This window comes from Papaver somniferum, unplaced genomic scaffold, assembly GCF_003573695.1.
Source record: "Papaver somniferum cultivar HN1 unplaced genomic scaffold, ASM357369v1 unplaced-scaffold_99, whole genome shotgun sequence".
NCBI lineage: Eukaryota > Viridiplantae > Streptophyta > Magnoliopsida > Ranunculales > Papaveraceae > Papaver > Papaver somniferum.
Genome location: NW_020653081.1, coordinates 8,966,557 through 9,038,645, shown reverse-complemented (window position 1 = coordinate 9,038,645; position 72,089 = coordinate 8,966,557). Strand labels below are relative to the sequence as shown.

The following is a 72,089-nucleotide window of genomic DNA, read 5'->3' as shown; positions in this document are numbered from 1 at the left end:
TAGAATTTTCCCGGATGATCGAATACGCTTGTGCTTTCTACAAAAGCATTAAAATAATGTTATTAGCCCAAATATGGAGTCCTAGCTAATATAAATATGTGTATAAAATGTAACACATACGTGCTTATCAGGCGAGGAGGGCCCCAACAACAGCATCGCTAGAGGCAGTGTAGAGGCATAGCGGTCTTCCTTTTATGGGAGATTTCATAACAGCGGGTGATGGCAATATTTTCTGGATCTTCCGAAACGCATCTTGTTGCTGCGTGCTCCAAATGAAACTTGTTCCCTTCTTTAGCAAGAGGGTGAATGAAGCGATAAGCTGAGCCAAACCAGGTATAAAACGTCGGATATAGTTTACCTTGCCCATGAATCTCTAGAGTTCTTTCACAGTTTGCGGAGGAGGCATCGTGAGAATAGCTTGGGTTTTGGTTGGACCGACCTTGATTCCTTCAGAGGTGACTTGGAATCCCAAAAATTTGCCGGAAGAGACTCCGAAAGCACATTTCAGAGGGTTCATCTTTAATTTGTACTCGCGACACCTTTCAAATACTTGTCGTAGGACGTCTGTCTGGGCTGCTCGAGTCTTTGACTTGACCACTATGTGATCTACGTAATCTTCGACTTGTTTGTGCATCATATCATGAAAAATTGCAGTCATGGCGCGTTGATAGGTAACACCAGCATTCTTCAAACTGAAAGGAATCACAGTATAATAAAAGTTTCCGAGAGGAGTTTGAAAAGATGTCTTACTTGCGTCGTGTTCATACATCTTTATCTGGTTGTAGCCGCTATATCCATCCATGAAAGAGAACATGCCATGTTCGCTTGTAGCGTCTACTAGCATGTCAATGTTGGTAAGGGGAAAATCATCCTTGGGGCAGCACTTGTTTAGATCTCTGAAATCGACACAACACCTAATTTGGCCGCTTTTCTTCTTTACAGGAACCATGTTAGCTAACCAGGTAGGATGATGAATGGGCTTGATGAAGACAGCGGTCAACAACTTCTGAATCTCAGTCTTGATCTGCTCCTCTACGTCGTGCCTGAATTGCCTTGGAGATTGTTTGATCGGTTTGGATACAGGTTTTATGTGTAGATGATGAGTGACCAGTTTTTCATCTAAGCCGGGCATTTCCTCATATGTCCAAGCAAATATGTCTTGATACTCCTTGAGAAGATTCACGAGCTTTGTGCGTTTGTCCGCACATAAAGTCAAACTGATGGATATAGGTCTTGGAGATTCTTCATCCCTGATGTTGATGACTTTGAGTTCATAGGTTGTGGAGTCAGTACCATCCTGTAATTGTCGCGGAGCATTTGGTACTTCTTCTTGCAGCATGTCGTCGTTGTTGCATTCTATTGGGCAGAGAGACTGAGTGATAGTCTCCCCTGCTAATTGCTAACAGCGGAGACGGTATACAGTCTTCCCTTTATGATCACGGCTTTCCATAAACGTATGTTCCCTCTTAGTATGGAGATGAGCTGAACCTTTGTTTGACGAAGAAGAGTTAGTGTGTCATGTTAGCGAAGATGCATCGCAAGACTTAGTCTCTTTGTTCAGTGATGTGATCCGGTCTTCCTCCTCAATCGATGTCCACGTGAGGAGCGGAGTGCAGTAACCTTGCTTGATGAAACTTCTGGATTCTCCTTTGGCTCAAACAGTTCCACGACGCAAATCGGTGCATAAGGAGACAATGACGCAGGGATGCGAACGACTTCTTCATTCAACATGGTTTTCATGCATTGGTGATACGTTGAGGGGATAATCTTATTATCATGAATCCACGGTCTCCCTAGTATCATATGGTAGTCTGGTTCCTTTTCCATCACTTCGAATTTTACTTTCGACTGGACAAGTCCTACTGATATATTCAAATTAACATAACCGTATGTGCAGGTATGGTTTCATTCGAAAACCATCATCATGGGAGGCTGTCGTATGATTTTTTCTGGTCGAACCCTGGTTTCCCTGAGAGTTTTAAGAGTAATGACATTCGAGGACGCTCCCGTGTAAATAAGAGCCCTTTAGAATTCTGAACCCTTGATGCGTGCAATTACATGCAGGGCTATGTTGTGACCTTCCTCTCCCATCATGTCATATTTAGTGAACATGACATTATTTATGGACATCTCTGATGCTTTTAAGGCTTGATTGCGCGAAGGAGCTAAACGTGCGTCTAGAGCTATCTGATTGATTGCAGCAAACGTCTCTGCTCGTTGATCCTTTGAGAGGTGTAGAAGTTCACACAAACTTCCTACTAAAGAAGCCGCCTCCTGGTCTACTGGCCGTCGGTTGGTGATGAAGCTATTGATTTGAGGACGATCATCGGTTGAAAAGTTAGTCCTCATTGTTGGAATCTCCGGAGCGGAGTAGCCGCTCATATCCGATGTCAGCTTGATAAGGAAATTGAGTATATTCTCTATTGTCCCTTTCATCATGTCCATGTTCCTCGTATGTATTTCATGAACTCGAGCCAATTCCCCCAGGGTCGGAATTTCTTCATTGGTTGTGCGATCAGATAGAACGTTGGAGGGAGGAGTATCATCATTTAAAAGATTCCGCTCGGAGTTTGGAGTTGAATTGATCCTAAAATTAACCATCTTGAATTTAACAGAATTGAAATGAAATTGAAAATTGATCTTGCAACCGAGAGATTAATCTTCCACTATGGTCGCCAGTTGTTTGAGGGTAAAAAACTGATTCTACTGTTTTTGGTAAATTTGGGTGTGTTGATGAGAAACGAATTCAAACCCTAAAAAAATGCACTGCGCGGGAGTACTTTTAGATTCGAGAGATCAATCTGTAAGACTTTGGACTAAACTAAGAAATGTCCGTTCCAGATTCAATTCGGTCACAAGATGAAGGAGAAGGGTTGATCTTAGGGAGGGAAGCGAAGAAGGTGTTTGAGATCAGAATATTGAATTATGAAGGTATGGTTCATAAAATGGTTTCTGGCTACCTGTGTTCTGTATTTCGAAATAGATTGAAAACCTATTTATACAAGTCATTGAGCGCACCCTGATCTCTTAGGAAGTGGAGAAAGTAAAGTAGTAGAGAAGTGGGTTTGTGCCGAAGGTAGTGATCATCGTGTTTCCATTATGAGGGAAGACCGATCATACGTTTTCCCACTACTCTCGTTACCGTTAACTGTCTGTATTTCCTGACACTTTCTTGTAATGGGCGCGTTGCACGCCTCACGCTGTAAATCGCCAGACCAATACCCCAGTATGTATCCCCCAGTTTGTGACATGTTTGATGTCTCGAGTGAATGGGTCAAGTCATGTGACTTTCCGCTAAAATCAGCACGTAGTGCTTTTAGGCCAAATAATGAATTATTTGTAAAACCGATATTTATAAATCATTGCTTATAATCGATGTACGTAAAGCATCACTTTCGAATAAGCAACTGAAAGTAATCGATGTGTTATAAGCATCGCTGTTTTTGAGCTCGATCGAATCAGTCACGGATTGAGCGTCTTAAAAGCAGCACGACCGGTCACCTTTGGGTAATCGTTTGAGGACCTTACGGTCGAGCTGTCACTAGGTCGATCGCTCCACGTGGAGGAGAGATGGCCGATATTCACAATGCTGCTTTGCTAGTTTTCTAAAAATAAATGTACATCATCCAACTAGTCGTGATCGATTTGTGGCAGTTTCAAATTGCTGCTGACGCAATTTAGGGTTTAGGGGCCGTACGACCAGCCCCTTTAGGGTGAGCGATTCGAAACATTGAATGTTCGTTCGACCAGGTCGATCGACCATGTACAAAGGTGGGTTGCCGGTGAGCATGATGTCATCTCTTGGGCCACCTAAAATTAGATCTAAGCCACTCAATTTGGCTGGCGAAGATGGATGGTCGTGATCGATTTGCAGCGGTAATATATTGCCGCAAACACCAGTTAGGGTTTTAAAACGGCCACGTCCACCCTAGCTCGATTGAACGACTTGATGCATTAAGGACTTGTCACGGGTTGGTCGATCGACCAAGGGAGGAGTTGGTCCGCTAATGAAACTTTGGTACTTCTCCGCTCGTTCGAGACGCGATCTATGCCGTCCAACTAAGATGGCTAAGTTGGACGGATGCGATGCATTTTGAGACTGTTACGGTCAGTCTTAGTTCGTTGAACTTCTCCTTATAGAGAACGATCACCCTTATTTGAGTGAGCGATTCCATGCGCTCTTGGCGTGTCGTGGACATGTCGATCGACCAGGGATTGAGTTGGCTGGCTGGTGATCACGTCGGCGCCTTTTGATTGCCCAAAACTCGATCTAAGCCGTCCAGCTTGGCTGGCTAAGTTGGACAGATGTGATGATTTTAAGACCGTCATGGTCAGTCTAGCTCGTTTGAGCTCTCTCTTTAAACAACGCGAACACCCATGTTTGGGTCCGCGTTTGAAGCGCTTATGAATGAGCAGAAGACTACTCGAACTACTAGGGCACTACTGGGCCCGTCGGTGGTCACTATAGTGGTTTCCTAGTTCTGCTAGGAGTAGTCTAAGCTTGTTAAATCACGTGGCCAAATCGTGTGGCCGTGATTATGTTTTGAGACTGATATGAACAATCCAGATTTTCCTCTAAGGAATAAATATGTGTTCGATCATGCTAACTTTAATTAAAAAAGTGTGTGAACGCATTGATCTCTTTGTCAGAGAGCGATGTAGCCTGAGTATTTTGTGCAGATCCCAACACTGGCACTTCGGGAGATTCATGCTACTCTGCTAAGAGTGAGAATTGATCGTCATGTCATGTCAATATTGGGAGTTCGGGTGGGAACATATCATATGCAAATACTAGGCAAGTCATGCATTAGTTAATAATGCCGGTAGAAAATAGAATTCACGGAATATTTGGGATTGCTACTACGCGTACCATTCTGAATGAATTTTATATTTATACCGAGTTGCTCAATATATATATATATATATATATATATATATATATAAGCAAAAAAGTTTGAACACTCATTACTTTCTAATAGCCTTTGTTCCTTTGCAGGATGACATCGTATTAAAATATAGGGTTTCACGATTTTGGCCCTGAACTAAAAACCACCATCAACACATTTCTTGTTAAGGCATTCGATGAGACTTGAATAACCGAAACCTCCACTTTGATAAGTCTAAGTAAGATCAGAATTAACTTAGTTTCTCTTATCCGGAATCGAATTGGACTAAACAATTGATCCCGAAAACCTTTTTGTTAAGCCATAAACAATTCATACAAACCAAAGAAATCAACTTGCACAATTATTTACCTCAACCGGAAGCAATTGAAACAAACATAGACATTAAAGTACTACAATTGCACCGAAATTTCGTAAGCCTAAACAATTGATATCAAACCATAAAGAAAGATAACAATAGTTTTTATTAACCTGAAACAATTGAATCACACACACATCCACACACAAATAATGTAATAACATCAATTGTACCGAATTTTTTTTAAGCAAAAGCAATAAATATATGTAATAAAATCAGGCTTTTCTTAAACAGGAAAACGATTAACTAACAAATTCGTTACCTCAAATTCCGCATCCTCTTCTCCCCAGAAAGATATATCATTAAGCGCAAGTTCACATAGAACTCTCCTCTGTTATGTTGCCATCCTCTCGCAAGACAAAAGAACAACAACAAAAAGGCAACCTTTACCAGAGAAAGGTTGAAAACCGGTTTTAACTAATGCGATGCAAAAGTTGAAACCTCGAAACACATATGCTTTTATGCTAAACCAAAAACGATTCAACATATTGTGACTTTTTCACATATTAGTTTCAATCAGAACCCCTTATGATCCTTTGATAAATCCTACCAACGTGGGCTAGAACTTAATCCTGCTAAACCAAAAAGTCACCCAAACCATAAGGGTTCACACAAAATGAGATCGAATATTAAGGTTATGAAAACCAAAACCAAACATCCCATAATATATATAACAATAATATAAAGCATTCAAGCACAAGCTGTGCAATCGAAAAACTATCACAAGAAAAATTACAAAATAATAATTTTATTCATAAATAATGGATAGTTTTATTCAAAATATACCTTATACAATTATTGAAATAAATCAAAAACTGATGTCTATTTTCCTGGATTAAGTATTACAGCAAATAACTTAATCTCTAGTGGTGTTCTTATTGTTTACCGAAGATTCTTCAGAAATCAGGTTCTTTTGTCTTCTCTTTTCTTTTAGAAGATTGAATCTTATCTTCAAGAGGTTCACCTCAACGATCAACTTGAAAAGAGTTGATTCAAGCCATTTTTCATTCTTTACAGAAGCTTCCAATTGTTCTTGAGCAATTTCAAAGTCCCTCATTAAATATAACATCAGAGCACGAGATATGTGATTCTTCTTGTGTTCCTTTTCAAGCTTTTGTAATTGTGAACCAATATCAATAATATTTTTATCCATCTTGAACCTCAGCAAAAACTTGAGAAAGGAATCGGTTCTTAAGATGGTTTTTATAAATATCAAATAGAACTTGGTTTCCAAGTTTTACTCATATTTAATCAAGGTATTTTTATTTGATAAACATATACTTACAAAAATAACACTGAGAGATTTTCCAAATCAATGCAATTAAGAGGGTTTGGCATTATCCTGCCCAATTTTGTCATGAATTCTCCAACATTGAAAGTATGTTTCTAAAAATAGAAAAAGTATTCCAAATATAGAAAAATTCTTTAGATATTCATGATACTGGTAGATTGTATAGTATTTTACCTCCTTCATGTTTTTGTGCTCTTTTTAAGAACTTCCCATTTATTTAAATCGAGCACATCTAGGAAATTCTGATCACCAACATCAGTTGTTGGAGTGAGCTTGTGATATCTCAAATTTTGTGGAACATGATCCATCATGATATTTTCTAATATCTTCCCTTTTGGGATTATTCCAATAATAAGCTTCCTTTAATATGTCACAGATGAAGTGATCTGATTTAGCATAATGATCAGTTTGATGAACAACATCATAAGCGTGACTTGAATTCTTTAGAGTCATGAAATAATCAGAACTCTTATATTGACCTAGGAATTTCTTGGAATGTGACAACATCATTTGATGAGATTGTTTCCTGGATTCTGTTTTAGACAGTTGATTAATAACAAAACAACATGATCTGAAATCATTAGTTTTTGTGCACTTGTGCTGATCTTTTCCCCTGTCTAAGAGATAGTCATTGTCATAATGTATGACAGATGGTTTTGACCATATATTAGTCATAGGATTACCTCTTGAGACACATATATTTTGATTCTTGTAAGTGATTAGACTATTAAAATCACGATGTTGTATATTAGTTAAGAGATTCTGGAGATTAGAATCACATATCCTTGTTTTAACTAATATATCATTTTTGTTTTGAATAAAGTCATGTTCCTTAGATTCAGCTTCTTTATGAATCCTAGTTTTCAGAGATTCTCTGATAAGCTTCTCGACAGAAAGATAATATAAATTATCTTTTAGATTGTATTTTTCAGCAAGTTTTGTGAAAAAATTAATCTCATAACTTTCATGTGAATCTAACTTGTTTGTCACAAGTATTCGGTTTCTTATTAATGCATCATGGTTAATATTTCCTGAGTTGTGTTCAACTAGTGAACTAACAGTACATAGTCGTTTATCAGTTTTTGAAACCAAGCTGCCTTTCTGAAGTATATCATCTTCTTGTTCTACGTTAACTGAATCAGACATGGATTCAATTTCTTATAGGTTGGATCACACCAAACACATATTGTTAGATCTTTTCTTGTTTGCCTGCTCTGATACCAATTGAAAAGACGAGGGTACCCAAATATACCTCAATCTAAAACTTCTCCACTTATAAGTCCTTTCTACGAAAGTGATTGTCTATAGACTGAGTCGATACAATACAAATAATCGGTTCACACTTCGTGTGATCGTCTGTGGATACGAGATCGAGACAATACGATAACAAGATAACTTTTGTGATTTACTATAGATACAAGATCGAAACAATACAACAACGAAGTATGATTACTTGATAATAGGTTCGGACTTAACCAAACACAAAATGATTTCTGTCAAGTAAATAGGAATTAACGTTTTTGTATTTTACTTCTCATTATAATAAAACAATTATAATTACGGAAATAGAAAAGTAAAAGACACAACAAGATTTTGTTAACGAGGAAACCGTAAATGCAGAAAAATCCTGGGACCTTGTCCAGAATTGAATACTCTCAGAATTAAGCCGCTATACAAAATCTAAACCAACTTCGTATAGTTGATACCAAGCAACTAAACCTATAGTTCACCTAGTTCCCTCAGTATCCATGCGCCTCCAACTTGTAATAAGTCACGCAGTTGGAACAATTCCTTTGGTTCGTATTCCAAACAGTAAAGGAACAACAAATCTGTTCGGTAACAACTCTTTTCAAACAACGTGATATGAGTTTGACAAAAGTCTCTTCCGTTTATCCCAATAAACTCCTTTGTCAGCTTCTTAGATCTATCTATTTAACAACTACTAAAGTAATCGTCTAGACTATGCAATCAATACTTTGAATCACAAAGAATTGTATTGATGCCGATTTACTCAACTAATCAATCAAGGTTATCACAAAGATAAACCGATTATAGTAGGATACCCAGCCGATCAAGCTTTGTGCACACCAAAGATTATGAACTCAAATAAGAAATCTTTTTTGTCTTCAAATCTTCTTAGATCTTCAATAAACACCTACATACAAACAAATTGAATCTCTTGTGATCAATCACACAAATAACGGAGTCTGTTAACAATGATTATCACAATACGTCTTTAGATCTACAAACAGTCTAAATATCCCCGTCGATATTTCGATCTAGTTTGAGTGAATCTAATATCAGATGAGAAGATTCTCAAGCATAAAAAAACTAGGTGCAATCAAAGTTCAACAACCGTTAGTCAATCAAATCAGTCGAGAACTAATAATAAACTACAATTATCTAGTTTTCCACCAACAGTACTCGTAGAGATTCCCAATCCCAAAGAAGTCTTTAAAATGAGCGGTCGTAAGATATTTCTCCTAATTAGGGTACTTTCCTCTCCGAATAGACGGATCCACCAATAACAACACAACTAGGTAGTTTTGCTGGCTCTGGGGATTAGTTTGCTCGAAATTCAAACTTCAATATTTATAGACCAAGGAAGTTTGGACACCAAGGAATTTCCAAAACCGAATATTCTCCAAGATATGCAATAAAGGCAAATCGGTTTTCATAATTCCTAGAAATGCACTGTCCAAATATTGACCGAAATCTCAATAGAAAATTTCCAATTAGTCAATGCACATTACTAATTTTTATTTTCTAAAGATATGCATTTAATTGCTGGAAATTAAAAGCATATAAAAACTAAAAATCTTAATTAAAAGATTCTCAATTTATTTCGATCTGGGATTCTCCTTTAGTTAGTAAGGAATATCTTTGAACAATAAAAGAGAAGGGTTACTGCACATCTTCAAAGTATGTCGACATCTTTACTTTGTAAATCCTTTTTCATATTTACAATCTTGGAACCCATTTGCCACACTTCCAAACAAGTTTAGAATTGGTTCATCTGACTTCCAAGAACTATGTGATTGATTATCCTATCAAATCACCATTAATGGGTTTCACGGTTCTACCAAAACACAAAGCTTCGGTTATACCTCCATGTGGGTACTAGGATCGGTCACACTAGCTTTCCAAAAATTGGTTGACTAGGTACTAGGATCGGTTACCCCATAATTATGGTATTTTACTTGTAATCTGTTGCACAAGTCATAGGATCAGTTACTAATTACTAAGAGTTGTTGCACCTCTAACAAGGATAGATTCCACATACATGTGATTGGTTGTACCTCTTACTAGGATCGGTTCCCCAATGTATAGAGGTGGTCATACCAATTACAATATATCGATCATACCATCTCAGGTATTTACTTAAGATCGGTTTCACTAATAAAATTCATACCAATACAAAAGTCAGACATTGTGAATAGTTTTACCAAGATACATAAACAACTTATGAGTGGTTATACTAAACACACATATTGGTAATCCAAATATTTGCAATGAATAATAATACCAATAAGCCTAGTGATTTCCCTTTCGATTCACAAAAAAGTTTATGAATTGTACTTCCTTTAAACAAATGTAAAACATTGTTTCCTATGACGAAATCTTCATCCATACCCATACATAATCACAATAGTACTCATACGATTATGTCGATGTCTTATATACGAAGTTCAAAAGATAGAAGTTATACTTCGTATTGTAATTCCTTAATACTATGTCTAACTAGAGTATAATCATTCACAGCTTCGCAGTTATGTTTTCAATATGCACGACTTGAAAGATACGTTAGGAATGAAACAGTTCAAGTCAAATATGACTAACCTCAAGTGGAAGGATGATGTTGTCGATGTAGCTCTTTACTTCTTCACATTCTTCAAGTCTTCACGTAATACTTGTAAGTATCATATTCTAGTAACTTTCTAGCTAACCTATACGAAGTTGACTCTAGTAAATAATCAAGCGGCTCTTTAAATAAGTTTTGGTTCACTAAAATATGACAACCAAACTTGACATACCAATGCTTGGTGGGTTCAACCGAGCTATGCTCTAATATGTCCGACAAACTCTTTCTTTTTCATAAAGTAAGGTCACTCATGTTGTTCTCTTGGGAATGACATCAAATCGGGGATAGTTCTTAAATGAACTTGTGCTTAATTGTTATATCTTTGTGGGGTGTGTGGCTGTCGAATTTAAAGTGGAGATGCTTGTATCTTAAATCTCCTAGACGAGCGCTAAGTATTTACTTACTATGTAATATCATCTAAATTAAGTTGATATGAGAGATGACGTATTAACTATGTTATTATGTATTTTCTCTAACCATCTTTGAATCCTGAAGTATTTTTTAGTTGTATTCATTACGATCCCATGATTTTCGTACCTTTGCCAATTTAGTAGTTTCGCACTACATACATATGGTTTACGGATCATTATGTAAGGGGGAGTGAATCCTTAATCTATAGGTTTTACCTATTATGCAAAAGATGTAAGTATTGATTAAGGGGGAGAAACATATCACCGTAGTATTACTTTAAAGTTTGGATACATTGAACTTTGGAGAAGATAATAATACTATGTTTCTGTATAATGACAATTGAGAATATTTGTTTTCAAAGTTGTTATTGCTATGGATACGGATCTTCAACAACAACGATGCTGAGTTAAACACATTCAAAACCGTTGCAACTTGAAGTAACGAAGAATTCAAGGAGTTGAAGAAAGCAAGGAAATAAAGACATGATGGATTCGAGGAGTTTTTAAAGCTTTATTTTCTATCCATATGTATTGATAGTTTTTTCAATAAAATTGAGAAAGGGGGAGATTGTTAGAGCATTGCTCGGTCGAACTCACAAGTGTTGTTATCTCAAGATTGTTGTCATATTTAGTTTTAAAAACCATATCTTGATTTCTAGTCTACAATTAGTTAAGTCTCAGGTTAGGATAGAAGTGTAGTTGAGAAATGGACATCACGACAGTCATCATTGTTTTCTACCATTTGAAGACGAAGATCAACCGAAGATTTTGGAGAACTTCTTCAAAAAAAGGCAAGTGAAGACTAAACCACCTATTTCTCAAGTTATATTCATCTTTCTATCGATGAGACGATGTCGCATAACTAATTAGACTATCATAAGCATATCAAGAATTTCGAGTCAAGATTCATCTTGTAATTAGCTCTTGAAATATGACTAAGTTTAATGAATATTTATTCATACTTGATGAATTTCGGTTAAGGAAAATTTATTGTTCACAATCAAAATTATGATTCTAGAATTATCATTCGAAAATAGCCTGGAACAGTGATAAGTTTCATTGATGTTATTTAGGAATATTTCGAATCGATTTAGAGAGAAATGTATAACTACTAGAGATTCGTAGGCTAGTTTTGACTAACCATTCATGAACGTAGTCTTATACACGGTTCGGTTGCGGTTCATCCTAACCAGAGTGTATATCTTGATTATGTTAATCATATTTAAAGATTCATCTAATGGTGGATATTGTTTGATTGGTTCCAAAGCTATCTTAGCTTAAAGATAAAACAACCTATGCTTTGAATGTCTATAAAAGAGGAACTTCAAACAACTGGGATCTTTGAATCCCGGCACTACTTTTCTTGGTGTGTCCTATTTGTAACTAGATTCGTCATGTTCCTAAAACCCTTTTAGGGTTAACGACTACAAAGACTTCATAGGGATTTATGAAGCCAGGTCCAATTATCTTTTATCTTGATAACTCGAGTATCCTGATCTTGTTCGCTTATTGAGTTTCTCATTTAAACAAGATAGATAGAAATCATGAAAGTTCTCTTCGTCTCAGACTTTGTTGATTCCAAAAGTTTTATACTTATGAGGTGAATAATAATCTAGGATGCACTTTGGGTTGCATAAGTCCAGATTTCGAGGTTAGATAGACTTTGTATATTGCTATCGATTTCCATTACCTTGATCTACGATAAAAAATGAGATCACACATATAGGCTTATTTGTAGGAGGCAAATAGGTCTAATTTATTCAATTGAGTTGAAGAAACTCTTAGTTGGGGTGACGTCAACTAAGGGAATCAATTGTGCAGAGTCTTGTTGGGTTTCAAGAGGCGTAAGGCGACTGTAACTGAATTTTTGGGAGGGTTTAGTTCGGTCTCAACTACATTCCATGACAAAGTTAATTTATAGTAGCCTAGTAGCCTAGTGTCTTTAACGGCTTAATACAGTTTGGTGTTCAATCTGGACTAGGTCCCAGGGTTTTTCTGCATTTGCGGTTTCCTCATTAACAAAACTTCTGGTGTCTGTCTTATTTCTTTTTCCGCATTATATTATTTATCTTTATAATTAAAATATCATAGGTTGTGCGTTAATCAATCAAAGTAGATATATCCATCCTTGTTTATTGGATACGACTTGATTGATTCTTAAACAATGGTCTTTGGTACCTGAAAAAGCGGGGGTCTAACAACACCACCCAAATATTTCTCTTAGAAATCCGTATGGACTAACTCCAATATACTTTGCTAGAGAATCAACTAGATAGTCAAACTCAATCTAGATTAAAGTATATCTAGGAGTTAATATCTCTCTCTTGTTTTGATTTACTCGAGCTAACAGAAATCAGCGAGTCCTTAATCAAACACAAGGAATAAATTAGATGGTACCAAAGACCAATATCCAAGGATCAATCAATGACAATCAACAACCAAAGGTTGGATTACTCTAATTGATGATCTAACGCACAACCTGTATTATTTCAATTATAAAGATAAAACAATATAATGTGGAAATTGAAATAACACAGACACCAGAAATTTTGTTAACGAGGAAACCGCAAATGCAGAAAAACCCCGGGACCTAGTACAGATTGAACACACATTGTATTAAGCCACTACAGACACTAGCCTACTCCAAGCTAACTTCGGACTGGACTGTAGTTGAACCCCAATCAGTCTCCCACTGATCCAAGGTACAGTTGTACTCCCTACGCCTCTGATCCCAGCAGGATACTTTGTACTTGATTCCCTTAGCTGATCTCACCCACAACTAAGAGTTGCTACGACCCAAAGTCGAAGACTTGACAATAAACAAATCTGTCTCACACAGACAAGTCTGTCAAAGGATCAATCTGTCTCCCACAGATAAATCTTAAAAAGTTTTGTTCCGCCTTTTGATAATAATCAAGGTGAAAAGGAACCAATTGATAGTCCGGCCTTATATTCCCGAAGAACATCCTAGAGTTATCAATCACCTCACAACAATCTTAATCTTATGGTAGAGAAACAAGATGTTGCGGAATCACAAACAATGAGACGAAGATGTTTGTGATTACTTTTTATATCTTGCATATCGGAGATATCAATCTCAAGCCAATCAATCTGATTGTACTCGTACGATAGAAGATGCAAGATCAGATCACACAACTACGATAAAAGTAGTATCGACCTGTCTTCACAATTCCAATGAAGTCTTTAAGTCGTTAACCTGGTTTTAGAAGAAGAAAACCAAAGGTTAAAGGGGAACCGACTCTAGTATGCAAACTAGTATCACACGTGAGGTGTGAGGATTAGTTTTGCACAAATACTAGAGTTCCCTTTATATAGTCTTTCAAATCAGGGTTTGCAATTAAATTACCTTGGTAACAAAGCAATCAATATCCACCGTTAGATGAAAACCTGATTTAGATTCAAGCTAATATTTCTCAACCGTTAGATCGAAAACTTAGCTTGTTACACACACTTGACAATGCACGCTTCTAGGTTTATTAACCGTACCCAAACATATGCACTTGTTGGTTCAACAATAGTTAACAAAAAGGTCAGCCATATGAGCATTCCATATCAACCACGTTTTTCTTCACTACAACTAGTTCAAATGATTTCAAATAAACTAGTTAGAGAGTTGTTCAATTGGAAGGAAATCTCATGTAGTACACAAGACACAATTGAAGCAAAGATGATTTGATTCACTTGAATCGGTTCATGAACTTTTATAGCCACGGTTTGCAAACTGCATTCCTTAGTCTTTTTAAGTTTAAGTTCAGAAATCATCTTCAGATATATAACCTTCTCAAGTTCGCAGACTAGGTTCGCGGACTTAAGTTACCGGGCAAAGTTTATAAACTCCAACAGAAATTCTCGGGTATGAGAACTTCACTGGTTCGTGGAATGGGTTCGCGGACTTAGTTTCACGCAAGTAGTTTGCCAACTCCAGCAGAAATTCTCGGGTTTGAGAACTTCGGCAGTTCGCGGACTTGGCTCACGCCATTCTTCCGGTTCTCTTGATCAACAAAGTTCACAAACTTTGTTTCAAGGACTAGGACTTATACATAAATGTGTTTCCACAAAAATTCTTATGTCCACCATTGGTTATGTAATATAAACTCTCATTTCAATCATTGAAACATTCTTAGAGGACGTTATACAGTTGTTACACCATTTCTCGTCAAAGCAATTTTCAAGATGATTGAAACATATCATGACTTTCGTCACATGGTAAAGATAAACTTGGTTAAAGAGAAAAGCTTACCAACCCATATTTCGATATATAGATAAGCGAGGTATACTCGGCTCGAAATATCAAATGTGTATAATCAAAGTCTATATATATAGCATACGACTTCTTGTCTCAAAGAGTAGGAGATAGAGTAGATGACTTTTGAGTGATTGATAAGTTCAAGTCTTCATAAACCTTTTTGTCGAGAAGTTCCACTGGTTCCTTGAGTAGTTCTTCTACTTGTATGATGAATCGCCATGAAGTCCTTAAGCTCAACTACACTTTCTATCCTAGTCCGAGACTTACCTATAATAGACTAGAAATCAAGACTTATAGTTTTGATCACTAACATTGACAAACATTCTTGAGATAGCAACGCATGCGAGTTCGGTCGAGCAATGCTCTAACAATCTCCCCCTTTGTCAATTTTAGTGACAAAACTATCAATACATATGGAATGAAAAAAAGATAAAGAAACTTTAGTAGCTCCTATTACACATGTCTAATCTTCAACATTCCTCGAAATATTCGTCACTTCCAAGTACTCCAATGATCCCAAAGGTTGTAAGTTTAGCATCACCGTTGTTGAATATCCGTAGCTATAACAATGAGAAAACATAGTTCTCGATCATTGTTATACAGTGTCATTGTATTATTACACAGCGTCAAAGTTCAATTGTATCATAACTTCTACAATAATACTATGGTGATATGTATCACTCCCCCTTAGTCAATACTCCATCTCACATGGAAACCACTCCCACTTACACAATGATCCAAAAAGCATATGTATTTGTAGTGTGAACTACATATTAATTCTCCCCCTTTTTGTCAATAAAATTGGCAAAGGTACAAGAACGGGATCATAATGAAATTTTCGAGAGAGACATTTCATGAAAAAAAGAAAAAAAATACATACCAACTAATTTAAATGCATTCATCAAGGAGTTTAAAGATAGAAGATAACCCCTCTAAAATTCCACAGCCGCACACCCTTCAAGATATGACCATTAAGCACAAGTTCAAAAGAACTTTCCCCCATTTGATGTCATTCCCGAAGGAACAACAAGAGCGACCTTAATTTCGAAAAATAATAAGGATTTTTATTGGACGCAAAAAACCATGAGAATGATTACCTATATCCAAAAACTCAATCAAATTAATCACAAGTAAACCCATGATTAATTTAATCGGAATATGCAATCAAATTAAACACAAAAAGTGATCAATTCAATTGATTATGCTCAACATAAGAGAACTTATGGAGACACAGAAATACTCAACTAGACTAATTACAAGAGAACCCATAATTAATATAATTGGAATACACAACCAAACTAATCACAAAAGTAATCAATTTAATTGTCATTTGTTTTGCTCGACATAAGAAAACTTACGAAGCAATAACTAAATAACCAAACAAGATGATTAATTTAGTTCAATATGCTCGACATAACATATCTCACGGAACAACAACTAAGCTAAAAAATCAACTTGGTGGTATAGTGCTCAACATAATATATATTACGGAGCCTCACAGTAATACATAAAATATGGATCAGGGATGATCAATACTGCGGAATATACAAGGATTCATTCTATTTTTCATCACTATTTGCATAACGATATTTAATAGACATAATCCTTGAAAACAAAAGATTTTAACCTATCTTCCATCAAATATTTGACAATATAGGCTTAACTTTTTTATTTATCAAAAGTCCATTCATTCTTTTATCAATACGTGAATACCGATCACGAACGACTTAGCTTTTGACAAAGTATGGGACGAACATAGTTCACGGACGTAAACACAAATATCCCATAAAAAATTGCAATATAACAAATCATAAAGATTAATACTGCAAAACATCATCCTCCAAAAAGTTTTTAGAATTTAAACCAATAAACCTAAAAAAAGAACAAGAAGATGAAAAATAATAGCTATGTGTAGTCACAATCATTACTATTCAAAGCACTAGTTATTCTTCCAACTAAATCAAAAAGAAGACATACTAGGAAACATAAATAAAACTCAGTTTAAAAACCAAAGAAACTAAGTCTTGTCAGCAACTAGAGATCGAACATGGACGAGTTCATCAGTTGCCTTCTTTAGTTCATCTTTCAGAAAAACAAGATTTCTTGTTGCAATCCCGACATGTTCTCGTACTACTTCAAAGTCTTGAAGAAGATTTCCTATCAGTTGTGAAGACATCTGAACCGGTAGGTTATTTTCATGATCAACTGCATGAAAGCATGTTATGGAGACATCAATCAACTCATTGGTCTTGCCCTGCTCGACTTCAACAATCTTATTACTTCCATCCATTGTGCCTAGAAATTTCAATAGAATCTTTTGACTTTACGGAACCCAATATTTATAAGGTATTCCAAAAACCCTAGGAACCATGGAGTTCGTGTGGGTACGGTACATGTGCTTGCGGTCAAAACTCATGTGAGACCCACGAAAAATGAGAAGCAAAGAAGTACAAGAGAGTGTTTTCAAGCGGCAGACACTTAGTGGAGGGATGAAAAAATCTAGAGACAACAAAACAATAAAAAAAAAACTTTAAACAATAACTTAATACACTCCTGCTAGCTTTCTCAAGATGAGCATCTTGAGAACAAAGAGCATTCTTCTTTGTTAAAAGAAGGATTCAACCTTATGCAGTCATGGTGTACTAAGATGAGCATCTTGCTCATCAATATTCACTTCTTCTTTTCCCTTTTCAGGCGTATAAGGATAGACATTACTTGTCACAGCAGAAGAAGTTTTATCAAGAGAAGTGTTAGGAGTACCTGAATCAACTGTTTTCCATGTTTTCTTGATGCCCCGTTTGAGTCTGTTTACGCTGAATGAAGTTTGGAACGGAAGTCTTGGATCTGCAGCCTTCTTCAGGGAGAGATGAGTAATTCAACTTTTCTCTCTTTCTCCTATCCCTTTTTCTCTTTGCAGGGTTAAACACTTTTTCACTATTCTTCCTTCTTCCAATGTAGGCATTTTTTGAATTGAGCATACAATTAAGAAAGGATTTATCACAGTACATCCCGTGAGTGTTGAAAGTGCCTTTTCCAACAATGTGTGTCACTGGTTTAATAACTTCCTTAAACATCCATGTAAGAATGTTATGAAGCTTTTCATTCCTCAACCGAAAGCGACATCTTTGCTCAGAATTTCCTTTATTCCCGCAGTAATAGCAGTTAAAGAAATTGTTTTTGACCGATCTCTTGTGAGCAATATTAGAAGAAGTTGAATCCTTGTTTTTAGAGGCATTGCAAACTGTCAAGGGTTTCTCACATGGAGAATTATCGACGTCTTTAACAAAATTAATCTTACTAGTTTTTGGAGCGTCTATTCCTTTATAGACCAGACCACGTGTATCACGATGTTCTTTACATGCTCCAATCATAGAAGACAATTTTGTAGAGCTAGAATTGAACCTTCTCAGATTCTCTTCCAGTGATTTTACTTTATCAAGAGCAGCTGCAAGGTCAGATTTCAAAGATTTTTCTTTGGCAAGAAGGCTGAGTTCTCTGTCACTAAAGCATTTTTGTTGAGAGTCATATCTTGCATTAGCAACTGCAAGTCTTTCTTTCAACACACAGAGATTTCAGAGAAGATTATCACATTCGGACCTTTTTGTGCGTATATCTTCATCACGATCTTTAATGATAGATTTTAAGAGTTTGTAACCACCATCATATCCTTTAAAGAGTTTTCTCAGTTTTCTGTTTTCTTGACAAAGAGGAGTCATGTATTTACTCAAGCAAGATGTTGACTTCTTTTCTTTCAAAGCACGGTCAAACAACTTGATATATTGAGCAACTTCCTCATCAATGCTTTTCCCCTCTTCTGAATCACTGTCATCTGAAAGATCATCCAACTGTTTGTCAAGAGATTTTTCCCAGTCGAATGTAGATTTAGTTGAGGGACAAGAGACAGAGTTTTTCTCAGAGTTAAAAAGACTTTGAAACTCACAAGAGTGACCCTGAACTGATGTTGCGTTATCAGAGATAATATCGTCCATCCTCATATCGCCACAAACACAGAATTTTGAGGTCTTTGAACGTGTTTGCCTGCTCTGATACCAATTGAAAAAGCGGGGGTCTAACAACACCACCGAATATTTCTCTTAGAAATCTGTATGGACTAAATCCAATATACTTTGCTAGAGAATCAACTAGATAGTCAGACTCAATCTAGATTAAAGTATATCGAGGAGTTAATATCTCTCTCTTGTTTTGATTTACTCGAGCTAACAGAAATCAGCGAGTCCTTAAGCAAACACAAGGAATAACTTGGATGGTACCAAAGACCAACATCCAAGGATCAATCAATGAAAATCAACAACCAAAGGTTGGATTACTCTAACTGATGATCTAAGCACAACCTGTATTATTTCAATTATAAAAATAAAACAATATAATGTGGAAATTGAAATAACACAGACACCAGAAATTTTGTTAACAAGGAAACCGCAAATGCAGAAAAACCCCGGGACCTAGTCCAAATTGAACACACACAGTATTAAGCCGCTACAGACATTAGCCTACTCCAAGATAACTTCATACTGGACTGTAGTTGACCCCAATCAGTCTCCCACTGATCCAAGGTACAGTTGTACTCCCTACGCCTCTGATCCCAACAGGATACTGTGCACTTGATTCCCTTAGCTGATCTCACCCACAACTAAGAGTTGCTACGACCCAAAGTCGAAGACTTGACAATAAACAAATCTGTCTCACACAGACAAGTCTATCAAAGGATCAATCTGTCTCCCACAGATAAACCCTAAAAGGTTTTGTTCCATCTTTTGATAATAATCAAGGTGAACATGAACCAATTGATGATCCAGTCTTATATTCCCGAAGAACAACCTAGAGTTATCAATCACCTCACAACAATCTTAATCGTATGGTAGAGAAACAAGATGTTGCAGAATCACAAACAATGAGACGAAGATGTTTGTGATTACTTTTTATATCTTTCCTATCGGAGATATCAATCTCAAGCCAATCAATCCGATTGTACTCGTACGATAAAAGATGCAAGATCAGATCACACAACTACGATAAAAGTAGTATCGGTCTGGCTTCACAATCCCAATGAAGTCTTTAAGTCGTTAACCTGGTTTTAGAAGAAGAAAACCAAAGGTTAAAGGAGAACCGACTCTAGTATGCAAACTAGTATCAAACGTGACGTGTGGGTATTAGTTTTGCACAGATACTAGGGTTCCCCTTATATAGTCTTTCAAATCAGGGTTTGTAATTAAGTTACCTTGGTAACAAAACAATCAATATCCACCGTTAGATGAAAACCTGATTTGGATTCAAGCTAATATTTCTCAACCGTTAGATCGAAAACTTAGCTTGTTGCACACACTTGACAATGCACGCTTTTAGGTTTGTTAACTGTACCCAAACGTATGCACTTGTTGGTTCAACAATAGTTAACCAAAAGCTTAGCCATATGAGCATTCCATATCAACCACGTTCTTCTTCATCATAACTAGTTCAAATGAACTAGTTAGAGAGTTGTTCAATTGCAATGAAATCTCATGTACTACACAAGACACAATTGAAGCAAAGATGCTTTGATTCACTTGAATCGGTTCATGAAATTTTATAGCCACGGTTTGCAAACTGCATTCCTTAGTCTTTTTAAGTTTAAGTTCAGAAATCATCTTCAGATATATAACCTTCTCAAGTTCGCAGACTAGGTTCGCGGACTTAAATTACCGGGCAGAGTTTATAAACTCCAGCAAAAATTCTCGGGTATGAGAACTTCGCCGGTTCGCGGACTTAGTTTCACGCAAGTAGTTTTCCAACTCCCGGAGAAATTCTCGGGTTTGAGAAATTCGGAAGTTCGCGGACTTGGCTCACGCCATTCTTCCGGTTCTCTTGATCAACAAAGTTATCAAACTTTGGTTCAAGGAATAGGACTTATACATAAATGTGTTTCCACAACAGTGCTTATGTCCACCATTGGTTATGTAATCTAAACTCTCATTTCAATCATTGAAACATTCTCAGAGGACGTTATATAGTTGTTACACCATTTCTCGTCAAAACAATTTTCAATATGATTGAAACATATCATGACTTTCATCACATGGTAAAGATAAACTTGGTTAAAGCGAAAAGCTTACCAACCCATATTTCGAGATATAGATAGGCGAGGTATACTCGTCTGAAATACCAAATGTGTATAATCAAAGTCTATATACATAGCATACGACTTCTTGTCTCAAAGAGTAGGAGATAGAGTAGATAGACTTTTGAGTGATAGATAAGTTCAAGTCTTCACATACCTTTTTGTCGATAAGTTCCACCGGTTCCTTGAGTAGTTCTTCTACTTGTATGATGAATCGCCATGAAGTCTTTGAGCTCAACTACACTTTATATCCTAGTCCGAGACTTAGCTATAATAGACTAGAAATCAAAACTTATAGTTTTAATCACTAACATTGACAAACATGCTTGAGATATCAACGCATGCAAGTTCTACCGAGCAATTCTCTAACAGTACCGTCCAAATAATCTCTTTGTAATTAGGTCCACGGACTTGGTTCTATAAACGTTCTAATTACAAGAGTAAATAGATATAAGTTCTCTATATAATTCCTTGATTGAGATTCATTAAGTTTAACTCTAGGAATTGTATTGGGTTTAGTCCATACAGTTTTCCTAAGAAAAAGTTGGTGGTGTATTTTGGTACCCCCAGTATTTTCATATAGGATCAATGTCAAGTGATTAGGAATAACGTACTAGTGTATTTACTTTTAATTATAATAAAAAATTTATAATTTCCCAAAGCAAAAGTAAATCACACAACAAGATTTTGTTAACGAGGAAACCGCAATGCAGAAAAACCCCAGAACCTAGTCCAGTTTTGAATACTCTCAGAATTAGGCCGCTATAAAAAGAACAAAAGCCAACTTCTTATAGTTGAGAATAAGTAATCTACCCCTAGTTACTTAGTTCCCTCACGGGATACAAAAACTCGTAAGAAAAAATCTTCTTGTCTTCAAATCTTCAATTGCCTTCTATTGCTCCTGCACAACACAAACTTGAATCAACTTATTATCGATCATACACATAACGAAGCATGTTAACAATGAGTGGTCACAAGTTTTCTTCAAAACAAAAGACAATTCTGAATATCCCATAAATATATACTTTGATCTAGTTTGAGTAATCTTATGTCAGAAGAGAAGACTCTCAAGAATAATCAAACTAGGTGCAATCAAAGTTTCAACAATCATTAGTCGATTAAGTCAATAATGAAGAACTAATATAACAATGCAATTATCTAGTTTCCCATCAATGGTACTCGTAGAGCTTTTTGATCCCACAGAAGTCTTTAAATGAGCAGTCGTAAGAGATTTCGCCTAATTAGGGTACTTTCCTCTCCGGATAGACGGCTCCACCAGAAACAACACGAATGAATTTTGTTGGCTCTTAGGATAGGTTGCAAGAAATGCAAACTCAACTATTTATAGACCAAGGTTGTTTGTACAACAAGGAAATTCTAAAACGAAAGATTCTCAATATGCACCTAATTTCAGTTTTCACTTCCAACTAATATCCAACCTGTAATTTCGAAATCTCTCATTAGAAAATATCTAATATTAGTTTATGACTTAACTAATATAGATTTTCAAGAGATATGTTTTTGATTGCTGGAAAATCAAAAACATATTGTTCAAAATCTTAATTAAAAAATTCTTAATATTTCGGTTTGGGATCACCTTGATTATCAAGGAATATCTTTGAACAATAAAATATAAGAATTCTACACATGTCCAAAATATGTCGATGTCTGTTACTTTCCTATTTAGAAAACCCTAATTCCAAACTCACACAAAACTGTAAGTAATATGTGAATGTTGGAACTCCGTTTTGCTCTTGGGACCGGTTCTACCATGACTCCTAACATAGGTTAAGATCGGTTCCACCAGGTCTCCAAATATAGGTAGCGATCGGTTTTACCATGACTTACAACATAAGTTAAAATCGGTTCTACCAAGTATCCCAATATAGGTAAGGATCAGTTCTACCAAGAAAACCGACAAAAGATCGGTTCTACCATGTATCCCAATATAAGTAAGGATCGGTTCTACCAAGAATCCCAACAAAAGTTGGGATCGTTTCTAACGTATATCCCAAACTAGGTAAAGATCGGTTCTAACATAACTCTCAACATAAGTTAAGATTGGTTCTACCGAAATTCTGACCTAAGGTTTGAATTGGTCATCCAATAGATCTTTCATAAAAATCGTACCAAAACGCATATTGATTTCTTTTCGATTCCGAAATAAGTTTTGTATATGTACTTCCTTTAAATATATGTAATTAAATATAGTTTCATAGGATGAAATCACGCTTATATCCAATGTACAATCAAGTAACGAGTTACAAAGATCATGTCGATGTCGCATTTAGGAAGTTCAAAAGATAAATGTTATACTTCGTAATCAAATATTATTCCATGACACTTTGATCATAATAAAATGACCAAGTTTAATACTAGAGTATTAAATATAACCTCGCATGTTATGTTTTCAATCTTAAACGGCTTGAACGCAACGATAGGGATGAAACAAGTCAAGTCAGTATCACTAACCTCAAGTGAAAGGATGGTATCTTCATTGTAGTCGATACATCTTCACGATATTCAGGTATTCAAGGTAATACTTGTATGTCTCAACATTTATATATTTTCTAGTCTAACCTAAACGAAGTTGACTCTAGTACATTTAATCAAGTGACTATAATTGAGTTTTGATACTAAAATATGACAACCAAACTTGAAATACCAACGCTTGATGGGTTCAACCGAGCAATGCTCTAACACTCTCATGTACACCTTTAAAAAAAATTTATTCACGAGTTCGCCTTGGGCATGTGAATTATTATTTAGTCTTGATTTTCTTGAACACCGTTAATTGTTAGAAAGTTCACGGCCTTACTTGGACTGTGTGGACTATCATTATGTATAGTTCAATACTGTTCAGATCATAGTGCAACTCTTCTCTGTAATATCAAGGAAACCTTTTCAAACGCTTACATGAATTTCTAACTTGAAATTTCATCTAAACTGGAAAAGTGTTATCTTGGATTCCAAGCATTCTTAGAATGAATTCAAAGCTACCCGCAACCTTGAAAATCTACAAATAGAAAGACTCTTGCAGCTGGATTTCTAAATTCCTGACACTCTTGTGTGCTAGTTGAAAAGCTAGAGTCGTCCTCTATAACCTAGGACGAGGTTACGACTTGAAGACTTCACTTAGGGATTCGTGAAGCCCGACCATATTATGTTTGTATATGATATCTCCATTTGGTTTGTGATTATGGCAACCTGAAGTTGAGAAGTATTGGCCATCAAAAATATATTAGGTATAAGAAAACAGAAAGATGATGAAGTTGATGTGGATTGATAATATGATTGTTAGAGCACTGCTCGGTCGAACTCGCAAGCGTTGCTATCTCAAGCTTGATTGTCAAGTTTAGTTGCAAAAACTATAAGTCTTGATTTCTAGTCTACTTATAGCTAAGTCTTGGATTAGGATAGAAAGTGTAGTTGAGCTTTAGACTTCACGACGTTCATCGATTGAAGACGAAGAACTACTAAGGGGATCTTGTGGAACTTCATCAACAAAAGGTATGTAGAGACCTGAACTCATCTATCACTCAAAAGTATATTTACTCTATATCCTATTTGAGACAAAAGTCGTATAGCTATATAGATTTCAATTATACACATTTAATATTTCGAGCTGGGTTTAACTTGCTTACATATTTCTCGAAATATGTGTTGGTAAGCTTTTGTTTTAACCAAGTTTATCTTATATTCTTGACGAAAGTCAAAAGATTATTATGTGAAATCGCCTTGTAACATCTTACATGATTTGTGTGAGACGGTCATTTGACGTAGACTCGGAATGTTTCGTATTGATCATTCGATCACTTGAAAATGCTTTGAAGCTAATAGTTTGTGTGAGACAGCTATTGTCGTCTTCCAAGAATGTTTCAATGATTGAAATGGGAGTTTAGAAAAAATAACCATGAATGGATATAGCACAGTATGTGTACTTGTATGCTAACTGTTGCAAGTTATTCCATGTCCGGGAACCATAGTATGCATAAACTTATGCGCACTGGTTGGTTATTGAAAGTCCGGGAACTTAATATGCATACCGGTATGCATACTGGCGTGAGTTTCAAGTTCCAGAAATTCAATTGAGTTTGGAAGGTACGGTACCCGTTCGCGTACTGGCAAACCCAAACTTAGTTCGGCCACTTAGGTATGCGTACCCATTTGCATACTTGAGTAGGTTATGTTCTAAAATCGGTTTGTTCACGAATTAATACATTTATATATTAAACAATGCAATTTTTTGCAAACCGTGGCTATAATGTTCATGAATTAATTCGAGTGAATCAAAATTTATTTTGCTTCCATTGTGTCTTATATACTTCTATGAGAAATTCAACAACTCTAGAACTAGTTTCATTTGAGTAATTTGAACTAGTTATGGTTAAGATGAATATGGTTGATATGAAAGTGTTCATATTGCTAACTTCAGTTAACTATTATTGAGCCAACAAGGTGCACACGTTTAGGTACGGTTATTCATATGTGTAACAAGCTAAGTTCGATCTAACGGTTGAAAGATATTAGATTGAGTCTAATAAGGTTTTCAACTAACGGTGAATATTGAATGCTTTGTTACCAAGGTAACATTGATTGCAAAACCTGATTTGAAGACTATATAAAAGAGAACTATAGCAACTGGGAAACCGAATCCCCACACCTCTTGTGTGATACTAGTTGCGACTACAGTTGATTCTCCTTTAACCTAAGGTTTTTCCAAAACCCAGTAGGTTAACGATCTTGCTGTTTTTTTTACCGTGTTGAGTATTATCTTCTCTAATATTTGCTCGAGATTTAATCTCCGATAGGCAAGATAAAAAGTAGTCACAAACATCTTTGTCTCATCGTTTGTGATTCCACAATATCTTGTTTCACTACCATACGATTAAGATTACTGTGAGGTGATTGATATTACTAGGCGTTCTTAGAAAATATAAGTACGGTTTATCAATTGGTTCCTGGTCACCTTGATTTATCAAAAGACGGAACAAAACTCATAGGTATATCTGTGGGAGACATATTTATCTATTCAATAGACTTTTCTGTGTGAAACAAATTGGTTTATCAAGTCTTCGACTTTGGGTCGTAACAACTCTTAGTTGTGGGTGAGATCAGCTAAGGGAATCAAGTGCACAGAATCCGGTGTAGTTCTAAAGGCGTAAGGAACGCGACTGTGCCTTGATCAGTGTGAGATTGGTTAGGGATCAACTACATTCCAGTCCGAAGTGAACTTGGAGTAGGATAACGTCTGTAGCGGATTAATACATTGTGGTTTTCAAATATGGACTAGGTCCCGGGGTTTTTCTGCATTTGCGGTTTCCTCGTTGACAATTTTTTTTGGTGTCTGTGTTATTTATTTTCCGCATTATATTTTTTATATAATTGAAATATCACAGGTTGCGTAAGTTCAATCAATTATGAATCCAACCTTTGGTTTTTGGTTAAATTGATTGGTTGACACTTGGATATTGGTTTTTGATACCGTCCAAGTTATTTCTTATATTCAATCAGGCTCGCAAATTCCTATTTGTTTGATTGCAGATTGAATTATGAAATTGAGATATAACTCTTGGATATACTTTTCTTAAGATTGAGTCTGACTATCTAGTTGATTATCTTGAATGTATATTGGAATTAGTCCATACAGATTGCTAAGCGAAATATTGGGTGTGGTTGTTGATAAGCACGTAAGTGCTACATTTTATACCCATGTTATGCTTATTGATTTCGGTCTTTTTAACCAATTTTGTGTTCACGTCTATATATCACTGTTTGGAAAGCATACCTTCTATTGAACTAGCATCCGAAAGCTGTAGGATTACATCCTCTAGCGAGAGAGACATGTTGGCTTTATCCGGTTTTATCCGCTATAATATTATATAACATGAGATAATTAGACTAAATATATTAAGATATTTATCTTCTTTAAATAAATAATTAGATATTTGTGTATTTTAGTATATCATTACCAATATTATTCAGAAATATAACGTCATATATAAAGTATTAAAGGTAAGAATAAAGAGATATGGATTTTCGTAGAACACTTGCCAACAATAAAATCAAATTTTTACATGGGCATAGCGTACAGGTGAAGGCATGAAAAGTTGAGTTGTTAATGTTTTGTACTATCAACCATTATCCCGTTGCATCATCTGTAATAATCTGAACCTGTAACCTATGATCAATAAGGAGATAACCATGGTCGTGTGAGGTTTTTTATACGAATAATATTTCATATTATTAAATCCGCACGTGAGCTCAATTAATAAAAACAATTTAATACCACCTATGATAATCAAGAGAAACAATCAATTGCTTTCCTGAAATATAATAGTCTTCATGCGTAATTATATGAGTATTATAAAATAAAAGTTAACAAGACAATCTTTATAGTATTTGATTAAAAAAAATGTCTCATGTGTGTGTTAAAAAAATATGTAGTACAAAATTATGATACTTCCTGTAGTGAATAAATCAAGAGAAAAATTAGAAATGGGATTTTTATTGACATAGAGTAAACGAGAGACCTAAAGAAAGAATGAGATAGATCGACTGACATAATGAAAAATCGAGCGATCTTATGTGTTATTAGAGATGATTAAATATTAGATAGTATTAGATGGTATGCTTTTCTTCTTCCTCTCACTCTCCTTGTCTCATTTCTACATCACAACACCATCATCGATTCACCATCATTCACCCACCAACGATCACTCACACTCTCACTTTCTCACAGGCTCGCAACTCCCAATAAATGACTGACTGAAAAGTATCTATAAGAAGTCTATCCCAACATTTATAGATGCAGTGAAATCAACGGTATTTGTATCAGTTTTTGCTCCCTTCGTCACAATTTTGATTAATAATGAAAGTGCAATGATTTTTTTTTTTGGGGTTTATAAATTTTGCTGCAAATCATAATTATTGGGAATAAGTTTGTTGAATTCACATCTTATAAGAATCTTAAAGAAGCCTGTAAACATCTGAAAAAACTTAAGGAAAATCATCATTCTCATTGTCATGGGTTTGAATTGTATGAGGATTCCTGATGCTGAAGTTTAAAGCAATGGATTTATAGATATGTTCAAAAAAAATAAAATATCAAAACTATTCTTATATTATTTTTTTAATTTCCTTTAAAAAAAATGAATATATATATATATATATATATACTGCGTAATAAATGAAGTAGAACATACGTCATCAAAAAATGGAAATACCTTTTCACTGATAAGTTGACCGTGTCTACAAAATACTCAGCTGCTCGTCTTCTGTGGTTTTCGTCATGACTCTTGCTGAAATCATACATGATATCACGTAAAAGCTTCAAAGACATACACAATTTGTTGTGATTTAGGCTCTTTACAATAACCTTTACAATCTTGAAGAAAAATATTGTCCTTATCAAGAACAAGAGTACTTATGAGATTATCTGTAGATAAACTCTCATATTTGGGTTAGGACGTATTGAAGTATGATTAATGGATGTCGTTTTTATAATCCTTTCCATCCATTTTTAACTCCCAGTCGAAGGGAGTCTAGTTCTTCCCCAAAACTAATAATACGTGAGTCAAAGTTTTCAGGGATGCAAGTGGCGCATAATGATTATGCGTTACAGAGTTGCAGGCCAAGTCAGTGTGCAGCCAGGATGGCGCGACACTGCGAAGACTGTCAAGTGGTAAGAATGGCATAACCTCACAGGGCCAATGAAGTGCAAGGGTGGCACTACATTGTAAATGCATTTGGCTAAGTAATGCATTTGGAGGAAAGACAAAGCCAAAGTTGCAAGATGCAACATGCGAGGTGGCATGTTGGCATGTCCGTGGAATTGAGTTGGCCCAAACTCAAGAACAAAGCAAGCATGTAGAATATACTAAGGATTAGTCTATGCATTAGTTCAAGGCTGGCCAAAGCTTGAATTATGCAAACAATCTAGTAATATGAGAGTGCGCATTACTACTTTCAAGCAAATTGGCTAAGTGAAGCAAAAATAACGCATATGAGCATATGGCACGCATTGGCATTAGTTGGAAATCATGTTGGCATGAATTTGGATTAACTAAGGCGTCTTAGCAAGTTCAGATCAGGGTCATGTGCAGTGGTGCATAAAGTTGGCGTAAAAGTGGCACATTATAGCTCAAGTGTTGGTTATTGGCTTTGCGAGCATGCCAATGAAGTAAGACAAGGTAGAACGGTTATAAATTGAATTTATAACCATATTAGAGTGTCTAAAACCGTTTGGGACAGGTGTGGCGTGATTTAGCAGAATTTGGTAAAGACTAGTCAGTTATGCATACTTTATGCGGTTATGGAAACTACTTGTGGACATGTGGTTGTCTGTAGGATGTGCAAGAAGTTGCACACAAGTTTTGGCCTGATCCTAGTTAGTATAAATAGCTTAGGAATCAATAATGTTGGTGTTGTTCGTTTGAGAGAAGAACCATTAATATAGAGAGTGTTTTAGGCATTCACCAAGAGGGTGAATGCCCTGTTTTGGTCCATGAGTTGGACGAGTTTTGTAATCTTCCTTTAGTTCAATAAAATGGGTTTGTTGCAGTATTATTTGTGTTCATTGTGTTTCTGATTTGTGTGAGAATTGTTCAAGTACATGACAGAACCTCTTATTCTTATGGGGCATGAAGAGTTAGAGAGAAAGAAGATGAAGACTTCCGTTGTGCAAAGCCTTTAGAGTAAAGGCAGTTTCATCCTACCCAATAAACTCAGCAATAGATAATCCTAGAGAATAATACAACAGTCAGATACATCATAGATCGTTGAGGCAGAATTCAGAAAAATATTAAATACCACATAGCAACTCAATATATGAAATCGGCTCAGTTAGTAACACGGAACCACGTAATATCAAGAATTAAGCCAACCTATGTTTTGGGGTGCTTCAAACTGTGATCGTAACATTTCCACTATCTGATGTATATTTGATTGAAATAGAATAAATACCTGAGGACGAAAACAAAAAGGGATATAAAATAAATTGGATGAATCTTAAGGTAGGACAAGGTAAAAGAGTGTAGCATTTCCACAATCTGCAATGTTATCTAAAATAAAATCATTTGACTTAAATTTACATTGTGATTCGAAATAGCCATGTGACCAAAATGTAGTATCCTAAAAGCTTCCTCATAATCCTAAATGTTTTATTTGACTTCAATTTTTTTTTTGAGACTTAAGACATGCCTCATTGTAAAAATCGGTCTCGCAGCGTGACGTTTTTTTCTTTTTCTTTCTTATTTCTTTATTGGAGAAAAACAAACAAATAAAAGAAAAAATAACAATAACAAGATAACATGTAAAAATTGTAGAAAATATTAGTATAGATTTGAGACTAAAATCATGTAAACAATTTAACACTTATCACATAACAATATACTCAAAGAGTACTCCTCAGAAATCTTGGTGTGAAAATAACAATCATAAACAATACTTTAACCACTATGATAAGTTTATTCGAGTTTCTGTTTCAATCACCATAAATTCTTGCATTTCATTCGCTCAAAATGTTCCACTAAAATACAAAAGGTGAGAGGTCACAAATTTTACGGATTATCTTATAGATTTTCTTTTTGGAGAACTCCAAAAAATTACCTTCAAAACTATCTGAAAAAACCCATCTGAAGACAAAGCTCCTAAAAAAATAGTTCTGCAGTTTGAGAAACTCTTTGCAATAGTCTCAATCCCAGAACCACATCCAAGATTCCAAATCTCAGAACCACATTCAATATAAAAGAAAATAATTCAACTATACTAATCAAACATTCAAAATTTTCCTTGAAGAACTATATATATTTTACCACCACTTTATTTATTGCTAGCTCCACAAAATTTTCCTTGAAGAATTATATATAGCTTAGCAAGATGCCTTTTCACCTTGTCAGTGAAATTATACGATTCATTATCTGGATCGTCGATTCGAAACGCATCCTTCATGAATTGGAAGATTCTTACTTTGACTTCGGATTCTTTACATTTAGACCAAGTCAGACCAAGGAAATTCTATTGAAAATAGGAAATTGATGCTATGAGAAATTTTAAGGATTATATTATAGATATTCAAACTTGAAAGCTTTTGTTTATGGTAGTGCACCGTCTAACGTCGTACCAATTATGTATGTATACTTCTTATACATCAAAGATTAAAAACTTAAAAAAGTTTTATTTAATTAAGTGATATTTATAGGCATACATGCGATGCTATGAATCTCCGATTCACGATTCAATATACGATTCGATTCTCAAAATTGAAAGTAATTCCCTCCGCAATTCATGATTCACAACCTTGCTTTTTAGCCCAACTGTTTGAGCAGGGGCGGGAGCAAAGGGTAAGGGTTGACTAATCCTGGCTCTAGCCCCACTCAAAATCACAAAAACCATTAAAAAACCCTTATGTTTATCTAGTATTTTGTATTTAGTCCACTTAGTCTTATATTTTAGTCCATTAAAAATCTTTAAGTTTAGATAAATATTTTTTAGCTCCCCTCATATATTCTTTCTGGCTCCGCCAGTTTGCGGGGTATATAGATGCTACATATCACAATGCCCTGTAATTAATGACTTATAACTAGACTAACCTCATTTCAATTGAACGGATTAAGACTTCAGTAGCATTCGTGATTTTCTCTCCTTAACGGAACGAAGTAACTTGGTTATCAAAAAACGGGAAAATCGAAGAAAATAAATTTTGAAGTTCTGAAATATGAAAACTTCTCTAAATATAATCTTACCGAAATAAATTTGCTTCTCATTAGACCAGCATATATTTCCTTTTTCTTCCTCTCACTCAAAATAATAAACGCATCTTAGGGTTTCATTTTCTTCTAAGTTTTATATTTTTCTTCAAAATCTAGAAAAAAATGAAGAGAAAATTACAAGAGCGCATTGAAGTGAATGAAGTTAACCATGTCAAACCATACCCAACTCAAGACGTGATAACAGCAACCACAATTTTTTATAGTTTCACGAATCCAGATTGTTTCAAGGATTGGGGCAAATATAATGTTGTGCCACCGTCAATACCGTTAGAGGAAAAACAAGATGTTCCATATACTCGTTTTGAAGTAATGAAGAGAGAAATCACGAACAAAGCAGAGAATAGATATTTTGTTTCAACTGCTAAGGCATTGAAAAGGAGTGATGTTGATTATGGCCAAGGAAGATTAATGTATATAATAGTGAATTAAAAAAATTCAAGATAGTATTCAAGTGTTGGTCTGATGAAAAAGCTATTGTTCTTAGTAGTGGCTGGAATGAATTTCATAGCTATAATAGTTTGAAGCCTGATGTTACTGTATATATATGGGCTTTTCGCCATGCTATTAGCAGGGAGCTTTGTTTTGCCATCTTTAGCTAGAGATGTGGCATAACAAGATATATATATATATAGGTCTAATTACTAGTTGCTAGTTGCTTTATGAATTGTCTAGAGATTTTGATTTTTCAAGTTTATATATATTTATTATAACATATAAGAGTTGATATTGTTTATATGCTTTTATCATTGTCATTAGCTAGCCATGGTAATTTTTTTTCTCTTTACATAATATTTCCACAGTCCCAATTGTGCAGTCCTAAAAGTATAATGACATGGTTATGGAACAACTGTTGTATTTGCTAGGGTAATTTTACCCTTGTGGTTTTGTTGAGTGAGCAGTGTGATGTTTCTCCCAGATGATAAAACTGTCAGTCTTGCTAGCTAGTAATGTCTGGTTATTGTAACCAACCTACAGAACCAATGCAAGAAGTCTAGCCTCAGTTAAAAACTGTTTGAAGGGAAAAATGTTTCTCATAAAAATACAGTCCAAAGAACTACAAAACACAAAAAACACCACATTAAATAACAAAACAGACAACCGCGGACATAAAGACTTATATAATGAAACTTAATTACACACAAAATCTTAGTTTGCTGCAAGTAGTGAACTTTTGTCCCTGAACACAAAAAACTGTAATGTTTCAGGGACCGTTTCTTCGCAAAATGAAAATCAAATCTTATTGGTATCTCTGTAAATATACTGACAGAAACAACTAGTGTAATAGCGAAAATTCTGATAACCATAACCACAATTCAACGGATGAGTCACAAAGTTGAATCATATATTATGTACATCAGTGTGATTCAGCGTGTTATATCAGCTGCAGTTGTATACAAGGAATGAGTTGCCATGTCTCATGCCACTGCTGAATGCACTTCAATCGCAGAAGATTGAAGAAGAAACTCAAGCTCTTCCGAATAACTACCTAGCCGATTGCATCTTGAAATGTGATCTAACGGGGTTTCTGAACTGGAGTCCCCTTCAGCAGCTTCAGAATATACTTTTGATTGATAAGGTAAGATTTCATCACGATACAAACCAAGAGCATCTGCACTAGAAACAGAACTGACAGATGTGTGCAACATCTGAAGCTTATCTCTTGCTTCTAAGCTCTCAACTAACCTTTCCTTTAAACCATCAGGAAGTTTTGCCAGTGCACTGCGAACAACCAAGAAAAAAAATAAAACATAGAACACCAAATTATTTTATTCCTATCTTCCAAGTATGTAAGTTCCAAATGAAAACTAGAAAATAGAGTATGGAAGTTTTATTTATCCTTTACCTAGAAATGCCTTTAACCATGCCCCACTTATATCCAACGGATACAGATTCCTTAAATCCAACAGTAAAACCTTCTTGCACAGCAGCTTCTTGTCCCTTTGAAAGACCTTCGTGATAGCCAATCTAATAACTCATAAGGGATGACAACATATTTGCAGTTCTCAGCAGGACTATTCTTTGAAGGCATTTAGTATGAAATCATGAACTCAATTTTAGATGAATACAGATATAATTATGAGCTTTATTTTGTAAGGATACGGTATGAAGTTCATCATGACGCCTTTGCCACTCCCTGCCTAATTCAAATTCTCTATCATCACCCCATGTGTCGTCAATATCGCTGCTGTTCTGATCTGAAAAGTGAATGTACTGAGTTGTTTCAAAGATTATATTTAATGAACTGCAGCAAGCTATATTTTTAGAGATAACTACAAAGGAGTTAGCAGTAACTCTTACACTTGGAACATAACTACAGACTGACACCTTTCAGATAAGAATATCCACAATACATCATTTACCAGTTACATGTTATCCTTTATTCCTAGTGTCCTCTGAACTGACATGTTTAACAGTTTATAATTGTTGGTGACTGTGTAGGCCAGGTTGGAAGAGTCAAAGAAAGATGTGACCTGACTCTCCTGGACAGTTTATCTATCAGTGTTTTTTGTAATTCATCCAACATCCACTTTAGATTTGAAAACTCACCCTTCCCGCATATGAAATGATGAACGACATCGAAATCACAAGAACATCCATAATCATGCAAATTGAGAAGAACATGGACTTACCCAGATTATGGTTCGTCGACGACGAACGGGACTGAGCCGACTTCATGGCCACTGATTCACCACCAAACCCTGAATGCCAATTGCTGCATGAATCAGAAACTCAAATTAGCCAATCGCACGAATTTGTATACTGTTTGGTCTAATCTATGCAACTAACCTAGTATTTAAATTAAAATTGGATAACTACTTCAGCAAAGCCCAATATTTCAGCATTTTTTCGCTGATTTTGTTAATACGAGATTTCGTAATTCACATTCTTGAAATTCTCTTACAATTAACTTTAAGGTTTTCTTTGTACACCCAGTTAGTTGATTCAAGAATATAAATATAAGTATCCTGCTTGGGTTGTGTCCACATATTCATCTATCCTCAATACAGGTGCCGCCTATGGTATATCTTCAGCCAAGGACACCGTTAAAATAGCTGGTTAAGTGTATTGCACAACATGTAAATACCAAATCACTACTACTATAGAGTCTACAAGTAATATCACCAGACACAATAAGCAGTACATCAAATAGTGCTGTGTGTATGCTAACTGTTTCAATTCAAGCTATCACTCACTATCCCACCTCGGTGTATTCAACTTGCAGGTTTGAATGGAGCTGGCATCAATATTAACATCTCCTTTGGCAAGTGAGTACTATTTTTAGTGGTGGTCAATTCAATAGAAAAACATGTAGATTGCACAAAGACACAACCGATGCTTATAACCTCAGAAACCATATCAAGGGCGACCACAGACAAGTTCAAGATGAAGAAGTCTAGGTTCTTAGTTCTTACATTGATTACATCAAGGTATAATTGGTACCAAACAACCCTAAGTTTAATAGCAAGGTTACCCAAACTGAAAAAAAAAACCTAAAATTTGATAGATTTTTACAAGGAGAAGAATAACCCCTAAAAAAATATGCACACACAGAGATGTTAAGAACTACAGACTAATTGTTATAAATTTGTTCAGAGAGAGAGAGAGAGAGAGTAATTACCGTTTGAATGCAATGGATTTCCAGAAGTTTTCTTCAGTCTAGGGAGAGAGAATGGGTGGAGGCACTGTAGGAATTTTTAGTGGATGCTGATCAACGAAAATAGACTCTATAAATAGGATTTTTTTTTCTTTTGTCTCCTCGACAGTGAAAGACAAAAACGGTGTACCGGTCAGTTGGAAGTGTTACGCGGATCAAGTCGGAGATTTGCTTGCGCTACAAGCAGTTTGTTGAAGTTACATTAGAATGCAAGAATAGAAAGCTGTTGCGCCAAAGACATGGTGTCTTGGTCTTGATCAAGTCTACAATTGAGAATTTTCTTGAATGTACTCTAAACACTTAATAAACCAGTGTTAAAAAATCTAAAGCTTTGTATTTAGTGTTACATTTTATCTTTCGTGTGTATCAATTGCCGAACATTATCCCAACATACAATATAACTGCAAAAGAAAGAGCTCCATTAATGGCTAAAGATTTTTTTTTTTTTTTTGCTAGATCTAAAGGTACTAAGGTCCTAATGGAACCATAATCAGCTCCAGATGCCCAATAAGGCAAAGTGCAAAGCTGAATCAGATCGATATTTGTTGAGCTAGATAAATTTCACCAGTTACAAAATGGTCCCTATTGAGGAAGCTTGTTGAGCTTACAATACTCATAATCTTTGTATTTCTTAGACTTATATTTTGCTGGGTTTTCTTTACTAACAAGTTGAGGAAGTGGACCAACAACCATATCAGCAGGTGGAGAACAAAAAACTGGCCATGAAATCCTCGTCTTCTCCTTGTTCACAGTCGTTCTATGGAGCACGCTCCTGTACTTGCCATTGCTTAAGATCTGCATACCAAAATTTTGCAGCATTTTTATATTTAGTATGACTATGATTAAATTTTTATGTGTTTTTTCAATATACACGAAATTAACGAGAAATTACCTCGACTTGATCGCCAATATGAACAACTAGAGCATTTGGGATGTACTTGGCATCAATCCAGCGATCATCTTTCAAAACTTGAAGGCCTTGTACTTCATTGGGTACAAGAAGCGTGACCGCAGACATGTCTGTATGTGGTGGCACACCAAGTGCTAGATCTGGACGAGGACATGGAGGATAATAATTTATTTTCAGAAGATATTCCATATTATCTCCACCCACTGCTTCTTTTATTACATGCCTTTCAACTCCTAATCCAAGAGATAACAGCATCAGAAGTTTGTTAACTATGGGGATCATGCACTTGGCGTATTCTTCATTTGCTTCCCTGCATGAAAAACCAAAATCGAAACCAGGTTATGAGTATATGGAGGATTGTAATTTTGCATAGGCTCAATTAACATATGTGGGCACTAAGTGTGCCAAATAAATTCAAGCATTAGGAAGTACCTGTATGAAGGTGGATTCTTTGGCCAAAACTTATAATTGATGCGAGAAGGAGGCCAAATGAAATGAAACAAGTGATCAACCCAGGCCTTTTTGCCTTGAATTTCTTTCTGAAGTTTAGTCCCATAGCCTTCTAAAGAATCGCTTCCAGGTACTTTAGCATAAATTTCTTTTTCCTTATCTGGCAATTCGAAAAACTCCCTACCAACTTTCAACAGGTTTTTTGTAGCTTCAGTTGGCAACCCATGATTTATAATTTGGAAGAAACCCCATTCGTGACTAGCATTAGAAATCAAACTGACAAGATTTTTTTCATCCGGATTACTAAAATCAATCACTGGTATATCTGGAATAGGTCCTTTAAATGTTGTTAGGGCTGGTTGTTCTGTTTCTGATCTTATAAATTCTGCTGGAATATTATCTCCGCTGATCTTCGCTATCGCCTGCACTCTTTGTGTCTCCATCGTTGTTGTTGTTGAGATCTTGAATCAGAAAAATGTTGTCTGTTAATAGACTAGTTGATGTAATATATTGGATTGGTTTTGAACGGAGAAGAGATAAGAGTGTATTTTTTAAGGTGCATATCCTTAAATACAGGTAACCATTTGATTGTTAGTTAATTTTTTAATTTGACCTGGGTCTAGTCTAATAATTAAAGACCAAATAATTCTAGACTTGGCGTGTTTGGATAGCATATCAGAAGTAGTTTTTCGACCAAATAATTCTAAAAGTCAAGAAATCAGAAGTCAGTTTGGGTATCGAATTTCAAAACGACTTCTAAAAGTTGAAAAAGTAAATTTTTGTGAAGTGAAATAATTTTGCTTCTGACTTCTACCTCTAAAGAAACAGATTTACATCCAAACGCGATATCAATGTCGAAAAATCCAACCGTTGATTTAAGGATGTGGAACTGTGTAATCCATAACATTCAGATCCACACCAATGCACATTAATCCGAAGATTCTATCGCAGTAAGTGTAGAAAGAGATTGGCTATGTACCATTTTTGAATGAATGCTAGGACCTTTGAAATAAAATCTCAAAGCTCCTAGCCCAGCAGCGTCCTGTGATATTGTTAGGCATGCAAATTAGAAATTCGTGTGTTTGAAAATGCAACACACGACATATTGTAGACTCAAATACAGCAAACAACAATTTGCTTTCATGGACGTACGATGAAAAGCCACACCCCACCCGTGAGGTGGTGACACTTGAAAATATGGAAAAAAAATCAAATTTAAAACCGTGTACGCAAAAAAGTAAGTTTATTTTGTACCAATAATCGGAAATGATGATGAGCAAACAAACACTAGATTTTTGTCCGACAAAATTTGATCGAGAAAAAAGGGTTTACGTGGCTGGAATCTTAGTGTTCTCTCTGCAAAAGCACTTTAAGGAACCATCACAACTTCATCAACATCATTACAAACATAGTGTATGTAACATAAATTACAAGGATAATATGAGCAACAACACTTACAGATCTGATATAAGAAACTTGAGCAGATTTGACTAATATGGACACTAACAACTCTAGAGACATAGCAAAGAGAATCACCCAATAATACAACTTATTGAATCCTTTCCTTGTGAAGTTTAGATGGTATTATTTGGAAAGAACTAATGTCTTCCAAATCAATTAACAATTTTGCACAAGGTAAAATTGTTAGGATCCAAAAAAAGATCCGTCCATCTCTCAGGGTTTTGGGTGTGCGGAGATGAACAACCACACATAGCACTCCTTTCCTGGTCACGAACAGGAGAGGCAGGATCATACAATGATCCACTTTTTTGTAACATAGTAACTGAAAGGAACCCAATACAGGGGTATTGATTACTGATAAGATCTTGCAACTTCGTCTCTTTGAATCGGATGTTATGTTGATTGATCTTAGAGTTGAGTATGTAATTGTTGTTGTTGTTTCTGTGATTCTTCTTGTTGATTTTGTGATTGTTGTTGTTGTTGTAGTTGAAACTCTTGTGATTGCTGTTGCTACTTTTGAAACAAGTGATTCTGTTGCTGTTATTGATCCTGATTTAAGAGATGCTGAAGAAGTATTGAAAACAAAAATTTTCCTCCGCAAAGAGAGAAAACCCATAAATCCTAATAACCAATCTACACAAACCAGAGAAGAACTACTCTACACCGATCTAAAACTTAAAGGATGAAAACCCAACTAGATTTCTCAAAAAAAAAATCAGTGAGATTTAAACCAAAAACTAACCTAAAAAGATGAAATCAAAGCAGTACAAGATGAAAAGGCAAAGGGAGAAGATGGTTTGAGCTTCTCTTGCTCAGATCCGCTCCAATAGAGCAAGATCAGAGCAAGAGAAGACTCGAACGGTGCTAGGGTTTCGTTGGGTTTTCAGAGAGGATATTTTTTTTTTTGCCGGAGAGACCCGGACTATGCTAGGACAAGTACACCCAACTTAAAACAAGTTCGGATTTTTTATAACAACCAAACAAGGAAAGAAAGTTAGATATACATCTCCCTTGCGTGAAACCTTGGGGCAAGTAGGAAAAGAAGACAAAGTTGGCTTTTAGAAAGAAGCAGATAATGCTGGTTGGCACACGAGAAGATTTAAGGATTTCAAACTCATACTAGTTTCTGTACCGACACAATTAAGAAACTGCAATTCTCGCTAAAATTTTGCTTTCACAATTTAATTAAACCTCTTCATAAAGAGAGATCGGTTGCTTGCTTTCCCAGGTAAAACTACGTAGGATTAGTTGGCTCGAGCACAGATGCAAGACTAGCCACTTCTGTCAGTCACGGCTTCAGCTTACTTTTTGATCGGTTAGAAAGGATACTGACGTTTCGAATTAAGATCTAAAAAAATGTCGTAACGAACGACTTTATTGCGATACATATTCCGAGAAGCATTGCATTAGAATACTAGTAGAGTTCTACAAATAACTGGTAAATATGGAAATACATCAAAAGCAGCACACACAGTGGTGTTTGAATGGTTGGTACCACTCCATAACTACTGAGGAAGCTTGTTGAGCTTACAGTACTCATAATCTTTGTACTTCTTGGTCTTAAATTTTGCTGGATTTTCTTCATTAACAAGTTGAGGTAGTGGGCCGATAACTTTATCAGCTGGTGGAGAAACAAAAACAGGCCATGACATCCTCGACTTCTCTTTGTTCACAGTTGTTCTATGCAATACACTCTTGTACTTTCCATTGCTTAGTATCTGCAACACAATCACCGCGACAAGTAAGACTACGATGAAATAACTACAAACAAACAAAACCCGTGCTAGATAAACTGGGCATTTTGTGCTTATCATCAGAAAACTGCCTAGAGCTGTATCCAGTCAACTCAGGTCAACAGTATGTCTGAAACCCAAATACAGCTCTCTGGCCACTATTCTGGAATTCGAGCCCAAAAAGCCCCTGGATAGAAAGTGAAGGTGTAACTGATTACCTCGATCTGATCACCAATATGAACAATGAGAGCATTAGGAATGTATTTAGCATCAAACCAGTGATCATCTTTGAACACTTGAAGGCCTTGCACCTCATTTGGTACAAGAAGCGTGACTGCAGACATGTCTGTATGTGGTGCCACACCAAGTGCTAGATCCGGACGAGGACATGGCGGATAATAGTTAATTTTCAGAAGATATTCCAGATCTTCTCCACCCACTGCTTCTTTTATGGCATTCCCTTCAACTCCTAATCCAAGTGATAACCACGTCAACATTTTGTCCACCACGCCCATCAAACATTTTGTGTACTCCTCGTTTGCTTCCCTGCAAATTAGAATTGGAAAAAAAAAAAAATACAGTAAAAAAGTGAATGGTAATAAACGGACCTGATCCGGCTCACAGAATTAAACTTGAAAACATGCTGCTGAGAGGTTTAATTACCTGTAAGAAGGCGGATTCTTAGGCCAGAATCGATAATTAATGCGAGAAGGTGGCCAAACATTATGAAACAAGTAATCAACCCATGCTTTTTTGCCTTCAATTTCTTTCTGAAGTTTAGTCCCATAACCTTCTAAAGTTTCAGCTCCAACAGGTCTAGCATACGTCTCTTTCTCTTCAAGCGGTAACTCGAAAAACTCTCTTCCAACCTTTTGCAGCTTTTGTATCACGTCCATGGGTATATCATGATTGATAACTTGGAAAAATCCCCATTCTTTACTAGCATCCGCGATGTTACGGATAAGATTATCTTCATCTGGATCACTGAGATCAATGGTTGGAATTTCAGGAATAGGTCCATTGAAAGTTGTTAGTGCTGGTTGTTCTTTCTCTGATCTTATGAATTCTGATGGTATTGTATCAAGTTTTGAAGAGAGTGATGAAGCTATTGCTTGAACTCTGCTTTCTACTTCCATTGTTGATGAATCTTGTGCTTTCAAAATGACTAAGAAAGAAAGGGTTGTATTTGAACGAGGATTTTAAGCTCTCTTCGCACTCAATCTTCTTCCTTTTTTTCTACTTCACAAAAACCACATTTTATAGTCAATGTCAGCTCAATTAATTTATCGTTGGCCCGCTTTCCAGTTTCGGGCAGGGCTATAGATGTACAACGTTAATGTATAAATGTTTTTGCATAAATGTATAGTACGGTGCAAACTTATACATGTGGATGGATTTGAGAAGATACACACCTAGCCAACCAGGCACCGTACTCTCCCTATTTTGCCATTTATTTTCCGTTTTTTCCCCTCAACTGGGTTGTGCGGACACTCCGTTTTTTGAATCGTGTCCGCGTCCGATTCGCGTTTCCAACGCACCAATATACGTGTCCCGCGTGTGTTTTGATCAGACGCAGGACGCGCGTTGAACGCTGATATAACGCGTGTCCAACGCACTAATATGCGCGTCTCGCGCGTGTTTTGGTTGGACGCACGATGACTCGAGTTTAAAGCATTTTTTTTCATTTTCATTTAAACTTCTTCCTTTATTTTTACTATTATTAACTAAATGAAGAAAGACAAACATTTAGATCAATCATTTAAGTTTTATTAGGGTTTTGTAATTGGAAATGACATCATATATACCTTTGGTTGGGTTTGTGTTGTTCTGAAAATGCATTTTGATTGTGCCATATGTTTAATAGTGATTGATTGTTTGACCTTCGACGTGTATAAACAAACAATTTCTCATTTTCTTTTGAAATTTATACACATGTAGCATTATTTTCTAATTTTTAGGATCGAAACTCTTGACTTTGCTGTATAAATACATAATTGTATCTATAAATAATATATAAATAAAATATGTATATACGTGTCCGAGTCCTAGTTTGTTTAAGAATTTTGTAGTGTCCGCGTCCGAGTCTGTGCAACCCAGCCCCTCAATAACAACATTTTTTTAATCAAAAATAAATAAATAAATAATAATAGTGGTAATCAAGATTTTTTATTTCAAAGAAAAATACTACTCCTTAGATAAATCTGATCCCAAATCAGCTTTCTAGAGATCAAGGTAGTGAATAGATGGCTAAATGCATGTAAATTCAAAATAACTACTCAAAGTTATTTGATAATTTGCATAGTTAAACCTTACCAACCTTTACTAAGACTTGAGCCCTTTATCATGGATGATTAAACTACGATCTTTATTCAGTTAGTAGGTAATGTGAGATTTGGGTTAACATACAAATTTTAGGCCGCAATGCATATTAATTTAGGTACCTACCTGTTGGAACGATTGTTGAAAATAGTCCGTAAAATAATCACAAAAACTCTATAAAGTAATGTTATAACTAAATAACGACCAGATCTTTCTCCCTTTAAGACGTTCTACAACTTTGGCTAAGATTGTGCAAACAGTTCTTCGATGATGTTGCGTCTCAGGATTAACCAACCGAGTAAAATCTCTTGCAGAATCAATCTTGCACTGTGAGAGAATGTGACACTGTTACGCTTTTATTCTTGCTCAAAATTATACCTGTAAAAAACAAAAGATGACCACACTTTTGTTTCTCTCTCAGAGTTCTTTTCTGCTTAAGCTCAAAAACATATATGAAAACTCTCAATTTAATTTTGCTACTAAAATCTTATTTTATAGTCAAAAACCTCAATAGAGTTTAATGGAACCATTAACACCTTGTAACATAAAAAGTGATAATATTTATAACAAGAATAAATTTGTTTTTCAAGAAAAACGTTAATAATAACATTAAAATAATTTTTGAAAGAATAATAAATGTAAATAAATTTGTCTGAAAACATATATCTCCAACGGTATCAAAAACAAAATCGTATAAGAAATCAATTTTTGGTTACGGAGCAAATTGTTTGTCGACGAGTTACTAAACAACAATAACTCACATGGCATATTGTGGTCACAAAGACATATTTGGGATTACATAACAAATTTTAGGACCACATAAATGATTTTGGGTCTCAGTGCCGGTTTCCAGAAATTTGTGTGCGTTTTGTGTCTGTGACATTAACCGGATTTGGATCATATGACACATTTCGGCTCATGATGATATGTTTCATTTCACAATGCAAATTTTGATTCATATGGTAATTTTTGTTCACGAGGCTGAGTTTGGTTCGCTAATCAAATTTTGAGACATAAATCAAATTCATGTTAAATGCATAATCATGATTAACGGGGTAGAATTAACGTTATAATAGCAAATTTTGGATTAGTCTTTCATCAAGAGGTAAATTTTGTATCACAATGCAAGTTTAGGTACAAGTCAGATTATCTAATAGATTTTAGGTCAGGATGAGTATTTAGGGTGGATACATGATTTTAGATCGCAAAAAGATTTTCGCGCTACAAAGACAGAAAATCCAATTTGATACAAATTCTTATTACGAGGTAGATTTTAAATCAAAAAATTTATTCAGTCTATGAGTAATTAGTTTATTAGCAAATTTTTGGGGGCCATGAATTAGATTTCAGATTTCAATGTATTGTATTTGTCAAAAGAAGTAGACTTTAGGTCACTAAGAAAATTTAAAATCAGGTAGCATAATGGTAAATGTAAAGTCACAATACAGCAAGCGTCGCAGTAAAGACTGAGCAACTTATTTAGCAGAATAACATTTCACGTCACAATCACAATACACATTTCTATTCGTTGGGTAATTTTTGAATCACAATAAAGATCTTGGTATAGCAACAGATTTCAAGCCATGATAAATATTTTGGGTTAAGCAACAAATTTGGTTCATATGGCATATTTTAGGACATGGGATAAATTTTGGGTTACTTAATTCTTTTTTTAACACGAATAGACTTTTATCAAGTGAGAAATTTAAGGGCATAGTTAGGGATGTATATAGCTCGGCTCGGTTCGGTTCGATTTTTTCTCAAACCAGAACTGAAATCATTACTCCCGGTTTTTAATTTCCCAAACCAAATCCGTACCATTAACCAACGTTTTAGGTTTCTAGTTTTTCCATTGGGTTCCGGTTTTACCATTCGATTTCTGTTTTACCATTACTTTGTCAGTTTCATGTAATTGACATAAAAAAAAATACACAAAAAAAATGAAAGGCTAAAGTATAGTTACACAAAAAATTATACATATAAAATTAAATAATAACTTTGATATTTTTAAATCTACAAATAAGATTAAATATAGTTATCTAAGGTAGATCTAATGGTTGATATTAATTACATCAAAACTAATTGATTTTACTGTTGGTATTCGGTTTGGTTTTTACATCAAATCAAAATCGAAATCATTACTTTCGGTTTTTCTCTATTTAAACCAAAACCAACCATTAGTAAATGGCTCGATTCGGGTTTCCTGTAATCGGTGTGGTTCAGTTCGGTTTTAACGCAATGTTCAGCCCTCGGCACAATAAAAATTTGATCTACATTTTAGGGTCAGGAAGAAATTTCAGATTATAGTAACAACCTTTGAGTTGTAGTGTAGTATTCGATCACAACAATGCAAATAGTGAGTCCCTTGGAAAAATATGGTTCAAAATTTCAAATACATTATAAATGAATATGGCTTACAAAATTAGAGATGTCAAAGGCTTATAAATTTATAAATACAGGTTCATGAGTATGAACAAATGTTTAACGCTCAATATGGCATATGAGATGTAGCACACACTATTATACAGGGACGTAGCCAGCCTATAACAAGGGTTGGCGATTGCCCAAACTGTTGGGACGGATCCCGACCTAATAAATTCAAAATATTTGGTTCCAAAATTTAATTTTACTTACCTTTTTCACCCTAAATAAGTTTTTCCCCCTCAATCCCCATAATAGGATAGGATTTCTGGCTCCTTTCCTGTAGCTATATATACCTGATTTGAAACTACGAGAGGAGTTTATGAGTCTAACTAACCTTGATAAATGGGTTACATAATTAAGATTACCCATGGCTTAGGGCGTTTCCAATGGGCATATCAAACTGGCAAGTTTGACAGTGTTGCTCCCACTATGGAGCTGACAAACCAGCAAATAGACCTGTCTAAGTGGTAAATTTGCCACTTAGCCAGGTGATGTCCAGTCTCTACCGAGCGGTGCAGTGTCGACCGCTCGATAAAAATTCCACCGAGTGGTCAAGTCAAGACCGCCAGCGGTGAAAACTCGGCTGCTCAGTATATCCTATCCAACAGTCTTAAATTGATCACCCTATAGATACCCAATCCCAATTTCAGTTCAACTCACACCTTTACTCCAATTTTCATTCTTTAACTCCATTTATCATACTTTCACTACACAAATTCAATATGGCAGTTCGGCCTCATAGATTTTTCTTAGCTGAAGATGAATGCATTTGCAGGTGTTGAGAGGTAAATATGAGTTTGGTCCTACACGTCCTAGTCACAAAAATGACTACACCTTTTCCTAGAATAGAATGAGGGAGAACCCCCTTTCCATTGTACTATGTACCTCCTTTTATAGACTTTTCCAAAAACCCTTACTTTTATGACATCATGCCACATGTCCTTAAACTTCCTTAATTACTACTAATGCCACTCCTCCTAATACAACCTTCTCCTTTACCAATAATTCCCCCTTTGTCTTTCTTATCTGGATATTTTCTAGTGGGTTTGAGCTCTAGTCCCCAAGTCCCCTATGCCTCATCTTGGGCTTACCTTCTCTTTAGGGGCTCCATAGCCCTGCTAAGGAGTAATTATTTTCATGTATCAACAACAGGAATTTTGTGTTTTTATACAGTGGATAATATCATTAGTGCACAACAACAACAACAACAAAAAATCACTTTTTGGAAAATATATTTCAGAGATTTCAAGAAGAAACGTTGTACCTCAATAATCGAGATGCAAATCAGTTGTGTGGTCTCTTCCGACTAATCAATAAGGATGTAAACTTGTTTGTTGCCTTACTTATGCTAAGAAATCAAAACCGAAAAAGTGATGAAAACGAAATTGATGTGGAGCAAAAGTGTCGGGCGGAATGGCGCAACAGAAACGGAAAAGATTTTCAATACGAATGTTATTATCAAATTTTGAAAGTGTTGTTCAAATATGATAGACTTAATCAAGTGAAGTAAGTTGTATATATTTAGTTAAGTTAAGTAAGTTAAGTTAAGTATAATTTTAAGATACCGTTATGTTAAATGATAAATTAAAAATAACTTCTAATGTTTAACGCCACTTCTTGTTCATAAATCTAATTTCGAATTAATTTATATTGCGCCTTTCATAAATTTAGATAATAAGATCTAAACTAGATATCATAATTTAAAATAAAGACTTTAAAAATAAAAGTTAGGAACAATGTTCTTTATCTTGTTTATCTTCTTCATTTCACATAATTTTCAATCAATGCGCTCATGAGCGGACTTTTCTTTGTTTATCTTCTTCGTTGCCTTCAAATTTTCCTTACCTTGAACTCTCATTTGCCTTTTTTTAGCTGCAGCTCGCAAACTTCTTTGCTTTCTACCTATTTCTTTATAATTGTCACATATCTTGCTAACAACGGCTTCAGACCCCACTCCAGAAAAAAGTTGGGTTTGCTAAATCAAGTTGGCTTTCAAATTGTGTCATTTGAATTCTTTTAGGAGAAGATACAGAGTTGTGTGAAAATTTTGGGATAATTTTTGTATTTGAATTTCACATATTTATAGCGATAGAAAAATAACCGTTAGAAATGGAATATCCACCGAACAACATAGACTAAACCTCTAGCGATCGAGTTTTAATCGCTAACGGTTTAGCCTCTACCGTTCAGTAGTCTCCATCGGTTAACTTTATTACCAAAGTGGCGCGGCCTTATAAAGGTATGAACTTCACAAATACCACAATTTTAAACTGTGTGCCAATATCACCCCCACGGATTCAAGGTTGTATGATATAGACAAACATGTGTTATGATACGCAATGTTATAGTATACGCGTCCCTTGTTGCCTTATTTTGCAAGCTTATTATAGGGGCGACATGTTTTATTAGAGGGGCGGGAGTGTGATAGTAATGTCTCTTTAATTGGTTAGGGATGTAAATTGGCTAGGTTACCCTTCCCATTTTTTAACCTAAATCAAAACTAAATTGAAAATTTGTTTTCTTTCTTCTTCTCTTCTCCTCCTCCCATCAACCATAACCTCCATTAAAACTTAAACTTTCATCGTCTTCGATTAATCGACGATTCGAAAATTAATCAAGTGTAGTGTAATGACTTATATGAAGTATGTTTCGAAAAATCCAATTAGGGTTTAGTTTATCTTGTTCGATTTAAGTTTAATTTCTATCAAAAATTAGGATTTTAGATGAAAGTTGAAATTAAAGTTTCTGGGTTTATGTGAGTTACGGTTGATTTTAACTCTATTACGAACCATAACTGGAGATTTTGATGTTGTTACGGATGGTAATAGTTCAACTACCAACCTTATGTTCTTGTATCTGAGAATTTTATTCAGTTACGGTTGGTATCGAGCATTTGGTTACCAACCATAACTCAGTTACGGTTAGTATATAACATTTGGTTACCAACCGTAACTGAGTTACGGTTGGTATCGAGCATTCAGTTACCAACCGTAACTGGTTTTACAATTGGGTTTTCCCCAAATTTAACCAGTTACGGTTGGTAGTTCATCTTTTACGAACCATAACTATGAATTACGGTTGGTTACGAGCAAAATGCCAATCGTAATTAGCTCTGAAAATGTAAGAAATTAAATTTTTTTACGTATTTGAGCAACAAAAAGCTAGTTGGGACTAATTTAGAAATATACCTGGTCATTTTCAGGCATTGGGTTTTCACTTTGTTGGTTAATTTCTTCAATTGATTGAGATTGACCTTCACTTTGGGTTAAAACTTCTCTACCATCTCCAAACTGTTTTTTTTTAACTCTAAAATCTGATTTTGTTTTGATTTTGAGTTAATATAAGTGAAATTAATCATTAACATTAAACTTAATTATCATCGCTAAACTAGGTTATCAATTATGAGGGTTAATTTATCATTTCCAAATTTTTTTGATAAAAGACACCTTGAATGATCACGTAATGACCTTTTTTATCCTATTGAAATACCACCCCTCCAATAAATCTTGCCGTCCCTGTAATAAGGTTGTTATTTTGGGCACTCAATTTATTTCATTGTACAGAAGGCGACCATTGACATTAAGTACTCCCTTCAACCTTACTTTGATGTCACGGATTATTAAACAATACTATACCTTAGACCTAACATTGTTAGTTACTTATTACTAGTAGTAAAGTAAATACAGTAGATACATGGTTCTACGAAAAGTGGACCCACAAACCCACATGATGAAAATGACACATGCATTTTCAACCCAGGGATATGTGGAAACGTCCATCAGTCCAAAATGTGATTAATCATGCAATGCCATGGACGAGAAACTACGACGTGGAAAACTCTGAATCGCCAGTTAAACCAACTTAGTAACTTACTACATGATGACATCTATACCCAGCCACTCCGGTCGTACTCTGAATCAGTTATTCCCATTTTAACTTTGTTTAATGACAGCTTTGTCACTTTTTCTCAGATGGACCCAAAACTCTCTTCTAAAAAGAGGGAGTTGTTTGGTAGGAACGTCAAAGTTAGCCCTCACATTTTCACAATATTACGAGTACTTTAAGAAATTGGATAATGCTGCGCACCCTTGGTTCACACGACTTCATCCTAAACTGGCAATAATCAAGCATGGAACAATAAGCACGAAGCTGACCGAAGGAAGAAAATGGAGGGTGTACAATATGGAGTGTTGGTGTCCGTATAAGCTGTTATCACTCTAATACGACCAGTACGTGCACATTCTGGGTTTTTTTTAGAGCAAATCAAACTTAAAATAGCTCGACTCTAGAGTCTACGACTCCGGAGCATTAGCCGACAAAGCTCTATCCAACTTGGAAGCGATGATTGATGGTTCTATCTTAGGTTAATCCATCGTATTAGTTGCAGGCATTTGGAGTGTTCTTTTAGTAAGAACATGGTATGTCGCTATACGATATGACTTTTTAGCTGGGTTATCAATTTCTTTGGCCGCATAAATCTAGGCCAAGTTTCAGTACAGTATTATGCATAAATGATGGATGGTGATGGGAAAACTTGATTAATGACCACTCCCGTCGACCGTGAATGATTGCGACATGTTTAGTTTATTTTAAAAGTACTAGCTAATTCTTTTCTTTATTAAGGTATTACGGTAAGGCCATTTCACTTATGAAAATAGTAATCTTTCTATGGAAATAACATGTATTACGTCGTGTGGTCAAAAATCTGATTCCACAGAATTATAAAAAAAAGTGTTGTCTAAGATATGTTTTAAATTTAATTTCATGGAATTCCATGAAAAGTCTTACCTTGCTTCTCATGGGAAACTGATTCAATGAAATCGCTTTTCGTGAAATTATTTCCTTTCTCTGTTATCAAATACAACCTTAGCTTGAGCTTAACATGACTAAGTGAAATGAAGGTCCATAATGCACCTTGTTAATACCAGAATTCTCATTAGGTCCAACCCGTCCTAGTGCACCAAGATGACCTCATTTTTCTTTGAATAGTATGAGAGAGAATTGTCTTTCCATTATACTTTGTCCTTATATAGACTTTCCAAAAGCCCATTCTTTTTATTACATCTTGTCATATGTCCTAAACCTCCTTAATTACTATTAATGTCATCCCTTATCTAATATAACCTTCTTCTTTCTTGTTAATTCCTTCATTGTCCCTTCCATCTTATGGATACTTCCTTGGTGGACTTGAGCCTTAGTCCCCATGTTTTGTGTGTGGCATTTCCCCTCTTTGGGGCACCCCAGCCTAGTTAAGGGAAACTTTTCATGTATTAACAAATTTTGAAATAACAGAATAGAAATCGTGTGGCATTTCCCCTCTTTGGGGCACCCCCAGCCTAGTAACGCAACTCCTATTTGGATTGAAAAAGGGAGTTGGATTCACGTCAAATGCGTTCTTCACAATATAATACTAGTCTATTACTAGCGTTAAGAGTAAAAATTAAATACTTCCCAATATCTGGTATAGCAACAAAGCAAGTAAACTAAATACTATTTTTAACCATACATAATTACATCGATCAACAAGAATTTAGTTTTTATTAACTTTATGTGTGTGTTAATAAATACGTGGACCTAAAAATTCATTTCAGACAGTTGAACCTTCTCGAATTGTTTCTTTTTCAAAACCAATTATGCGAGAATAACAGATGCCAAGAAGAACAAAAAGCCTTGGACACGTGATGGATATTGAAGTACTATTTATGCGTCTCCTGACCAAATCCACCCACGTTGGGATTACTTGTTAGTGGCTGATCAAGCTTGATAGATTCTCCTTCGGACACAAGAAGTTCCGGTCCTGGGGGTATAATATCGACCACTTGGTGACTGTCTGACGTATCTGCTATGCTTATTTCATATCCCCTTTTTCTTTACGTACAATTTTACTTACTATACCTGCTGATGTAGCATTATAGACTGTATTGTTACTCTTACTCCCATCGGGATAAATCTGACCCTTACCTCTGTTCCCGCATATATATATATATATATAAGATATTTTAAGAAGTGAACGTCTTTTTTAGTAGCGGGGTCTGTGGAAAGAATAGGAAAGGTGATTTCACTATATTTCTGACCTGGAACAGGACCTATCATAAGATTTTTTTTTTTTTTTGTGGGACGATAACACTGAAAAGAAAGATTGCCCATCTTTTCTTTCATTTCGGGAGAAATACGATCTGAGGGGGCTAATTCGAATCCCTCAGGCAAAATAAGAACAACCTCTACATTCAAAGCCCCATTTTTACCATTAGCAAGAACCTGTTTCAGTTTCATATCATAAGGGATTCTCACAACTGCTTCAAACACAGTATCAGGAAGTATCGCTTGTGGAACCCCAATATCCACAGTCTTATTAGCTAAATGACAATTGGCACAGACAATACGCCCAGTCGCCTCTCGTGGATTTTCATAACCCTGCTGCGCAAAAATGGGATATGCATACGAAGTAGATGTTCAAGTTATTACATATAGCATGATCGATACAGAAATGGATCGAGCCATCTTCTCCTTTATCCGAGAAAAGATATTTCTTTTTTGCATGGTCCAATCATTGATCCCGAGAATTTCTACAATAAATTAGGTAGGTTACTAGTATAGTTCCCTATCCACGATTCTGCTGTTGTAATGGAATAATTTTATTGGAATGGAATAGAGGAAGAGTCTCTGGGATGGGTATAAATATAAAAGGTGAGTAAGATTTTGAATGCTTTGTTTGCGTATGTACAAACAAAGTAAAAAAATTATGATTTGATTAACATCGGTGAATCATTCTTTAGTCATTCATTGAGTGATAAATCACTACAAATGACGGAGATATGCGATTTAAACAACGGAAAATCCATTATTTTAAAAGTGTATCTAGAATGACTGGGAAAGTGGAAACAAGACCAAATATAATTTGATCATTATGATAAAATCCAAAATCCTTGGAGATAGATCCAATCATTAGTTCCCAACCATGAGGCGAATGGAATCCGATACATAAATCATTTAATAAAAGGATAGAAAAATCTTTTATTGTGTCACTTAAGTTATATAGGAATTCTTTCACACAAGAATTAAGAATGAGAAGTTCTTCATTACCTAGAATAGAATAACCACTTAGAATATCGAAACAGATTATATTTGTCGAGAAGTGCAAAATGCTATGAATATGAACTTCATCGTGCATCTTGACCAATTGTATCGTTTCTTTGTGGATTTCTATACGGAGCTTTTGTATATGTATCTCCGGGTACTCCTTTATAATTTCGTCCAAAAAGAAAGTTCTTCTAATTCTATGAATTTTTCTAGAAGATTTTTTTCTTTAATATCATTCAAAAACATTCCGGGTTGCCTAGTATTCCACCAATTAGTAACACGGGATTCCAGATTTTTATTAAATGAGAGAGAAACCAACAGGGTAAAAATAAAATAGATGCAAGATATGTGAGGATAGTGAATGTTTTCTTTTGTGGCATTTTTAATATGTAAATTACTAATGAAACCACCTCTTTCATCGACTCTATCCGATCGAAAATTTCTATGAAGCATGACCCCTATAAAATGAAGATTCCTTAGTTTTGTTCCTTCCCCCCATGCTAACAAAACATTAATTCTTCGCAGTTCATTTCAAAATACTTCAATTGGTACGCGCAATAAATAGGCCAATTCCGCCGCTTTTTGTTCAATTTCTCGTGGAGTCAGATTCTCATCAGTACGAGTCAAGGGAATGGCTCCCTGACCTATGATTTCCATATAAAGGAAACGACGAGGAAAAAGACCCTCTTTAATTTCGATTCTAATCGACTAGACATCTCTCATAAGGAATCGAAGGAAGATACGACGATTTTTTCCAGGAAATCCCCAACGAATAATACACACTATTCCTTCTTTTCGATCGAATCGGTCATAACCACTACCTACATTCCACGAAATTGTGCACCATAAATAGGAGCTAATGAACAGACCCGCGATCCCATAGAAAGACATAACGATGCCTTGTGAAAAAAAGAGGATTTCCTGATACGGGAATAAGGATATCAGATTCCTACCAAGAGAACTAGAAGTTCCAACCAATAAGAACCCTAGTGAACCTAAAAGAAGGATACAGGCCCAGCAGAAATTACTTGTTTTTCGAGACCCCGTTATAAGTTCTATCCATATACGTTCTGAGCGCCAGTTCATACTAGATCCAGTTGCATTTTATTGGAATTGAGAGAATAACCCAAATGAATTTTACTTTACTTTTTTGTTCCCGAAGTAACTCTCATCAACTAGCACTACTATGATGTGAACCATTAGAAATAATTCATCAAATTGGTTAAATATAAAATAGTCTGCTTCATAGGAATCTAGACAATATTATTTTTTTGAACATGAAGAAATAAAGAAGCCATTGCAATTACCGGGAAAACTAGGCCCACTAAAGGCACAAAATAGAGGGTAAATCAAAAGTTGTCATAGAATGGATACCTCGATTTAAAATTTGTACATGTTATAAAGATATCTTATGATAAGTATATATATTTATTATAAGTATATAATAACAAGTGCAAGGAATGTAGAACTAAATATGAGTTCTCACGGGAAATATTGAAATATGCACGATTTCTATTCTATTATTTTATATATTTGAATTTTTCTATACCAAATAGGAGTTGGGTTACCAACAGACATGACGCGAATACTAAATTTAGGGAGGCGTCTGAAGCCTATCAGGACGCTCAAGAGGCGGAACCATCAGGTCGTGTGTCATTAGAGATTCAACGCGCCCTCAATGATGTTACCGCCGCACATGGCGCGGCTACTCAGTTGTATGCAGATTCCTTGGTGATGATAGCTGCTATAGATCGGGTTATTTCAGATTGTCGCCTCTGGATTTCCAACGAGGCGATGTGGCCACTCCTCGGTCATGCCTTGATCTTAGCTGCAACCACTTTTCTTGTACCTCATCCTTACGTTAAGGACAAACTGGCTCGCCTGCTAGTTCTAAAAGAGGAGGTGGGAATTTTATGGACCCTTCGTTCGTTCCACCAAGACAAAATATGCAAGGAATATGATGAGCATGATGACACTCTTTCACTCGCCCAAGGGGCTGGGGCTGAGTGATAGACGCATTTATGTGTCTATATTGTCCTCAATTTTCTGTATTGTTGGTACTCAATTTCGTACTTATTATGGTGTTTTTTGTGTTTGTAGGTATTTTTGGAAAATAAACATTTTTGGAAAATTTGGCTCGAAAAGTTGCTCGGGGCACCCCCAGAGAAAAGTACTAAAGGCACCCTCATTTTGGATAAGGTCACCCCCATGCACCCCTGCTGTTAAAGGCGCCTGCGTTTTGGATCAGGGAACCTCTTCTTCTTCATTTCAAATTTCAAGATTGGCGGGAAGATAGTGCAGACGCAGGAAGAATTAGGGTTGAGATTTTGATCGTGTTCTAGGGAGATTCAAGGGCTGAAACTCATTGGGTTTGTCTATTTTGATCCAATAGAGCCGGTAATGGTCGTCGTTCATACCAGAATTGACTAGAACGGTAGACATAAGGGTTGAGCATATTCCCGGGTTTTTCTTCTTACGGAAACTCTGTTAAGATTTTGGTCACGTTGGAATGAGATTCGAGCACTGGATTTGGTTTCTTTGGGCCTGTTTGGACCAAACAGGGATGGTATTGTCGATGGTTTCGGTTGGATTTGGCTGCATCGTGGGTTTGAATCAAACAGAGCAACACGTTCGTGGGAGAGTTTTCACGGGACTTGCTATGAATTTCGTGTGCTGCTGGGACTCTAATTTGTGTACTGCACATGTATGAAGAACTCTGAGTTGCAATAGACGCGTGAAGGACGTAAAGAAGGATATAAAACCATAAATTTGGAAATAATATATTCCCGAGTAATGGCTTTGCTGTAAGAGAATTTGGAGACATTATTACGAGATATTTTGAAGTTGTTGTGTATATTAAGCGTGTTCTGGTATCTTAGATGGTGGACGAAGAGTTTGGGGAGATTATAGAGCATCACAGAGTCGAGAAAATCAAGTTCCAGAAATATTTTTCTGCTGCTGCTCATCTGAAGAACGCGAAGAACAGACCATCCAAGACAGTCGTTGTTCAAAAGTGGAAGCGACACGCAGACGAGGGTCGAGAATCAGCGACAGTACTGTTCTATCGTTCTTTTCAGTTTGTAACACTTATAACTGTTGCAAACCCGTTTTTTGATAGTTTTCTCCATTTCATTTTTGTAAACACCCTTTGAGCAATAAAAATGAATTTTGAGTGTGTTTCCAACATGATGATGAGCTAACTCCCACAACCAAGGCAATGAGGAAGCTATTCACGCATGAATAATGGGTAACTATTTCATTCTCTAATTTTTAATTATAATTTACTCAATCACTGCTCTTGCAGTGTTTCTAAATGCTTACATAATTTTTTTAATTACTTGTGATTCAATTTGATAGATTATACTTTGTTTAATCAATTGATAGTCTATGCTTGGGGAATACAACTAATATTTGAGAATATGTTTGATTAATTGTGAATTAAGAAATAAGGGACTTGAAAGATAATTAGAGTTTTGGATTATTTGCCATAATTTATTCATGCGTGATAGTGGAATCAGTGTCTTGGTTATTCCTAATAATCTTGAATTAAGTTTTGTTTGTTTTTAAATTTCATTAAATCGAAAATATTTTGCTTTCACAAGTCTCAACGAACTTTTTACTACAACTCAACTTGAAATCACATCACTGAGGACAAGATCATTCAGGCCATTACTAAACTAGTTCATGAAGATGATCAATACTTACGCCTGGCCAACGTGCAAGTCAACGACAGTCGCTTGATGGTGGAGGCTCTGGATGTGGATATTTCTCGTTGTCGTTAATTGTTAGCAGACTAAAATTTTCCTATGTATCATTCGTTGTTTATAAACGAGTGTTGCTTCCCTCTTCATCTATCAATTCTGTTTTTTTTTTAGTATTTCTCTTAGAGTTTTGGGATTTGAAATCGTGAAGGTATTCGGTTTTCCGAAGACAGGGTTTCTCGGGATATGGTTCCCTTTCGATGTTGTCCACGTGTCAGCCATGGTCTCTGTGGTCGCTGTAATTGTTTTGTACTTTCATGATTCTCTATAAATACATGCAATATTGGCTTCTTTGAGTTCCAACTTGTGTATTTCTTTCTTTCGTTCTAAATGGCATATCTTATTCATGGTTACGTTCTTTCGTTAGCGCCAATACCCTCGCTGATTGACCTTCGATACAAGGAGGAGGAACTCGCGAGGCTATTGCTGGTAAAAATGGAGATTGAAGCGCTCAAGTCGCGGAGGGATATCGACCGGGATGCCAAACGAGCCCAATTTTCTGATAAATACAATACATACCAAATGGACGAAAGGATTCGGGCGAGGGGGCGCGTGTATGTCCAGATTTGGCGCGCATTGGATGAGACGGTTGAGATTCGTCAAGCTTCGGATCAGCTCTTTGAGGAATTTGTTGTTATGATGGAAAGTGTAGATCAAGCCATAGATGACTGTCGTCTTTCCATCTCTGAGCATGCCTTTCTTCACTTACGCGGATATACTTTAACCCTCGCGGCAGTTTCCGCGCTTGTTCGCTCTTTTGATGTTCCCGGTGAATTGAGGCGACTGCTCCTTATGAGTGGGGAGATAGATATGTTATTGGATTTACGAGTAGTGCACGCGGATAATATGCGCACGATCTATCGTGATCGAGAGGAAATGCTAGCCGCTGCTCGTAAATCGAAGGCTCCCAGCGAAATAAAGGGACTCGCTGAATTGGCTAATGAGGCCGATTATGCATTGGTTGTTTCTATTGATCAACGTGAGGAAGCGTTCTTAATGATGCAGTCTGTAGATGAATACAATGCTCATTGTCGTGCGTTACTATCGGATGATGAATAAACGACAGACGACTTGTTGTCGTTGGTTTAATTAGTTTCTCCCTTCTTCTTGTTTGTCTTTTTTTTTTGTTTTTTGTTTTTTTTTTTAGCTTTCCCTTTGTACTCAGATCTTTATTCTATGTAGTGTGTTTCTCTCCATCTTCCTTCCTTCTCTCCCTATCTGTGGGGGTTTCATTAAGGACATGCTTACTCCATCCCCATTTAACAGGAACGCTGGGTAGGAACTTGTGATAACATATTTACCCTCACTCCCCGCCTCCCCCAACCCCCCCCCCTTTTTTTAAGGAATTGGTGGGTGAGAAATGAGGGGATTAGGGATACACCTACTTCCCTCTTGTTTTTCTCAACGGGAATCGGGAGGGCGAGATGTATATGTTAAACGCGCCTACTCCCCCTTAGTTTTTATCAACGGGAATTGGGAGGGCGAGATGTATGTTAAACGCGCCCACTTCCCCCTTAGTTTTCCTCAAGAGGAATCGAGAGGGTGGGGTATATGTAAAACGCGCCTACTCCCCCCTTAGTTTTCCTCAAGGGGAATCAGGAGGGTGGGATATATGTTAAACGCGCCTACTCCCTCCTTAGTTTTTCTCAACCGGAATTGATAGGGAGAGATGTATATGTTAAACGCGCCTACTCCCCCTTTAGTTTTCCTCAACGGGAATCGGGAGGGCGAGATGTATGTTAAACGCGCCCGCTCCCCCCTTAATTTTCCTAAAGGGGAATCGGGAGGGTGGGGTATATGTTAAACGCGCCTACTCCCTCCTTAGTTTTTCTCAACGGGAATCGGGAGGGCGAGATGTATATGTTAAACGCGCCTACTCCTCCCTTAGTTTTTCTCAACGGGAATCGGGAGGCCGAGGTGTATATGTTAGCCGATCGGATGCTATTAACGTTCCAACGGTTTGTTATGAATTGTTAGCTAATCGGGCGCCATTGTCATTCACGTAACCTTTAGTAAATATGTTGGCCGATCGGGTGCCATTGGCGTCCCCGCAGCAGTCGATCGGGCGCCATTGGCATTCCCGCAATCTTTAGTAAATTTTTCAGCCGATCGGGTGCCATTGGCGTCCCCGCAGCCTTTTGTCAGTCGATCGGGCGCCATTGGCGTTACCACAACCTTTTTTCAGTCGATCAGGCGCCATTGGCATTCCCGCAAACTTTAGTAAATTTGTCAGCCGATCGGGTGCCATTGGCGTCCCCGCAGCCTTTTGTCAGTCGATCGGGCGCCATTGGCGTTCCCGCAGCCTTTTGTTAGTCGATCGGGCGCCATTGGCGTTCCCGCAACCTTTTGTCAGTCGATCGGGCGCCATTGGCATCCCGCAACCTTTATTGAATTTGTCAGTCGATCGGGTGCCATTGGCGTCCCCGCAGCTTTTTTCCAGTCGATTGGGCTCCATTGGCTTTCCCGCGACCTTTGTAAATGTTACGAATCATATATCAAAAGTTGGATTTTTATTTGAAACGAAAGCTTTTACATTGATCGGTTTTTGCGTAGAACTTATTTAGCCATTTTCCATTGATCGGTGTCTTGACCTTCGTACCGTTCATACGTCTGAGCTTGTAATATCCACTTTCTGACACCTTCCTTACTTTGAAGGGTCCTTCCCAGTTTGCGGAAAATTTTCCTACACTAGCATTTCTTTGTACATGTGGAGCGATCTTAAGGACCAAATCATCCACTTCGAATGTTCTTTCCTTTACGCTCCGGTTATAGTAATTTGTTGTGCGCTTCATGTATGCCTCTGCAAACCGTTATTCTCGTGCTTTCCTTTCTTCTATTGTATCTAAATGGGAAAAGCGGCTTACTTCATCCGTTGTCGTATGATTAGCCATTTCTACTCTTGCGGATGGAATTTAAATCTCTGCCGGCAATATCGCGTCTTCCCCATAGACCAGAGAATATGGTGACGCCCCCGTGGAGCTTCGTTTCGAGATTCTGCATGCCCATACTGCGAGTGGGAGCTGTTCATGCCACTCTCTATGGTGATCCTCCACTGTCCTGCTCGGGATCCGGATGAGCGTCTTATTGCTTGCCTCCGCCTGCCCGTTTCCCTGAGGATAATAGGGGGTGGACGTGTGAAGCCTTACATTATATTGGCGCAGCAGATCTATCATGTGTTTGTTTACAAATGATTTTGCGTTATCTGCTCTGATAATCATGGGCGCGCCAAATATGCAGATGATGTATTCTTTGATGAATGCTGCAGTAGTTGCCCCAACGCAGTCTTTGAGAGGTATCGCCTCGACCCATTTTGTGGTGTACTCTGTGGAGGTTATATGTACTTGTGGCGTTTTGAGGACATTAGGTTGATCTATCCTATAATGTCCAATGCCCAGCTGTGAAATGGCCAGGGTGTTACCACGCTATGTAGCAAGGTGTAGGGTGCTCTGATTAGGTCTCCGTGTGTCTGGCAATTGAGAAATTTCCTCACATGTTCTGCAGTATCACTTTCCATAGTGGGCCAATAAAACCCTCCTTCATAGAGCTGTAGAAATAACTTCCGCATTCCTTGATGTTCTGCGTTGTGGGACCGAGTCATTACTTCGGCAGCCTCTTGGTCTGATAAACATCTTAACATAGCATTGTTATAGTTTTTACGGTCGAGGATCCCCTCATGGATGAAGAAACACACCCTTTTCTTCTGAATTTTTAGCGTTGCCTGCCTGTCACTGGGTAGTTTACCCTTTTTGATGAAATCTATATAGGGTTGTCTCCAATCTACCCCCTCGACTGTGCAAACTTCGGCGGGTTGCGGTGGAGCCTGGAAATCAGCGCAACCATCTTGAAGGGCCGCTTCCTGTGCTGACATACTTGGCCAATATACCCCTCTCCTCTGAAGCTTTCTGTAGAGATGAATGGCTGCATTTTGTCCACACGTTTTTGCATGTAGCTCCTGGAGTATTTTTTCCGCTTCTCTCTTATTTATGCACCTGGCAAGAGATCCCCCTGCTGCTCGATAGTACAGAGCTCCTTGGATCAATATAAACTGTTTCAGAGCTTGGATAGGTATTACGCGGTCTTCCTCCGTTTTGGTTAGATCGTCGATGTAAGTCCACCTCAAGTCTTCTGCCTCTTCAAAGGCCATGTCCTCCTTCCAGGTACTGGGAAACTCCTTTCTTTTAACTGTTACGGTATCCTATTCCTTATCATTCAGTTGTATCTTGCTATCTAGGGTCTCCAGGGCATCTTCATGTTTATTCTTACATCTGCCCGTATGATCTAGGGTCGACCCTGTCTGATTCATCGGGTTTTGAGATTCTGCTCGATACGGTGCTAAATGCGGATCTTTGACGTGGAAATCCCCGTTGACTTGGTTGGTTACAAGCCTCTAATATCCCTTTATGTCTATGCCTCCCAGGCCGAGTTCTTTCGCCATACTGAGCCCTAGGATTAAAGCTTAGTATTCAGCCACATTATTGCTGCACGAGAAGTCTAGTTTGAACGAATACGAGAGAAAATATCCTTGCGGGGCTTCAAAAGACATTCTTGCTCCTCCGACGGTATCGTATGACAACCCGTTGGAAAATATAGTCCAAGGCTTGTTGATATCAGCAACATCTACCTCCCCGGGCACATGATCATGAATCTCGTCATTCTCCTCTCCAGGAAACATAGCAATTAGATCAGCGATCGCTTGCCCCTTACTCTTTTAGGCCACTGATAATCAAGTTCAAACTCCGATAACTGCAACAACCATCTGGCTGTTCTCCCTGTCAGGACAGGCTTGGAGGCGAGGTAAGCTATGGGGTTCTCCGCATCCACAACGATCGTCTTGTGTGTTAGAAGATACAGTCTTAGTTTCTGCGTGACATAGATGAGGTCTAGGCACGGTTGTTCCACGCGTGGGTACCTCAACTCCGCGTCTCTCAAAACCCGACTCACGTAGTAGATGGGTGATAAGTCGTTTCCTCCCATATCTTGTGCCAGAACCGCTCATATAGCTGAGCTGGTGAACGCCGTGTAAAAGTAGGGAGGCACTCCTTTTATTGGTGGTCTGAGGACTTGGGAGCTGACGAGGCATTGTTTCAGTTTTTCAAACGCGATCTGTTGGGTTTCCTCCAATTTGAAGATGGTCCCTTTCCTTAGTAGGGGCAGGAACACTGACATTATCTGAGCCAGACCAGGCACAAAGCGCCGTATGTAAGATATCTGCCCTATAAATTCCTGGAGTTCTTTGGTATTAGTTGGTGATGTCATAGTCATAATTACCTCGACCTTACTCGGATCCACCTGAATTCCTTCGTTGGTTACGACGAATCCCAATAATTTACCAGATGTTACCCCAAAAACGCATTTGAGCGGGTTCATCTTGAGTTTGTATTTTCTACATCTTTCGAAGACTGTCTTTATATGGGATTCATGGCTCTCGGTCTCCGAGGTTTTAACGATGATGTCGGCAACGTATACTTCCACCGTCTGGTGAAGCAGATCGTGGAATATGGAAGTCATGGAGCACTGGTACGTGGCGCCGGCGTTTTTTTAGCCCGAAGGGCATCACATCGTAGTAGAAGTTCCCGTACAGAGTTTGGAAAACGGTCTTCTTTGCATCTGCCTCGGCCATCTTTATTTGGTTATATCCGTTGAAGCCGTCCATGAAGGAGAAGCGTGTCTTGCCTCCAGTTGCGTCCAATATTAAGTCGATGTTGGGCAGCGGGAAATCATCTTTGGGACAGGCTCGATTGAGGTCCCTATAGTCAACATCGGATCTTCCCATTTTTTTTCACAACTGGTACGATGTTGTCTAGCCACGTCGGGTGTTGGATGGGTTTGATGAACTTGGCCTTCAACAAACGCTCCACTTTTTCCTTTATCGCGAGAGCGGTGGCCCTCGGGAACTCTATGCTTCTCTGTTTTACTGGTTGGAATTTGGGAGACACTCTGAGGTTATGGGATAAGAGGATGCTATCTAGACCCAGCATCTCTTCATAATCATAAGCAAAAACATCTCTGTATTCCCTGAGAAGGGCAATCAATGCTTCCCTTTCTTCCGCATCCAAACTTTTGTTGATCATGATCGGTCGCTTGTCTTCTTCCGTTCCGATGTTAATTTATTTTATGCTGTCCATGGTGAGGTCCCCAGGAGCTCGCTCTTATACAGACTGTGTGCTCGTGGTAAGTAGTTCCCGTAGTTCTTCATCGTCGATTTTATTGTATGGTAGCTCGCTTAGGTTTTGATCGTCCGAGGGGGGCCCTACTTCGGGTGTTTCGGAGTTTTGCGTATTTGTAGACGCTCCCTCGGTTAGTTGCTATAAGCGGTGTACGTGCCCCCTATCTGGTCTTGAGAAACGCTGGAACCTGTGTTGTTCTTCGTGTTTCCTCTTTCTCTCCGCTGGGAACGTCATTCTGGACGGGCTAAAGACTGACTTGGTCGGCTATGCATTCTCTTCTTCACTCCATTTTGGTAGCGGAGTAAGTTTCACATCAGGTATTTCCTCCGACTCCTTTGTCAAGTCGTAAAAAACTGCATCTTTCATGTAAGCTTCTTCCGGGTCAAAGGGGTGGCTCGTGGCTGGTATCCGAAATTGTCTCCCCCTATATTAGTCTTGACATACTGATGGTACGTTGACTCTACCATTTTATGATGGAGTAACCACCCTCGTCCTAGCAATACGTGGAACGTTGTATCGTCTTCTAGTACATAGAAAGGGGTAAGCCCATGAATGAGACCAATTTTTATAACCAAGTGGACAATCCCGATAGCTGTCTGAGTATGTCCCCCAAATCCTTTCACCGTCGTGGTTCGAATTTTGATCGCTAACTGCTGTACTCCAAGAAGGTCCAACGTGTATGTAGAGATTAAATTTAGAGATGCACCCCATCCACGAAAGCCCTCTTCAAAGGAATCTTATTGATATACGTGGTCAAATACAGGGGCCTGAGGTGCTCTCCCGGGTAGCAGATATCCTCGTCTGTGAATACAATGGCTTCTTTTGAGAGGGAATCTTAGGGATTTCCCGCGGCAATTGCTGCTATGGCTTTGGACGCCTCCCTACTTAGATCTTCGCTAAATCCTAGCGAGTCGAAAAACTGTTGAGCCAATACTGTACCCGCGAATTTGCTAGCCACGCCATCCGTGTTTGTAAATGCACGATCCTCTGTTGCAATCTTGCATACTTCATCCTTTTCTTCCCACGGTTACCACTCGTCTCCACTGGGATCGTGGGAGAGCATCATAACCTGATTTTGAGTCACTTTTCCACCCTCGGAGTCTCCAATTTCAATTTCGCCTACTTCCAGTTTCTTTTCTGGAAAATTCTTCTTAGGTTGTAGTAGTCGACCGTGGGGTGTTGTACTCTGTGATGGAAATGACAGTACCTGGCATCGCTCTTGTGAATGTCGCTGGGGTCCGCTCTTATTGGAGGCAACCAGATTTGTTTTTTGCCACCCATTGTTCTAGGAGGCTGATAGACACATTTTGTGTCTGAATTGTCCTCAGTGTCTCTATTGCTAGTGCTTGATTTTGTACTTATTATGGTGTTTTTATGTTTGTGTAGGTGTTTTTGGAGAAATACACTTGTGTGGAAAAAGTTGCTCAAAAAGTGCTATTTGGACCCCTGGAGGACATTTGCTATACGAACCCCAGATTTGGCTAAGGGGAACCCAAGGTTATTCGTAGCCCAAATTCATCCTCAACACCCAAATTTGTCCTCAGCACCTCAGTTGGACACCTACTATTTACACTCCATAGACGGATAGGGGGTGACCTTCTTCTTCCACATTTAACCAACAGAATTCGGTGGGAAATTTGGCAGCGGAAGAACAATATTAGGGTTTGCGATTTGACCTTGTTTCAGTGAGATTAAAGGGCTGTAATCAAATGGGTTTAATCCTTTGGGCTAGACAGGCGTGTTATGGGTGTTTAGTTGGATCATATTTGGCTGGATATTCCGTTCGAAGTGAAACAGGGAGAGTTAACCAAGTCACATGCGATTTCTTCTGGAACTGATTCAGACGAGATTCCATTGGATTTTTCTCTTAGTTTGGATATATACCATCCTGTTACATCACAACAGGATTGGTAAGTGCTTTAAATTCGATTAGAGGGGAAGATTTCATGTAATCTCGACTAAACATGGCATGCACATACTCGGGAAACTTCTGTGATATTTTGAGAAGGTCTGTGTCTATTTTCAGTGTGCTAAAACTCTTATGGAGTGTGTATGATGTTGTTGGGAGTGTATAGAATACATGAAGACGCGTGTAGGAGCTGCAAAAGGAAATTATTCCCGTGACAGGAAGAAGAGAATAAACGGAGTTAATGAAGATTATATGGAGTTATTACAGCGATTTTTAGGCCCTGTATAGTATATAAAGAGTGTTCGGTGGTCATAGAATGAACGGAGAGTTAGAGGGGAGATTACAGAGCTGTGAAAGTCGAGTTTCAGAAGAATCACCATTTCTGCTGCTGTGAAGAACACCAAGAACATTAGGCACGCAACAACAATCGTTTCTCAACAGTGGATACGACACACATGCGAGGGTCGAGAATCAGCGACATTACTGTTCTATCGTTCTTTTCAGTTTGTAACATTTATAACTGTTGCAAACCCGGTTTTTAATAGTTTTTCTCCATTTCATCTTTGTAAAAACCCTTTGAGCAATAAAAATGAATTTTGAGTGTGTCTCCAACATGATGATGAGCTAATTCTCCCACAACCAAGGCAATGAGGAAGCTATTCACGCATGAATAATGGGTAACTATTTCATTTTCTCTAATTTTTAATTATAATTTACTCAATCACTGCTCTTGCAGAGTTTTTAAATGTTTACATAATTTTCTTAATTACTTGTGACTCAATTTGATAGATTATACTTTGTTTAATCAATTGATCGTCTATGCTTGGGGAATACAATTAATATTTGAGAATATGTTTGATTAATTGTGAATTAAGAAATAAGGGACTTAAAAGATAATTAGAGTTTTGGATTATTTTCCATAATTTATTCATGTGTGATAGTGGAATCAGTGTCTTGGTTATTCCTAATAATCTTGAATTAAGTTTTGTTTGTTTTTAAATTTCATTAAATTTAAAATCTTTGCTTTCACAAGTCCCAACGAACTTTTTACTACAACTCAATTTGAAATCACATCAATTTTTGGCGCCGCTGCCGGGGAGTGGTTGCAAAATACTCTCTAGTTGATATCATTGTATATAGTTTATTTTTTTTAGTTTTAGTTTTTGTACATAATTTATATTTCTTTTTCTTTTAGATTTTCTTTAGTTTCTTTTTGCGCAGTTTGTTTGGTTTTTTTTAGGTACCTTAGTGATTGAAGTGCTGCAATTGAAACCAGTAGTGGGCGAAAAGAAAGTATGCACTCGCAAAGCTTTTGCAAGAGCGACTTGGAAGATCCATTAGAGGTTTTCTTAGATCATTTTGGGTATGATTTTTATGATGATAGTGTTATTTGTGAGGTCAATGCTTTGTTAGACTCCACACCGCTGCTAGACACTAATAAATGGAAGCCCAAACTAGAACCTCTAGTTTTTTCTGATTCTCGACTAGTTCCATCAGTCGAGAATGATCCTACCTTGACCCATAAGCCAATAAGTTCTGAATTTTTTCGTCTTGATGGTATTCATAATGAAACCGTTTTAGATGATAATGGGTCTAAGAGTCGTGATATTATTGCTCCATTGAGGCCTTGTTCAGCGAGTGAATTTGAAAAAATATCAGTCGTTGAAGTTATTTCCGCTGACTTAGAACCAGATTTAGGGAGTACAATAACTGTTCAATTCTTTAGAAAATCTTTAGTAATCATCTGCGAACCTGATTTACTTCATATTCAAGGTTCGAATTATGCTTTAAATAAGATTGAATTCAGTTTTATCTCACTGGGTACTAATCTTTCTTACTGTAGGTTCATGTTTTCAACTAATCAGATTACTTGGGTTGATCCCCAACTCTTCAGGCTTTATATATATATAATCCGCAGCTTACCTTGGAGTACCAACCCCACATTGTTTGAGAACGTGCTACTGGCAAGTCGGAAAACAAACACATTGCGCTTCATGGGAGTCAACCCATCAGATTTTTAGTTCTTTAGTTCCCTGCACTCTATTTTTTATTTTTAGTTCTTTAGTTTTTGCATATGTATTTTAGAATTTCCCACCTTAATTTCTACGTTGGATGACTCAATTACATTTAGGACAATGTAATGTTTAAGTGTGGGGGAGTGGCGCTTTTGTTAGGATTTTTCTTTAAAATAAAATAAAATAAAATCTATTGCATAATATCTCCGTTTTACTCGAGGACTAGAAAAATATAAGTGTGGGGGTGTTGATAAGCATGTAAATGCTACATTCTATACCCATATTTATATTAGCTAGGATACAATATTTTAGTTGCTAATACTATTTTAGTGCTTTTGTAGAAAGTACAAGTGAATTCGATCATCCGGCGAATACACAACAAAATGTGAGACTTAATAGTGTTTGCGATGAAAATTGCAAAATGTGGTTGGCCTGGTATTTCCATATATCAGCAACCACAATGATGAAATGTGGTTGGCCTGGTATTTCCATATATCAGCAATCACAATGATGAAACGTGGTTGGCCTGGTATTTCCATGTATCAGCAACCACAATGATGAAATGGGGTTGGCCTGGTATTTCCATGTATCAGCAACCACAATGATCAAATATGTTGGCCTGGTATTTGTATATATCAGCAACACTTATTATGCTGGCATGGTATTTCTAGATATCAGCAGCACTTATTATGCTGGCCTGGTATCTCTATATATCAGCAGCACTTATTATGTTGGCCTGGTATCTCCATATATATCAGCAACATAGAATTATTTCACAGCCGAGGTCACAATGGGCAGAAAAGTTTTAATTTGCTCTTCAATTAATGCATGGTGAAGCGAGTCGACGTCAGCATACTAATGCCACCTAAGTTTGGTCAAGAGTGACTTTATTATTGTTAGCATAATAATGAAAGAATATCACCTCCATGACCACGTGTAAATGAAGAAAAATGAAAGATTAACATATCTTGTCCTTACATAAGTTCTCTTGCTATATGTATATAAAGAATCTGAAGGAATGTTTGAGACCAAATGACGTCATTTGTGCAAATACAGTTAAGGTGGGCCAAGCACATGTAAGAAAATATCATGCTTTTTAAATGAAATTAATTCATTTCCTTGGTGGTTTCATATACTATGGAAAGTGGATATTCGCTGATACTTTACAATGTTTCGTCAAATTATGACACGCGTCACAATATTATTGGGCAGATTGTATTTCATGACATGTGGCAGACTTCTATTGGGAGGTGATGTGGCAACGACGTGAATTCATCTGTGGCCTATATTTATGTGTTGTTTCAAAATGAAAATGAGGGGCACCTGGCCACAGTGCCGCAACAAAGGAAGGGTTTTGAAGTTTTGTTTTCCATTCTTCATTTTTCATTAGCTAGAGTTTAATTTTAATATGTTTATGGCTTTTGATAAAGTCATTTCTAGCTAGTGTTATGTTACGGTTTAGGTAGAAACCAATAAATTGTGTAAACTCTATATTTATATGCTCAATAATGATTTGAATGACTAGTAGTTTTTCTTCATATCGCTTGGTATTTTATTGTTCATGTGATTTCTTGATTATTTATGCTTTTCAATTGATATGGCGTACTTGGGTTAAATTCTTTGACGTGATATACTTTAGGATTGATAGGTAATTCTTTAGAATCTCTATCCATGAAGCGAAGAAAACTATAGCGGAGAAATAATATTTGAAAATGCATGGAATTTATTTTTAACGAATAGTAGAATTTGCATAATTAATTGGTGGAAAACGAAAACCCTAATAACCCACACTCATTTTTTTTATATTTAAATTATTTATCATTTCATTTTGTTCCGAATTTATAAAAATCCTTAAAACATTATCTTGTTGATTACTTAATTTTTGGTATTAGTTGGTAGAGTATTTCACACTCCTCGTGGGAACGACCTGTACTTGCCATTGTATACTAGTTAGACGCTGTGCACTTGCAGTATATCCTGTGGATTTTGTTATCCTAGATACCCAACCTGTCCCTGACCCAGAGAACCAGATACCAGTGATTTTAGGTCGCCCGTTTTTAGCTACATCCAATGCGATCATCAACTGTTGAAACGGTATTATGAATTTGTCTTTTGGTAATATGACTATTGAGATGAACATTTTTAATATTAATAAGCTACCCTCTGAACTAGATGACTCGAACATAGAAGAGGTGAACATGATGGGAACATTAGTCGAGGAGTCATTACCAAACATTTTGTTAGAAGATCCACTAGAGAAATTCCTAGCTCACTTTGGGATTGATTTTGATGATGATAATGTGATCAATGAGGTGAATGCTTTGTTAGACTCAACCCCTTTGTTAGACACTAATAATGGATGGAAACCTAAGTTCGAACCACTACCAGTTTCTAAGTCTACCCTAGTTCCTTCGTTAGAAGAGCCTCCTAAGTTGGACCTAAAACCATTACCAGATTCCCTGAAGTATGTGTTTTTAGGCCCATCTGAAACTTTACCTGCAATTATAGCATCCGACTTGGATAGTGATCAGGAAAGTAGGCTAGTGACTGTCCTTCAGAATAACAAGGAAGCTTTAGGGTGGACCATAGCAGACATTAAGGGTATAAGTCCTACTGATTGTATGCATCATATATATTTAGAGAGTGACACCAAACCTTCTAGGGAGATGCAACGTCGACTGAAACCTAATATGAAAGAAGTAGTTCGAACCGAGGTTCTTAAGCTGTTAGATGCATGCATTATCTACCCCATTTCAGACAGTAAGTGGGTCAGCCCCGTTCAGGTTGTTCCCAAAAAATCCGGTATTACTATAGTCCAGAATGATAACAATGAGTTAATCCCAACCCGGGTGACCACGGATTGGCGTGTCTGTATTGGCTATAGGAAATTGAACAAGGTCACTAGGAAGGACCACTTTCCCCTTCCCTTGATCGACCAAATGCTAGAGAGATTAGATGGACGTAGCCATTATTGCTTTTTAGATGGAATACTTCGGTTATAATCAGATTGTCATAGCCCCAGAAGACCAAGAGAAACCCACTTTTACCTGTCCCTTTGGTACCTTTGCGTATAGACGCATGCCTTTCGGGCTATGTAATGCCCCTGCGACCTTTCAGCGTTGTATGTTGAGCATATTTTCTGACATGGTAGAACGGTTCTTAGAGGTATTTATGGATGATTTTTCAGTGTTTGGTTCGTCTTTCGATGAGTGCTTGCATCATTTGTCATTAGTTTTGACTAGATGTAAGGAAAAGAATTTAGTGCTTAATTGGGAGAAATGTCACTTCATGGTTCGTTCAGGAATTGTTCTAGGGCATATAGTATCTTCGAAGGATATAGAGGTAGATAGAGCCAAAGTTGACCTTATTAAAACTTTACAGGTCCCAAAAACCGTAAGAGATATTAGGTCATTCTTAGGGCATGCAGGTTTTTATCGTCGATTCATTAAGTATTTTAGCTTGATTTCTATACCTCTTTGCAATTTGCTTGCAAAAGACGTTAAGTTTGTCTTTGATGATGCTTGTTTAGAGGATTTTGAGAAGCTTAAGAATTTACTCACTACCGCCCATATAGTCCAGGCACCCAACTGGAACTTACCCTTTGAGATCATGTATGATGCTTCAGATTATGCTATTGGTGTTGTGCTAGGTCAGCGAGAAAACAAATTACTTCATGTGATTTACTATGCTAGCAAAACTATGAATGATTCCCAGTTGAACTATACCACCACCGAGAAGGAACTGTTAGCCATTGTGTTTGCCTTAGACAAGTTTAGACCCTATCTCTTAGGTTCTAAGATCGTGATATATACTGATCATGATGCTTTGAAATATCTTCTGTCTAAAAAGGATACAAAACCTAGATTTATTAGGTGGATCCTTTTGTTGCAAAAGTTTTCTCCAGACATTAGAGACAAAAAGGGTGCCGAAAATGTATTAGAAGACCACTTGTCTAGGCTATTTGTTGATTCCCCTGATGATTCCCTTCCTATAAGGGATAACTTTCCTGATGAACAACTTCTCTTTGTTACCCAATTACCTTGGTATGCAAATATAGTAAACTATCTTGTTACTGGTTGAATGCCCCAACATTGGGGTAAACAAGATCGTTCTAGGTTTTTAGCCGAGGTGAAGCACTTCTTTTGGGATGATCCTTATTTGTTTAAGTATTGTCCAGACCAGATTATTAGGAGATGTATACCTGAGAGTGACCAGTCTAGTATTATTTCCTTTTGTCATGATCATGCTTGTGGGGGTCACATTAGTGCTAAGAAGACTGCTGCTAAGATATTACAGTGTGGATTCTATTGGCCTTCGTTGTTTAAAGACTCCCACAGTTACTATGTTACTTGTGAACGTTGTCAGAAATTAGGAACCATTTCCCGTAGGAACATGATGCCCTTGAACCCTATTTTAGTTGTTGAGGTCTTTGATGTGTAGGGTATTGACTTTATGGGTCCGTTTCGTAATTCTTTTGGTGACTTATACATCCTTGTCGCTGTAGAATATGTCTCTAAGTGGATTGAGGCGGTTCCGTGTAAGACTAATGACCATAGGGTTGTGATTGAGTTCTTGAAAGATAATATACTTACACGTTTTGGTACACCGCGAGCTATAATTAGTGATGGAGGGTCGCACTTTTGTAATAGACCTTTTAGGCTTTTGATAAAGAAATATGGTATTACACATAAGGTAGCTACCTGGTGTGGGGATGGTGAACACACAAAACTTGCAAGTATACAAGGTCAAGCTTTATAATATAGGGATAAGAAAGAGTTAGTCCACAGGGAGCGGGAGCATACAAGAATTTTCCTAAGCTATCAATGGGTGCAAAGCACTATGGCAGTGAGCAGTGATGGATGAAGGCAGTGAAACAAAGAACTAAAACAGTTAACAAAGCAAAGCAGTTAACACACGATGGCAGCACAGCAAAGATTAAATGGCAGAGGATATAAAATAACAACAGCAAGGAACCAAGGCTGTAAGCCAAGGGCAGGGGTGAGATTGTGCACTGACTTCAGTGCACACAGCTTCAAAATGCAAGAACTAAGCAAAACAGTAAAGGAAAGTAACTAAACAGTGAATAAAAGCAGAGCTGGAATTGTAAGTGACTGAAGAAAGGAATTGTGGCTAAGCTAATGGCTTAGAATCCACCTTGGTGTCCTAGCCAAACAATGTAGTTCTAGGTTGAAATTCAGACCCTAAGCATACAATTGGAATGGAAAGAAAATCAGCTTGCTCAACTAATGTGCTCCTAGCATTGACTGTCTTTTGACAGTACAATCAATCACAAGCACACAGATGAGCACTAATCTCTCCCATTGCACAAGAAAAACAAGCATTAAGGCTCTAACCTAGCAATTCATCATCCAACAATGCACTAAGACTTCATCTGAGCCTTAGCTGCAGTAACTTAGCTCATGAAAAACATGTTAACAGCATCAACATTCATCATGCAAAATAATTCAAACATAACATACACACAACAATCAACTGTTAACTGCATAAGAAGACTGAAATTGGAATTGCATAATATTTTGGTTTAATTCTCTACTGGCTAGTCCAGAGATCATCCCCCTCAATTCACAACCCTTAACACCTATTTATACAAATAAACAAAATCCCCAAAAATCAGGACCACATCAGTCCAATTAGGGTTTGGTGAAAATACAAAATAAATCAAAGAAAATCCTACCTAACTATGATAACAACCCTAATAGACTAACCCATGCTTCAATTAGACGTACAATTTATTTCCCCAAAAAGTTCCCAAATCAGAAAAATTAGGGTTCTTATAAAAATTATTAAAATTTACCTAATCACTGTTGACACTGGTAGATGTCGACCCATGCCTCCAATCCTTCTCCTGATGCTTCTCTTGTTCTTCCCATGCCCTAATTGCTTTTCTAGCTCATCTATTTCATCAACCCCTAACCTAGGGTTCCTGTGAGAGGAAAAGATCGAGGAATTGATGTTATAGAAAGCTAGAGGAGTAGGGGAATGATGGCTCGAATGGTGATGGTTGAATGATTTGGGGGGGAGAAGATGGTGGAGTGATTTGTGGGAGAAGATGGTGGAGTGATTTGTGGGGAGCGTCACTGTTGCAGAAGAGGGGAAGAAGATGGATTCGATGGTTTTGGGAGAAGGGTGTGTTTGGATAATGGGTATAGAATGGGGTATTAGGGTGTTGAGCGGGTTCAGCGAGGTTTGATGATCTGCGACAAGA

At 37.0% G+C, this 72,089-nt stretch overlaps 3 protein-coding genes across 4 annotated transcripts; all 3 read right to left on the bottom strand.

Moving 5' to 3' along the window:
- Positions 1 to 33,034: 33,034 nt before the first annotated feature.
- Positions 33,035 to 35,742, bottom strand: LOC113346475. Of its 2 annotated transcripts, none has more exons than XM_026590026.1 (5): positions 35,599 to 35,742; positions 34,610 to 34,692; positions 34,080 to 34,174; positions 33,823 to 33,944; positions 33,035 to 33,698 (listed from the first exon to the last, which is right to left on the bottom strand). In XM_026590026.1, exons 2-5 carry the CDS (start codon positions 34,653 to 34,655, stop codon positions 33,395 to 33,397), a joined length of 567 nt encoding a protein of 188 aa, XP_026445811.1. In that variant the 5' UTR covers positions 34,656 to 34,692; positions 35,599 to 35,742; the 3' UTR covers positions 33,035 to 33,394. The 2 variants fall into 2 exon arrangements, with proteins under 2 accessions (XP_026445811.1, XP_026445812.1); XM_026590027.1 differs by lacking the exon at positions 35,599 to 35,742 and adding an exon at positions 35,182 to 35,549.
- A 327-nt stretch (positions 35,743 to 36,069) lies between these two features.
- Positions 36,070 to 37,522, bottom strand: LOC113346474 (flavonol synthase/flavanone 3-hydroxylase-like). The gene is made up of 3 exons (XM_026590025.1): positions 36,977 to 37,522; positions 36,527 to 36,854; positions 36,070 to 36,429 (listed from the first exon to the last, which is right to left on the bottom strand). Exons 1-3 carry the CDS (start codon positions 37,435 to 37,437, stop codon positions 36,217 to 36,219), a joined length of 1,002 nt encoding a protein of 333 aa, XP_026445810.1. The 5' UTR covers positions 37,438 to 37,522; the 3' UTR covers positions 36,070 to 36,216.
- Positions 37,523 to 39,796: 2,274 nt separating this feature from the next.
- LOC113346476 (flavonol synthase/flavanone 3-hydroxylase-like) lies at positions 39,797 to 41,430 on the bottom strand. The gene is made up of 3 exons (XM_026590028.1): positions 40,852 to 41,430; positions 40,407 to 40,734; positions 39,797 to 40,173 (listed from the first exon to the last, which is right to left on the bottom strand). Exons 1-3 carry the CDS (start codon positions 41,322 to 41,324, stop codon positions 39,961 to 39,963), a joined length of 1,014 nt encoding a protein of 337 aa, XP_026445813.1. The 5' UTR covers positions 41,325 to 41,430; the 3' UTR covers positions 39,797 to 39,960.
- Between the last annotated feature and the right edge of the window lie 30,659 nt (positions 41,431 to 72,089).

Excerpts from the sequence above, each read along its gene's own strand:
- LOC113346475 (XM_026590026.1), bottom strand. The coding sequence starts at position 34,655 with ATGAAGTCGGCTCAGTCCCGTTCGTCGTCGACGAACCATAATCTGG. Across the intron at positions 34,175-34,609 it reads GTCGACGAACCATAATCTGG|ATCAGAACAGCAGCGATATT; the intron begins GTAAGTCCATGT and ends TTCACTTTTCAG. Across the intron at positions 33,945-34,079 it reads GTCATGATGAACTTCATACC|ATTGGCTATCACGAAGGTCT; the intron begins GTATCCTTACAA and ends ATGAGTTATTAG.
- LOC113346474 (XM_026590025.1), bottom strand. The coding sequence starts at position 37,437 with ATGGAGACACAAAGAGTGCAGGCGATAGCGAAGATCAGCGGAGATAAT. Across the intron at positions 36,855-36,976 it reads AAGAATCCACCTTCATACAG|GGAAGCAAATGAAGAATACG; the intron begins GTACTTCCTAAT and ends TTTTTCATGCAG. Across the intron at positions 36,430-36,526 it reads ATATTGGCGATCAAGTCGAG|ATCTTAAGCAATGGCAAGTA; the intron begins GTAATTTCTCGT and ends TTTGGTATGCAG.
- LOC113346476 (XM_026590028.1), bottom strand. The coding sequence starts at position 41,324 with ATGGAAGTAGAAAGCAGAGTTCAAGCAATAGCTTCATCACTCTCTTCA. Across the intron at positions 40,735-40,851 it reads AAGAATCCGCCTTCTTACAG|GGAAGCAAACGAGGAGTACA; the intron begins GTAATTAAACCT and ends TCTAATTTGCAG. Across the intron at positions 40,174-40,406 it reads ATATTGGTGATCAGATCGAG|ATACTAAGCAATGGAAAGTA; the intron begins GTAATCAGTTAC and ends ATTGTGTTGCAG.